Source organism: Triticum urartu, chromosome 2A (assembly GCF_056163025.1).
Source record: "Triticum urartu cultivar PI428250 chromosome 2A, HENAU_Tu73, whole genome shotgun sequence".
In the NCBI taxonomy this organism is placed as follows: domain Eukaryota; kingdom Viridiplantae; phylum Streptophyta; class Magnoliopsida; order Poales; family Poaceae; genus Triticum; species Triticum urartu.
In genome coordinates this window covers 461,596,879-461,668,967 of record NC_141874.1, presented here as the reverse complement: position 1 = coordinate 461,668,967, position 72,089 = coordinate 461,596,879, and the positions used below count along the sequence as shown (strand labels likewise).

Sequence of the window (72,089 nt, the reverse complement as noted above, 5' to 3'; positions counted from 1 at the left end):
TCTTTAATCCACTGGTTGAACGCCGATGCTCACATCAGACCCCTTGTGGACCACCAGACCCTTTTGCCGGATTTTATCTGACAGTGTCCTTCGTATTCATTAAAGTTGTTAGCCTTTCATCGGATACATAATGCCTTTGGTAAATTGTATCCCCTGCTTTTGTCAACCATGCTCTTCTCCCGAGCTTGAGTTATTCGCTCCTGAAGTTGGTGGTGTGTGTTCATAAGATGTCCCGATGGGTTAAACCTATGCCATCCTTACTCTGTGTGAACCCGAAAGATTACACGGGTCATACTTATCGGGTATTGCACCAGGTAAAACTTTCAACAACTAATGTCATTTTTGAAAAGTGAGAGGTGAATGGAAGGTTATACATTGAAGAAGTGGGAGTCGACCTTGAACTTGTGTTCATGCCCATGGACACGATGTAGATCCTATCACGGAAGCTTCTTGTAATAATAATATTGCCTTTATATAATATCATCTAGTATCAGTGAATTGATCATTTGCAATCGTGTTTCCGACCATATGTTCTTCTCTGATCCCATTTCTCGGGCAAGTTTAAGTACTTGTCTTCTGCAGATCATTGCACCTGTCCAACCTTTAATTTGATCTACCGTCGAGTATTACACTTTGGTATCTCGAGAATATCGAAGAACTGTGTTGCTTCCGATGAGTCTTCATCTTGTATTGCTTTTCACCATTTTCAGATTTCCTTCGGGTTCTGGGTTATTAGTCACTCGAGAACACCGATAATTGAATCGATTCTGCACTCCGATTCAATAACTCTAAGTAATTTTGTTGCCTACGAGTTTAATAATCCTTCAAGTAATTCCTAGCCTTATTGGCTATATCATTATCGTGCTAAATTTCAACTGTGCTACCTGGTGCTTCTTCTCGAAGCACAATTTTTGATGATGAGCTAACCTTACATCGACCTTCCTGGTCATATCATCCCGCCTTGAACAACAAGCTTGATTTCGAGTTTGTGTCATACCCATGGTTCCAATAACCTTCGCTTCATCATTCCTTCAACTTAGTGTCATCGCCGATCGATTACATCTTCATGAGATCTCTCGACAAATGTGTCGTAATCATCATCAGCATTCTGAGCTCTTCCAGGATATCAATTGAATTCATGATGAGAAATGCCATCCTTATCCCCTCGATGATTTTTATTAACACCGACAACATTCTTGCATTCACTCTGACCCAAAACTTGTTCATGTTTTGTGTTGCACCTAGAGTTCCTTTCTATCCAACTTATATTAGGATTCTATCTTGGAATTTTATGTCAAGGATGTTGAGAGAATTGCTCCAGCTATTAATTCTTTCTATAGTGATACTTCTCACCATCACCATTCTTTCTTGGTCCCCGTGCCGATTCTAATAGGGACACTAACAAGTGAACGATACTGTTTGGATTCTGCCCTTCTAGCAACCCTATTGCTTTGAAGTGAATGGGCGATTGATTCATTTTAATTCTTTTGTTCACTAAGTCGTCGTTCTAACATTTATCGTACAACCCCTCCCATATTTCGGGTGCACCTGCCAACCAATGTTTAATTGTGTATGTTTTTCTCGAGCATACCACATTATATCATCTGATCTGACAAATGTTATCTCCTTGTTCACATAAGTGTGGAAAATCCATCTTTTGAAAATCTCAATGAATTATCGCTGAGTTCATCAGCCACCTCCTCGTCCTCTCCTTGGTTAAATGATGAACTCTTGTTTCGGAACTCACTTCCATAGTTAATTTCCCGAGAATCTTACAATGACATCTCGTCAATTTGTGTTGCACCTTTTCTTCTCAGGCATCTTGAGTCTGAGGTATCCTGACACCAATCAGATCTAAACCTCGGTCATGTATGATGGTTGGAACGTAATTCCAAGAGTTATAAGATTGGTCTTTATATGAACCGGTAAGGTGATGTCATGCCTAGCACGCCTGGGCGGATGACCTATTGTTATAGTTTCCTTTGTAGCAAGGTTAACCATTCTTCCGTGAGGAAATTGTAAGACTTATTCTATAAGTTGTTTCTGATGGATCCTTGTGTATCCAAAGTCTGACCTTTACTTGACGACCATGTCAAGGCTATCCCGAAGCATGACCGTGGTACTTCGAACATCCTTAAGAACATTTGAAGCACAATGCTAAATTTTTCATATCAATTATTCAAACACCGTTGTATGGGTAACGTCATGAAATTCCTCTCCCCTTACCTAAATGGTTTTCTACCTTCTATCCGGTCTTGGATATCATGCTCTGCTTGTCCTTGGGAAGGATATACCCCTGGAATATGTGTTTTAACACATTTTCCTTTCCATTGTTTTGTTTAATCTGATAATCATATTTTCCTTTCCATTGTTTGGTTTAACCTTTTCTTGTGATCTATATGATCTAAGCAGTAATATTCTCCTGCTTATGTAAACACCTCGTTGTTCAATTCTGTCAGCAAGACCTTGTTACTATTGTTGATGACATTACGGTAGCCACCGATAGATGAGAACTTTACCTATTGGTCCGCCTTGTTCAACGAGCAGGAAAATGGTTCTCTTCGTCCCTCGCCCTTGGTACTCATGTTGTTGCCGACATAACTGATAGGCTATCCTCTAACATACCTTGCTTACATGATCGTGCAAGATGACATTGCCCTTCCTACTTTTAACACAAAAGGTGGGCCCATAACCCACAGTTTCACAGGATTGATACCTGACTCTCCTATACACCCCTGTTTCCAAAGTTATTCCTCACACTTGGATTCGTATGTAGATCACGAACCACCTTCCTAGAAATGATCTACTCTAATATCAAACGCAATATTTATTTTCGTTTCTCTGAACCCTTCTCGCCTTCTGATTAGGCATCGATGATTGCCTACCCGTTTGACACTTTTGTACCGTCGCAAATTGGTCTCAATGAATTCCCTGAGTTGCAACTCGAGAAATAAGTCTTGTCTTCTTCCTTGAGTTCACCTTCATATGCCCAACTTGTGGGGATGCGTTCATCCAGAGTTTTCCCACTTATCGCGTTCGTAGGACGATGAATATCCTGAAGAAAGAACGACAACCTCATCAAGAAGCCTTGATGTAGAGAAATGAAAACATCAACACTATGAATCAACTTCTTCGACAAGAGAAACCAAGAACGAGAAGATCCATTAGAATTTCGTAACAAGAACTTCCCGCTTACTCCACCTCCTAAATCTCGGGACGAGATTTCTTGTAGTGGAGGAGATTTGTAACACCTCGAGAATCATGCTATAGTAATCTCCCCCTAATGGTGGCCATGTCATCGTGATTACTATGCAAATTTCCACTTGTCCAAAAATCAAAGTCAAATTCAAATTTAAATTGCAAGTGAAATTATTATTTCTGCTAACGGTAAAACAAAAATGTTCGATGGTTCGCAAATAATCACTAAGGAATTATCATGTAGAAACCAATATCATTTGACTCACGGATAAATCCGTAGTAATATTTAAGTGGTCCAACATCACTAAAACAAACCTTTTAAATTCAAACACAAACTTAGATAGTTGTTTTTGAGCCCAAACTTTTTGTGCAGTCCAAGAATAACATCTAGTATTTATGTGCCAAGTTTCAACCCTGGCAAAATTCATTTAAGTACACAACTTATACACAAAACTGGGGAAAATGCAAAATAGAAAATAGGAAAAGAGAAAAGAGAAAAGGGCCAATGAACTACTATGCACTTGGCCTACTACTAGAGTAACAAGGCCCAGCCCACAACCAACCATCCCCTACCTTGCTACAGAAAAGAAATCGTGGCGGCCATCCAGGCCGCCATGGCCACCGATGGCGTCGTGTCGGCCATACCCCGGCTCCCTTCGGCCATAAGACCGATCCCCGCTGCCCCCGGGTCAAACCCTAGCTCACTTCCCCCTCCCTCTCGAACGGCTATCTTCTCACCCACGCAAGGCCGAGCTGCTGTAGTCATACTTCACCTCGTCCGCGTGCCCACCATCATCCCCGTGCCCTAGAACCTTGTCGGCAAGTTGCGCCGTCGTCCGCTTAATCGTCTTCGCCCCCAATATGAAGCCGGGAGTCTCTGCACAACCGGATCACTGTCATCTCCTCGCAACAGCCACCGCGACGCCGCCGCTCGATCCGCCGCCCTCGCTGCACCCCGACCGCTCCCAAGGTCTCCATCGTCTCTCCCGGTGAGCTCTCCCCCGGTTCCCCTCGACCCCCGTCTGAAGCGACGCCGTAGACCTGCACCGGCCCGGCCACCATGGCCGAAACTCACCGCCGAGCTCCTACGCGCCTTGGGCTCCACTGTCCGCGTCCGCCCGCGCCCTGCGCGCCCCTCGTCCCGCCCCCTACAGCTGCTCCGTGCCGCGCCGCGTCCCCCAACGTCGCGCCCCTGCTATGCTTCTCCTATTGCGGCTCCTAGCTGCGTCGTGTACTGCCTGCTGCTACCGTGGTCTGCTGCTACTACTTGCTGCTCTTCTTAGCTGCTGCTGCTCCAAGCCACTGCCGCTCCTTGCTACTAGTCACTGTCGCCCTTGCCTCCCAGTGCCGGCTGGCTCTGGCCACGACGCCTGTCTATGGGCGAGAGCACATCGGCTGGCTGTGCTCTGGCACATACGGGCGGCCCTTGTTAATTAGCAGTAGGTTTAGTTAGGGGTATTTTAGTGCTAAGATTAGTCTAGTGGTAGATGACATGTAGGACCCCCTCTTTAAATAAGTTAGATTTATTTATTTGTTTAGGTAAATAGTCTATGACATGTGGGCCACACATGTCCTTTTGACTAGTCAAATTGACTTGGTCAATTCGAATTAAAAATAAATAAGAAAATCCAGAAAATCTTTTAAAACTTTGAAAAATCATAGAAAATAAACCGTAGCTAGGATGAAAAGGATTTCTACATGAAAGTTGATCAGAAAAACGAGACGAATCCAAATATGCAGTCTGTTCATCCGCCATACGTCCCTAGTATAGCGAACCTGCAACCTTTCACCTCCGGTCCATCTGTCCAAAAACACAAAACACCGGGAAAACTTTTTCGGTTGTTTTCCCCCTTCGCCGGTATCACCTATCTCCGCGTTAGCTCACCCTGGCACCACGTATTGCCTTGTTATATTTTGTGATGCTATTGTTTGCTCTGTTATTTATTTGTTTCCCCTTCGTTGCTTCTTTTCGGTAGACTCCGATACCGCGATAGACCCCGAGACCATTGATGCTTTGGTATTCGACTACGGCTACGCTTCCGAAGATTCCTTTCGTCTGCAAAGCTTCCAGGCAAGCCCCCCTTTGATCACCAGATATCGCCTGCTCTTCTCTCTCCTTCTTGCATTAGAGTAGTGTAGCATGTTACTGCTTTCCTTTAATCCTATCCTGATGCATAGCCTGTCCTTGCTACTACCGTTGTTACCTTTACCTGCAATCCTAATGCTTAGTATAGGATGCTAGTTTATCATCAATGGCCCTACATTATTGTCCGTCTGCCATGCTATACTATCAGGCCGTGATCATTCGGGAGGTGATCACGGGTATATACTATTTACTTTATACATGATACATGTGGTGACTAAAGTCGGGTCGGCTCATAGAGTACCCGCGAGTGATTCACGGATTGGGGGTTGAAAGGACCTTTGTCCCGACGGTCCTCCATGTGGATCTTTGTGGCGGAGCGACATGGCATGTTGAGACCACCCAGGTGAGAGGTGGGCCTGGCCCTGGTCGGCGTTCGTGGTTACTTCAAGATAACATGCTTAACGAGATCTTAATATTTGATCTAAGTCTGGCCATTGGCCTATACGCACTAACCAACTACGCGGGAATAGTTATGGGCACTCGACGTCGTGGTATCAGCCGAAGCCTTCTTGACGTCAGCGACTGGGCGGCGCATGCCGGGTTGGACTGGAACACCTGCTCTTGTATAAGGGAGGCTAGGTCTGCTCGCCGGCCGCGTTCGCAACGTGCAGGTGTGCAATGGGCGATGGGCCCAGACCCCTGCGCCATAGGATTTAGACTGGCGTGCTGACCTCTCTGTTGTGCCTAGGTAGGGCTACGACGTGTTGATCTTCCGAGGCCGGACATGACCTTGGAAAGTGTGTCCGGACAAAGGGGATCGAGCATGTTGGGAAATGTGGTGCACCCCTGCAGGGAAGATTATCTATTCGAATAGCCGTGTCCCTAGGTAAAAGGACGACCCGGAGTTGTGCCTTGACCTTATGACAACTATAACCGGATACTTAATAAAACACACCCTTCCAAGTGCTAGATACAACCGGTGATCGCTCTCTCACAAGGCGACGAGGCGAGGATCACCGGGTAGGGTTATGCTATGCGATGTTACTTGGTGAACTTACCATCTACTCTCTTCTACATGCTGCAAGATGGAGGCGGCTATAATCGTAGTCTTCGACAGGACTAGCTATCCCTCTCTTATTCCAGCATTCTGCAGTTCAGTCCACATATACTACCCCCTTTCATTGATACCAATGCATATGTAGTGTAGTTCCTTGCTTGCGAGTACTTTGGATGAGTACTCACGTTGCTTTGCTCCCCATTTCCCCCCTTTCTATACCCGATTGTTGCGACCAGATGACGGAGTCCAGGAGCCAGATGCCACCATCCATGACGACTCCTACTACATTGGAGGTGCCTACTATTACGTGCAGGCCACTGACGACGACCAAGAGTAGTTTAGGAAGATCCCAGGCAGGAGGCCTCCGCCTCTTTTGATCTGTATGTCAGTTTGTGCTAGCCTTCTTAAGGCAAACTTGTTTAACTTATGTCTGTACTCAGATATTGTTGCTTCCACTGACTCGTCTATTATCGAGCTCTTCTTTTCGAGCCCTCGAGGCCCCTGGCTTGTAATCTGATGCTTGTATGACTTATTTTATTTGTAGAATTATGTTGTGATATCTTGCCGTGAGTCCCTGATCTTGATCGTACACGTTTGCGTGTATGATTAGTGTATGATTGAATCGGGGGTGTCACATGGAACTTGCCGATGGCAAGGCGTCTGATTGGCCTAGGGTGTGTGGCGAGGATGTGGGACAATGCGTCTAAGAATTTGTGATCCCCACAATAGAGCTCGTCGTCGTCGATGAGGTCCAGAGGGGTGGAGTGCTAGAGGGGCCGCCACTATCGGGAGAGGACAGTGGTTCACATGCCAGATTTGATGGGGAGTAGGGATAAGATGGTTACCAACATCTCGTCGGGAGGCTGCCGATGAAGTCCAGGCTCGTCAGAGGCTCTTGCGGTTTTGGCTCGACCCAACCCCGCTTGTTGGCCGGCTCATCCTCCATTGCAGCATGCAGTGATCCTCGGTGGCGGCGTTATAGATAAAAATGGAGTAGTAGGAGGAGCATCGGAAACTGTTCTATGTACCTTCCCGAGGAGGCCGAACCTTATGTGATAAGCCAGAGGAGAAGGCAGGTAAATCAGGAGTCATCCATCCTCCATCTAGCGGTTCATAGTGCTTCAACGAAGACGAGTAGGCAGCGACACAAAGGCCGCACACCGTGAATCCAATGGCCAAGAATCTTACAGCGTTGTTGACTAACTATACCTATCCAAGTATTAACATGTTTTGTTTACATTCATTCGAAGGCTTTTTTTACTTCACTGATATGACCATGGTGTGGCGCGTTGATACGTCTCCAACGTATCTATAATTTTTGATTGTTCCATGCTATATTATATCCTGTTTCGGACATTATTGGGCTTTATTATACACTTTTATATTATTTTTGGGACTAACCTATTAACCGGAAGCCCATCCCAGAATTGTTGTTTTTTGCCTATTTCAGAGTTTCGCAGAAAAAGAATATCAAACGGAGTCCAAATGGAATGAAACCTTCCGGAACGTGATTTTCGGAACAAACGTGATCCAGAGGACTTGGACCCTACGTCAAGACATCAACCAGGAAGGCACGAGGTAGGGGGGCGCGGCTCCCCCCCCCCAAGCGCGCCCTCCACCCTCGTGGGGCCCACGTTGCTCCACCGACGTACTTCTTCCTCCTATATATACCTACGTACCCCCACACTACCAGATACGGAGCCAGAACCCTAATTCCACCGTCGTAACTTTCTGTATCCACGAGATCCCATCTTGGGGCCTTTTCGGAGCTCCGCGGAGGGGGTATCGATCACGGAGGGCTTCTACATCAACACCATAGCCTCTCTGATGAAGTGTGAGTAGTTTACTTCAGACCTTCGGGTCCATAGTTATTAGCTAGATGGCTTCTTCTCTCTTTTTGGATCTCAATACAAAGTTCTCCCCCTCTCTTGTGGAGATCTATTCGATGTAATCTTCTTTTGCGGTGTGTTTGTTGAGACCGATGAATTGTGGGTTTATGATCAAGTTTATCTATGAACAATATTTGAATCTTCTCTGAATTCTTTTATGTATGATTTCCTATCTTTACAAGTCTCTTCGAATTATCAGTTTGGTTTGGCCTACTAGATTGATCTTTCTTGCAATGGGAGACGTGCTTAGCTTTGGGTTCAATCTTGCGGTGTCCTTTCCCAGTGACAGTAGGGGCAGCAAGGCACGTATTGTATTGTTGCCATCGAGGATAACAAGATGGGGTTTATATCATATTGCATGAGTTTATCCCTCTACATCATGTCATCTTGCTTAAAGTGTTACTTTGTTCTCTTGAACTTAATACTCTAGATGCATGCTGGATAGCGGTCGATGTGTGGAGTAATAGTAGTAGATGCACGCAGGAGTCGGTTTACTTGTCTCGGACGTGATGCCTATATACATGATCATACCTAGATATTCTCATAACTATGCTCAATTCTGTCAATTGCTCAACAGTAATTTGTTCACCCACCGTAATACTTATGCTCTCGAGAGAATCCACTAGTGAAACCTATGGCCCCGGGGTCTATTTTCCATCATATTAATCTTCCAATACTTAGTTATTTCCTTTGCCATTTATTTTACTTGCATCTTTATTTCTCTTTATCATAAAAATACCAAAAATATTATCTTATCATATCTATCAGATTTCACTTTCGTAAGTGACCGTGAAGGGATTGACAACCCCTTTATTGCGTTGGTTGCGAGGAGTTTATTTGTTTGTGTAGGTGCGAGGGACTCGTGCATGGCCTCCTACTGGATTGATACCTTGGTTCTCAAAAACTGAGGGAAATACTTACGGTGCTCTGCTGCATCACCCTTTCCTCTTCAAGGGAAAACCAATGCAGTGCTCAAGAGGTAGCAAGAAGGATTTCTGGCACCGTTGCCGGGGAGTCTACGCAAAAGTTAACATACCAAGTACCCATTACAAACCCTTATCTCCCGCATTACATTATTTGCCATTTGCCTCTCATTTTCCTCTCCCCCCACTTCACCCTTGTCGTTTTATTCGACATCTCTCTCTCCGTCCTCCTCCTCTTTCTCTATTCGCCTCTTTTTGTTCGTCTCTTGTTTGCTTGTGTGTTGGATTGCTTTCTTGTCACGATGGCTCTATCTAGATTTGGTGATCTCCACCTTAAAAGGTTAGAAGAGATCGAAATCAACGTCAGGAGTTTTATGGTCTTACAATTTGAGCATAATAATTTCTTTAGAAATGAGCTTAAAGAACAAAAAAGCTTTATGGGTTATATGAATAAAGAGCTCGATGATATGTCTAAAGAATTTGATGGTTTGAAATCTCAGATTGCTCATCTTGAGAAGTTAATAGCTGAAGTTTCGGATAAGCAAGCCACCTTAGTTAATAAGATGGCCGCTAAGCCGGAAAAAAATTTGGAAGACAAAGATGAAGATCTAAAAGTTATTGATGTGTCCCCTATTAAATCTTTGTTTTGTAATATGAATCTTGATAGTGATGGGACTGAATATGATCCACCTTTACCTAGAAGGCGTTCCAAAAATTCAGAGTCTTTAGATCTTGATGCTAAAAGTGTTAAAAGTGGGATTGAAGAAGTCAAAACTTTAAATATTGATGAACCCACTATTTTGGATTTCAAGGAATTTAATTATGACAATTGCTCTTTGATAGATTGTATTTCCTTGTTGCAATCCGTGCTAAATTCTCCTCATGCTTATAGTCAAAATAAAGCCTTTACCAAACATATCGTTGATGCTTTGATGCAATCTTATGAAGAAAAACTTGAGTTGGAAGTTTCTATCCCTAGAAAACTTTATGATGAGTGGGAACCTACTACTAAAATTAAAATTAAAGATCATGAGTGCTATGCTTTGTGTGATTTGGGTGCTAGTGTTTCCACGATTCCTAAGACTTTGTGTGATTTGCTAGGTTTCCGTGATTTTGATGATTGCTCTTTAAACTTGCACCTTGCGGATTCCACTATCAAGAAACCTATGGGAAGAATTAATGATGTTCTTATCGTTGCAAATAGGAATTATGTGCCCGTAGATTTTATTGTTCTTGACATAGATTGCAATCCTTCATGTCCTATTATTCTTGATAGACCTTTACTTAGAACGATTGGTGCAATTATTGATATGAAGGAAGGGAATATTAGATTCCAATTTCTGTTAAGGAAAGGCATGGAACACTTCCCTAGAAAGAAAATCAAATTACCATATGAATCTATTATGAGAGTCACTTATGGATTGCCTACCAAAGATGGCAATACCTAGATCTATCTTCGCTTTTATGCCTAGCTAGGGGCGTTAAACGATAGCGCTTGTTGGGAGGCAACCCAATTTTATTTTTATCCCTTGCTTTTTGCTCCTGTTTAGTAATAAATAATTTATCTAGCCTCTTTTTTGGTTGTGTTTTTTGTGTTTAATTAGTGTTTGTGCCAAGTAGAACCGTTGGGAAGACTTGGGGAAAGTCTTTTTAATCTTGTTGTAACAAACAGAAACTTTAGCGCTCACGAGAATTGCTGTCATTTTTATTTGGAAAGTTATATTTATTTAATTATTTTTTCAGATGATTAATATATAAATTCCTCACATCCAGAAATTTATTTTAGAATTTTTGGGGTTCCAGATCTTGCGTTAGCTACAGATTACTACAGACTGTTCTGTTTTTGACAGATTCTGTTTTTCGTGTGTTGTTTGCTTATTTTAATGAATCTATGGCTAGTAAAATAGTTTATAAACCATAGAGAAGTTGGAATACAGTAGGTTTAACACCAATATAAATAAATAATGAGTTCATTACAATACCTTGAAGTGGTGTTTTGATTTCTTTCGCTAACGGAGCTCACGAGATTTTCTACTTTAAGTTTTGTGTTGTGAAGTTTTCAAGTTTTGGGTAAAGATTTGATGGATTATGGAACAAGGAGTGGCAAGAGCCTAAGCTTGGGGATGCCCATGGCACCCCCAAGGTAATCTAAGGACACCTAAAAGCCAAAGCTTGGGGATGCCCCGGAAGGCATCCCCTCTTTCATCTACTTCCATCAGTAACTTTACTTGGAGCTATATTTTTATTTACCACATGATATGTGTTTTGCTTGGAGCGTCATGTATTATTTGAGTCTTTATTTGTTAGTTTTCCACAATGATCCTTGTTGTACACACCTTTTGAGAGAGCGATACGTGATTCGGAAATTGTTAGAATACTCTATGTGCTACACTTATATCTTTTGAGTTGTATAGTTTTTGCTCTAGGGCTTCACTTATATCTTTTAGAGCATGTTGGTGGATCTGTTTTATAGAAACCATTGTTCTCTCATGCTTCACTTAGATTATTTTGAGAGTCCTACAAAACAGCATGGTAAATTGCTTTAATTATGTTAGGCATTCAAGGTTAATAATAAAATTTTCTTATGAGTGTGTTGAATACTATGAGAAGTTTGATACTTGATAATCGTTTTGAGATATGGAGATGGTGATATTAGAGTCATGCTAGTTGGGTAGTTGTGAATTTGAGAAATACTTGTGTTAAAGTTTGTGATTCCCGTAGCATGCGCGTATGGTGAATCGTTATGTGATGAAGTCGGAGCATGATTTATTTATTGATTGTCTTCCTTATGAGTGGCGGTCGGGGACGAGCGGTGGTCTTTTCCTACCAATCTATCCCCCTAGGAGCATGCGCGTAGTACTTTGCTTTGATAACTTGTAGATTTTTGCAATAAGTATATGAGTTCTTTATGACTAATGTTGAGTCCATGGATCATACGCACTCTCACCCTTCCACCATTGCTAGCCTATCTAATACCGCGCACCTTTCGCCGGTATCATACACCCACCATATACCTTCCTCAAAACATCCACCATACCTACCTATCATGGCATTTCCATAGCCATTCTGAGATATATTGCCATGCAACTTACCACTGTTCCGTTTACTATGACACGCTCCATCATTGTCATGTTGCTTTGCGTGATCATGTAGTTGACATTGTATTTGTGGCAAAGCCACCATTCATAATTCTTTCATACATGTCACTCTTGATTCATTGCTTATTCCGGTACACCGCCGGAGGCATTCACATAGAGTCATATTTTGTTCTAAGTATTGAGTTGTAAGTAAATAAAAAAGTGTGATGATCATCATTTTTAGAGCATTGTCCCAAGTGAGGAAAGGATGATGGAGACTATGATTCCCCCACAAGTCAGGATGAGACTCCGGACTAAAAAAAAGAGTCCATAAAAAAAGAGAAAAGGCCCAAAAAATGAGAGAAAAAGATAGAAGGGACAATGCTACTATCCTTTTACCACACTTGTGCTTCAAAGTAGCACAAAGATCTTCATAGAGAGTCTCCTATGTTATCACTTTCATATACTAGTGGGAATATTTCATTATAGAACTTGGCTTGTATATTCCAATGATGGGCTTCCTTAAAATGCCCTAGGTCTTCGTGAGCAAGCGAGTTGGATGCACACCCACTTAGTTCTTTTTGTTGAGCTTTCATATACTTATAGCTCTAGTGCATCCATTGCATGGCAATCCCTACTCACTCACATTGATATCTATTAATGGGCATGTACATAGCCCGTTGATATGCCTAGTTGATGTGAGACTATCTTCCCCCTTTTGTCTTCTCCACAACCACCATTTTATTCCACCTATAGTGCTATGTCCATGGCTCACGCTCATGTATTGTGTGAAGATTGAAAAAGTTTGAGAACACTAAAAGTATGAAACAATTGCTTGGCTTCTCATCGGGGGTGTGCATGATTTAAATAATTTGTTGGTGAAGATGGAGCATAGCCAGACTATATGATTTTGTAGGGATAACTTTCTTTGGCCGTGTTATTTTGAAGAGACATAATTGCTTAGTTAGTATGCTTGAAGTATTATTATTTCTATTTCAAAATTGAACTTTTGTCTTGAATCTTTCAGATCTGAATATTCATACCACAATTAAGAAGAATTACACTGAAATTATGCCAAGTAGCATTCCACATCAAAAATTCTGTTTTTATCATTTACCTACTCGAGGACGAGCGGGAATTAAGCTTGGGGATGCTTGATACGTCTCCAACGTATCTATAATTTTTTATTGTTCCATGTTATATTATATCCTGTTTTGGACATTATTGGGCTTTATTATACACTTTTATATTATTTTTGGGACTAACCTATTAACCGGAGGCCCAGCCCAGAATTGTTGTTTTTGCCTATTTCAGAGTTCCGCAGAAAAAGAATATCAAACAAAGTCCAAACGGAATGAAACCTTCGGGAACGTGATTTTCGGAACAAACACGATATAGAGGACTTGGACCCTACGTCAAGACATCAACCAGGAAGGCACAAGGTAGGGGCGTGCCTACCCCCCCCCCCCCCAGGCGCGCCCTCCACCCTCGTCGGGCCCATGTTGCTCCACCGACGTACTTCTTCCTCCTATATATACCTACGTACCCCCAAACTACCAGATACGGAGCCAAAACCCTAATTCCACCGCCGTAACTTTCTGTATCCACGAGATCCCATCTTGGGGCCTTTTCCGGAGCTCCGCCGGAGGGGGTATCGATCACGGAGGGCTTCTACATCAACACCATAGCCTCTCCGATGAAGTGTGAGTAGTTTACTTCAGACCTTCGGGTCCATAGTTATTAGCTAGAAGGCTTCTTCTCTCTTTTTGGATCTCAATACAAAGTTCTTCCCCTCTCTTGTGGAGATCTATTCGATGTAATCTTCTTTTGCGGTGTGTTTGTTGAGACCGATGAATTGTGCGTTTATGATCAAGTTTATCTATGAACAATATTTGAATCTTCTATGAATTCTTTTATGTATGATTGTTTATATTTGCAAGTCTCTTCGAATTATCAGTTTGGTTTGGCCTACTAGATTGATCTTTCTTGCAATGGGAGAAGTGCTTAGCTTTGGCTTCAATCTTGCGGTGTCCTTTCCCAGTGACAGTAGGGGCAGCAAGGCACGTATTGTATTGTTGCCATCGAGGATAACAAGATGGGGTTTATATCATATTGCATGAGTTTATCCCTCTACATCATGTCATCTTGCTTAAAGCGTTACTTTGTTCTCTTGAACTTAATACTCTAGATGCATGCTGGATAGCGGTCGATGTGTGGAGTAATAGTAGTAGATGCAGGCAGGAGTCGGTCTACTTGTCTCGGACGTGATGCCTATATACATGATCATACCTAGATATTCTCATAACTATGCTCAATTCTGTCAATTGCTCAACAGTAATTTGTTCACCCACCGTAATACTTATGCTCTCGAGAGAAGCCACTAGTGAAACCTATGGCCCCGGGGTCTATTTTCCATCATATTAATCTTCCAATACTTAGTTATTTCCTTTTCCATTTATTTTACTTGCATCTTTATTTCTCTTTATCATAAAAATACCAAAAATATTATCTTATCATATCTATCATATCTCACTTTCGTAAGTGAGCGTGAAGGGATTGACAACCCCTTTATCGCGTTGGTTGCGAGGAGTTTATTTGTTTGTGTAGGTGCGAGGGACTCGTGCATGGCCTCCTACTGGATGGATACCTTGGTTCTCAAAAACTTAGGGAAATACTTACGCTGCTCTACTACATCACCCTTTCCTCTTCAAGGGAAAACCAACGCAGTGCTCAAGAGGTAGCATGCGTCGGTACAATAAGAACTTAATATAAGTTAAACTAAAACTTGATGATAATTAATTATACATTGCAATTTACCTAATTTGCATTGGTAACACATGCCATATTTGAACACCATGGTTCAAATCACAAAATATATACTTCTAGTTATAGTAAAACTAGAAGGACAGAACAACCAAAACCAGCAGCAGAGCCTTTGAAGTCGCCGATCAGCCTAATTGTCATCATCTGGTAGCATGATGATTGCATCGTTGACGGAGGCAGACCCGGAGCCCTTCGTGTCCTGGATTGCAGGAGGCAAGGTCGCTGACAGCCGCAGCATCCCAAGGGCCGAGTGCTCCAGTGGATGCTCCATCATCGCCTCCTCGTACACCGCCTCTTGGAATGCAGGATGCAAGGACGGAGCCGGAGGCTGCGGCTTCTCCTTGTCGTTGTTGGAAGGAATGGAAGCAAAGAAAGCAGCAACCTCCCATTGCGTCTCTTGCAGCCAACGGTGCGTCTCCGCGTACGCCACCCTCGCCTCCTTGTCCGTATGGAAGGACTCGAAGGAGTAGTCCTTGGCAAGCTGCATGTCAGCGAAATCCGGATCCACGCGGTACATGGCTAGGAGGTCAAAGATGGCGAGCCACGCATCAATCTGAGCCTCCGCCGTGAGATGCTTTTGCATTGCCACCTCACCTACCATGCCGATTTCCCACGATGGCGAGGGAGGCGGCGTCCGCATCGAGGATGGCGATGAAGAACCTTCAGAATCTGAGGTATGGGGTGAATCCCATGAGGCGGCCATCGGGAGGTTGACAAGGGTGTTGACCAGTGGGAGAGAGTGGTGGGAGAAGAAATGGGGGGGCGGCGGCGCGTTTTTTCAAGGGGGGGCGATAAGCACAATTCACTGTTGGATGGAGGCGCCAGCCTCGGTTCTTTTCTTTTTACCAATTTGTTCAGATATATGTAAACGTCATCTTTACAAATTGAAATGTGACACCATCAACACGATGTACCATACGTAATTAGACAGTTCACATGAATAGTGTAAGAGTACGTAGGATGCCAACATATGCCGTGAGAACCGGCAACACTACTTTGCATTTGAAATAAAACACCCTAACGACACCATCACACTTAACATAATCATGTTCACTGATGAAGCTACATGCACAATTACAAATATATTATTGTGCATCACGAACCTCTAAGTTTTGCCTTCTTTTCTTTTTTTAGAATCATTCTCCTTCGACATTCGAGATTCATGCTTGTACATCACAAACGTAATAAAACATGGTACATTGCATCAGTCCAAATAATTGCATAGATCGGTAGGTGTTTTTAAGCATTTTGAATTGAACAATGGCTACAAATGTATAGAAATGACGCAAAAGTGCCGTAGGGGATGTACTAACGACATTTAGGAATCCAATGCACGATGTATCATGCATCATCTGGACTAAAAAGGATGGAGTATGATTGGATTTATGTTGTCACAAGATGTTCACGACTCGTTCATAGACGAGGGCTATCGCGTAAGAGTACGCAGGATGCCAAGATAAGACGTGAGAACCGACAACACTACTTTGCATTTGAAATAAAACACCCCCATGACACACTATCACTCTTGACAAGATCATGTTCATTGATGAAGTTACATGCACAATTACAAATATATTATTGTGCATCACGATTCTCTAAGATTCGCGTTCCACATCTGAGATTCATGCTTATACATCACACACGTCACATGGTACACTATATATATTCTGATCACGGGATCAGAATATTATTCTGATCACAACAAGAACTTCCTGAGTTACATGCCTAAACTTCCCTCTGTAGGAACCCGACCTTCGGGCTATCTTCTCAACCGTGTCTCCCCGCGCGAATTTTTTTGGTCAGTCATGTTCTATGTGATGTAAGTATAATCTACAAACGGTTTTTAGCAACTAAATGCCTGTTTTAAATACGAATCTTGCTTATTGGTGGATTTGCTCTCGGGTCGTGATGAAACATGTCTCTCTTGCAATTTTACTGCGTGAGTTGTTCGACTTGAACTTCCCCTAGTGCTAGGCTGAACTTCCGCCAACATTGCCCAAATGGGGCTTGCGATATACCATTGGAAACCTATGGACATGGGTATCATGACCCAAGTTAAATTTTTGGCAAAATGTAAGCGGTTTAAGAGCAGTTTTGAAAACAGTCTTTTCTTCATACAAAAAACGTGAATCGTATTTTCGATCGCATTTCAAAACCGTTTATCGGAATGAGGCAAATAATATGGCGTTGGAAAGCTACTGCAAAACCGCTCCTTCCACGTGTTGAAAGTTTTTCTCTAATTCCCTATGGTTAAAGATTAATTTGGAAAATCATAAAATTTCGCAAACCGAACAACCGAGTTCATATTTTCGATGTCATTTCTAAACGGCTAATCCAATTGAGGCAAGTGATATGGCGTTGGAAATCTTATGAAAATGCGCTACCTTTTCATTTTTAAAGTTTTTTCTAATTTTGACCAGTTTAAAAGTAATTTAGAAAACGGTCCAAGTTGCACCGAGTTTGTATTTTCGAGCTAATTTTTTAACCGTACATCCGAATGTAGCAAATGATATGGCGTTGGAAAGCTTGAGGAAATGCGAAACTTTTTCGTATATAATTTTTCTCCCATTACTTACTATTTTAAGTCAATTTTGAAAATGGTCAAAAACAAATTTTTGCCGTAATTTCTACAAACTTTATCGGAATGGGGCAAATAATATACAGTTGAAAAGGTAAGGAAAATGTGAAACTTTTTCATGTTGATGGTTTTCTCTGATTCCTAGCCATTTTCAACTAATTTCGAAAACGGTGAGATCATTCGTTCTGCCTTTATCGCGAAACAGATTCTTCGAAAATGCACCGCGTGAAGAACCTAAACTTCTCGGCATGTCTACTTGAACTTCACTCTATTTTTCACATACTTTTTTTTGCCCATAGCTCTCCATCCACTCACCGGAACACTCACCGGAACTGAGCAAGTGATATACCGCCGGAAATCTGTTGTAAACACGCAACTTTTTCGTCTTGATCATTTTTTCATACTCGCGACGGTTTTAAAACTTTTTCATCTAAAATTCATTCACTGTAGTAGTTGAACTTCTTGTTGTTTTCACGTTGAACTTCTATGACATATTTTCGTTTGTAATTTTCTCATCCATTCATTAGTGTTAAACAAATGATATTCCTTTTGCACAAACCCCTCTCATAATATTTTTTAAAACTTTCTCCGACCGAGGACTTGAACTTATAACAACAAAACTTTTAGCTTTGATTTTTTATTCCTTTTTAATACAAAATACACACCTTGTAGTACGTGAACTTCTGGCAGTCATCAATCTGAACTTCTCTCGGTTACGTGAAAATATATGAGCTTTTTATGAATATTAATCTGAATTTCTTAATCTTTTTTATGAAGTTTGAAGCGCTCTATTTTTAAAAGTTGAACTTATTGTTATTTTATTTTTAAACTTCTTGTTTCCATTCTTTAATAACGAGGAAAATCTGAGTTTTCTATAATCATCGAACTTCTCCATCTTTTTAATATGGACTTCCTGTTTTTTTATCTTGATCCCTTTTTTATGAATAAAAATATTTTAAGACACCAAAACAACATTTTGGTGTGTGTCTTTGCATTGGTTTGCACATCAACCCACGTCATCTTTTGAAATTGAACTTCTCCTTTTCTTTTTGTTTTCTTACAACATTGTTTAGCACGTCGAACCAGGTCATCTTTAGAAATTGAACTTCTCCTTTCTTTTTGTCCCGGCAGCAATAGTTGAACTCCCCCCATTGCTAGGTTGAACTTCCGCAAACTTTGCCCAAATGGGGCTTGCGATATACCGTTGGAAAGCTATGGACACGAGTAGCATGACCCAAATTAAATTTTCGGCAAAACCTAAGCGGTTTAAGAGCAGTTTTGAAAAATGGTTTTTCTTCATACCAAAAATGTGAATCGTATTTTCGATCGCATTTCTAAACCGTTTACAGAAATGGGACAAATAATATGGCGTTGAAAAGCTGCTACGAATCTGCTCCTTCCACTTTATTATTTTTATTTAGAAACCCAAGCAAAGTTTTTATTTAGAAATGGTGAAAATCCTTTATACTTTACTTGAACTTCATACTTTAAGTTTTTGAGAAACGAGAAGAACTAATTTTTTTGTATACATCTGACCCTTTGTTTTTTAAAGTGAACTTCTTGGCCTTATTATTTGGTAACAAGGTAATTCTGTTTTTTGTAAATAAACATTGAACCACTTCATTTATAAATTTGAACTTCCAGGTTTTTCCTAGAAACGGAAAAAATCTGTTTTTTAGAAACTATTTTTGAACTGCTCTGTTATTTTAAGTTGACCTTCTCTGGGTTATTTAACACCATGAAAAACTATTTTCTATTACAAATATTGATCAACTTTGTTATTTTAATTTGAACATTTTGGTTATTCTTTTTTAATAGTGGGAAAATTCATGGGAAATTTTTTTAGTACAGTGATAACGTTTTCTTCGAACTCTCTATTTTATCAAATTTGAAATTCTCAAGTTAATACTTTTATAGTTGAAGCTTTGTTTTTCTTCATGGTAAATAACCATAGAACTTATGTGCTATCTTCATTTGAACTTCTTGGTTTTTATTCTTTAGGAACTGGAGAAATCCAAGTTTTCTTTACAAATACTGAATCACTCCGTTATTTTAATTTGAACATGTAGGTGTTATAGAAACGGGATTTTTTTCAAAACATTTTAAACCACACTATATTTTTAGTTTCACCTTTCCGACTTCTTGGTTATTTAAATTTGAACTTCATGTTTTCTTAGTTAGAAGCACGGAAACCCATTTTTATGAAGTTTTATTTTCATCAAACTCTTTTGGATTGACCGGTTAATCTTACTCAAAAAATATAATGTTGTGTTATTCTCCGAACTAGCTATGTTTCATGTGGTGAACCTTTTTTGATTTTGCACTTCCAAAGCTAACATTTTCTGGGTGAGGCATGTTTTCTTGTTGGTATATAAACATCAAATTGCTTTGTTATTTTAATTCGAACTTCTTGATTCTATTCACTTCAATTTTTTAATTCGAACTTCATGGTTTTATTTCGAAAAAATTGTGGGAATTCCGTCTAGGTTTTGTCATAAAACCGCAAAAGAATTTTTTATAATGATGCTTTAGTGTTCTATTTTTTTTAGCTTCGCAACCCTCGACTACAAACTTTTTGCAACGTCTCTCTCTCTCTCTCTCTCTCTCTCTTAGTTCACACCACATTTGTCCCTTTATTTTTCTTGAGGAATTTTTTATCATGGTCTCTTTATTGTTTTTGGATGTAACTTCTTTTCCTCTGCACTTATTTTATCTGGCTTATTGTTTTCAAACTTACCAACTTCTAACACGTTCATTTGAACCTTTTTTACCATGTACTCATGAAACTTTTCTCCATGTGTTTTTAGTTGTTTTTGTTTCTCCATTTTTCCATGATTTTTTTATCGACGAACTTCTGAGGTTGCAGTCTCAATATTTTCCAAAAATTTACGGGTGTTCTAGTACAGACCAATCATACAAAAATGAGGCATTATAACGCTGTACGTCAGTGCTATATCATTGTTGACCAAGAAGTATCACCATGTAACAAATACAATCCTCACATGAGCATTTGCACGAACACGTTCCATGCAACCAAATGGGGGAAGGAGCATATGAGTTGTACATCTCTACGGCCTCGACGTGGGCAGGTCCCATCCTACTGGAGTGCAGGTCATCTCCATCAGCATGCCAAGTCCAAGTCGCCGCAAGAAGATGAAGCTGCACTGCGCAAGCAGAGGGAGAGAAGAAGTGCAAGCCGTGGCAGTTCGTGTTGACCGCGTGCGGCCGTGGGAGGTGCAAGCTTGGCCGCCGGCCGAAGCTGAACGGGGTCAAGTGAGGAAGTAGGCAGGCAGAGGTGGGAGGTGCACGTCGCCACAACCCTACCCCAACCTACGCTGCCGCCCTGTTCCGCGTACTCCAGCTCCTCCTGTTCGGATTCAGATAAAAGCATAAACGTTGCAGATTCGGTACATGGGGGCGAGGATGTGGTAGTAGGGTGAGATGCATAGTAGCAGTGGGATTCAGGGGGCGCTGCGGCTGTGAACTCCAGGGGGCATGTAGTTGAACGGCCGGAGTGTGGCGGTGACGAGCGTCGTCCGTGCTGCGGCGGTGGACCACCACCGAGAGGAGGCCGAAGGCGCGAGCAGAAGGGGATAGCCAGGAGGAGGCGGAAGGGGGGAGCCCCGTCGTGGGTTGGTGGCGCCTGGGGATGCAGGCACTTGGCGGCGCAGCGAAGTGGGGCTCCGGCGGCAGCGTGAAGTGGGGATCCGGCGCACTGTTGCTGTCGTCATCGATTTCTTGGGTGGATCCCGGGTCGGCGGCAACACACAGGGATCTAGGGGCGGCCGGGTCGCGCTGGGATGTTGGGTCTCGGCGGCGCGCGGGACTCTGGGGATCTGGCAGCGCGCGGTGGTGCAGGGGTCCGGCGGCGCCAGGAGGCGCGTCGGGCCGGGGGGAGGGGGTGGCGACGGCGGGTGAGGAGTTGGGGCCGGTGGCCGCCGGTGGGTGGTGGTTGGTGGCAGCGCGGGTGGGTCTGGGGGGAGGCCGACAGGCGTGGGTCGATGGGGTGGGGAGAGATGGAAGTTTTTTTTGTGCGTTTCGGAAGTTCGGGAACGTGTTGATCGAGTCCTATATAGAGCCGCTGTGATTCAAATAACTATTTTAATTCTAGGATTAGAATAGTGTTGTCCTATATATATTTATATAATCCTGTTCATTAGTCTAAATAATCGCATAGACCGTTAGGTGCGTTTTTAAGCATTTTGTAATAAACAATACTACAAAATGCATAGAAATGACTCAAAAATACCGTAGGGGAGGCACATAAATGACATGATCCAATGCGCAATGTGCCATGCATCATCTTGACTAAAAAGGGTTGAGTACGCTTGGATCTATGTTGTACCAAGATGTTCACGACGCGTTGAAGACAAGGGCTATCGCGTGAGAGTACGCACGTAGGATGCCAAGATATGACTTGAGAACCAGCGACGCTACTTTGCATTTGAAATAAAACACCCCATGACACCATCACACTTGACATGATCATGTACATTGATGAAGTTACATGCACAATTACAAACATATTGTGCATCATGATCCTCTAAGATTCGCCTTCGACATCTCAGATTCAAGCTTCTACTCACACACCTCATAAACGCGATGAAAAACAAGGGCTATCGCAAAAGAGCACGTAGGATGCCAATATCTGATGTGACAAATGGTAACACGACTTTGGATTTGAAATTAAACACCCATGACACCATCACACTTCGCATGCTCATGTTCATTTCTAAAGTTATGTGCAAAATTACAAATATATTGTGCATCATGATTCTCTATCACGGTACAACTTATAACACACTTAGGTGCGATCCTTCCCTCCCACTCGACTCGCCCTTAAAATAGTGTTCCCTCCAACTATTCTTTTCTTGGAAATAAATTCTTTCCTCCAAAATATCTTTCCCTCCAACTAGCCTCCCTCAAAAAATTTCCTTCCCTTCAGAATGTTTGAAAGGCCCGCTCGATTAACCCCCACCTCCTCTGTAAATACAACCTCTCCTTCATTATAACTGTGACCACATCTCCTTCCAACAAACAAAGTGCCTCTCGTCTCTCTCTTCTAACCTAGTTCCCCTCCCTCCCTCGTACCGGTGGCTCTAGCTCTGTCGTAACTAATCATTCGGTTCAACCGCGGCGTATGACATGACCGACGGCATTACGATGGACTCCATCCTCTTTGAAGATAAAAGTACTCCAATACCTCACCTTAGATGACGAGGTCACACCCCTGATCCCACATCAAATTTGCACATCCATCTAGATCTGCGCATCTAGTTCCTTGTTGAGTCGGAGATGCAATCTAAGATTGTGTTACTTGTACTAGTACTAGCTTTTAGGGTTTGTATTCGGGTTAAGACTGCGGGTCATTCTATCTAAGGTTCTATTATGTATACGATTTTCTAGTATGGGTATGATGTCGCAATGAAATGAAAGGTCATAATATCTAATCTATTAGCCAATTACTCATTTTACTTTATTAATGAGCTTCCTGTTTGTCCAAACTTTTTTCCATGGAAATTGTTTTTCCAAACTTTGATCCTATCTTGTTCTTGTTCAATGATTATGCCCTTTTGTATTGCTTTTCCTCTGGAGTAAATTGTCTTGAGAAACTACATACATGTTTAATTGTCTTCATTGTTGTACAACAACTGATAAAAGCTCACCAACGGATTTGGAGATCATTCAAGCAGTCCCCAACTAGGATAATGGGTCTCAAACCGAAGAAGTGATGATTAGATGTCTAGAAGAAAGCGGGAAGGAAAACCCTGCAACTCTAGTTACAATATGTTGACATTGTTTGACATTCAAAAAGGTACTGGTAAATGTAGATTATAATCTTATATGTTGAATTACATCTTAGCATGCATTTTTCTATAACATCAAGGAAGGAGAGAGGACTGTTACACGAAGCTCGGGCGCATCCAAGAGAAAGCGGGATGAACCGGTTAGTCAGCGTACTTTTTACCCAATAAACACTTATTTCAAAAGGATATTTAATGTATTGTCTTTGTTTCCTTTACCACTGCATATTGCGCAAATGCATTAATATTTTGGAATTGTGCAGTACCTAAATATTAAACCAGATTGATAACCTCGAGATATGATTTATGTAGACAGTTGGATTTTACATATGCTGAGCTGAATGCATGTCTAGAAGGCCAGCATGAAGAAATTCTACCTATGAAATTGTAGCGTAAACAACCTAAAACAGTCAAGAATGCTTTGGCAAAGGAACATGAGCCTATTGCTATGAAGGAGCCCTAGCAGATCAACATGAAGAGACTGAAGATGCCAAGGGGTATGTAGCATATTGGCATTAAGAGGCTCAACTTGCCAAGGAGAGGCCCTACCAGAGTTTCATGAGGAGGCAGGAACTGCCACGGAGGCCATGGCCGAGCAGCATAAAGAGCCAGAAGCTGGCAAGGCGGCCCTGCCAGAGCAACATGAAGACCTTCAAGTTGTCAACAATGTTGTGGCCAAGCAGCATGATGAGCATGAAGCTTGCAAGGATGAACCGCATGAGCAACGGGGAGACCTTGAGGTTGTCAAGAAGGTCCTAGCAAAGCAGCAGGAAGAACTTGAAGCTATCAAGACAGCCCTCGCAGAGCACCAGCAAGAACTTGAATCTGTCAAGAAGGCCCTGCCAGTGCACAAGGATGAACTTGAAGGTTTTGAACTGGCCTAGTAGACTACAATGAAGAAGTTGTAATGCCCTATTAGACTAACTAAAATTGTCATCAAGGCAATTCGAGAGCAAAAGGTTGCAGTAGAAACTAACAAGTGTCATATTTTGTTGTGCGATACTTTGTCCCATGGTGCTTAATTGAATGTCGCCAATTGTCTGATACTTTGTCCCATAGAGCAAATAATGAAATTTGTACCATTTTGGAAGCAAATTTAAATATAAAATAAATTATCGGAGTCTACAAATAATGACAGATATGGATACTGTCACTAGCGTATGGACCCACATGTAAGCAGCCACGTCATCCACCTCTGGTCCCACATTTAAGCAGCCATGTCAGTAATTTATGGGCCGATAAGTCAATGATGTCTACTACACAACCTTCTTCTTGTAGACGTTGTTGGGCCTCCAAGTGCAGAGGTTTGTAGGACAGTAGCAAATTTCCCTCAAGTGGATGACCTAAGATTTATCAATCCGTAGGAGGCGTAGGATGAAGATGGTCTCTCTCAAGCAACCCTACAACCAAATAACAAAGAGTCTCTTGTGTCCCCAACACACCCAATACAATGGTAAATTGTATAGGTGCACTAGTTCGGCGAAGAGATGGTGATACAAGTGGTATATGGATAGTAGATAAAGGTATTTGTAATTTGAAATTATAAAAACAGCAAGGTAACAAGTGATAAAAGTGAGCATAAACGGTATTGCAATGCTAGGAAACAAGGCCTATGGTTCATACTTTCACTAGTGTAAGTTCCCTCGACAATACTAACATGATTGGATCACATAACTATCCCTCAACATGCAACAAAGAGTCACTCCAAAGTCACTAATAGCGGAGAACGAACAAAGAGATTATGGTAGGGTACGAAACCACCTCAAAGTTATTCTTTCCAATCAATCTGTTGGGCTATTCCTATAAGTGTCACAAACAGCCCTAGAGTTTGTACTAGAATAACACCTTAAGACACAAATCAACCAAAACCCTAATGTCACCTAGATACTCCAATGTCACCTCAAGTATCCGTGGGTATGATTATACGATATGCATCACACAATCTCAGATTCATCTATTCAACCAACACAAAGGACCTCAAAGAGTGCCCCAAAGTTCTACCGGAGAATCACGACGAAAATGTGTGCCAACCCCTATGCATAGGTTCATGGGCGGAACCCGCAAGTTGATCACCAAAACATACATCAAGTGAATCACGTGATATCCCATTGTCACCACAGATATCCACGGCAAGACATACATCACGTGTTCTCAAATCTTTAAAGACTCAATCCGATAAGATTACTTCAAAGGGGAAACTCGATTCATTACAAGATAGAAGAGGGGGAGGAGAAACATAGGATCCAACTATAAGAGCAAAGCTCGCGATACATCAAGATCGTGCCAAATCAAGAACACAAGAGAGAGAGAGAGAGAGAGAGAGAGAGATCAAACACATAGCTACTGGTACATACCCTCAGCCCCGAGGGAGAACTACTCCCTCCTCGTCATGGAGAGCACCGGGATGATGAAGATGGCCACCGGAGAAGGATTGCCCCCTCCGGCAGGGTGCCGGAACGGGTCTAGATTGGTTTTTGGTGGCTACGGAGGCTTCTGGCGGCGGAAATCCCGATCTATTCTTCGCTGGAAGTTTTAGGATACGTGAGTATATATGGGTGAAAGGAGTATGTCGGTGGACCGAAGGGGTGGCCACGAGGCAGGGGGCCGCGCCCCAGGGGGGTGGGCGCGCCCCCTACCCTTGTGAGCTCCTCCTTCATCTTCTGACGTAGGGTCCAAGTCTATCCGATAGGTTTCCTTCCAAAAATAACTTCTCTAGTTGATTTCGTTCCGTTTCGACTCCGTTTGACATTCCTTTTCTTCGAAACACTGAAATGGGCATAAAACAACAAATCTGGGATGGGCCTCCGGTTAATAGGTTAGTCCCAAAAATAATATAAAAGTGGAAAATAAAGCCCAATATTGCCCAAAACAGTAGATAATATAGCATGGAGCAATCAAAAATTATAGATACGTTGGAGACGTATCAAGCATCCCCAAGCTTAATTCCTGCTCGTCCTCGAGTAGGTAAATGATAAAAAGATAATTTTTGATGTGGAATGCTAGTTGGCATAATTTCAATGTAATTCTTCTTACTTGTGATATGAATATTCAGATCCGAAAGATTCAAGACAAAAGTTCATATTGACATAAAAATAATAATACTTCAAGCATACTAATAAAGCAATTATGTCTTCTCAAAATACCATGGCCAAAGAAAGCTATCCCTACAAAATCATATAGTCTGGCTATGCTCTATCTTCACCACACAAAGTATTTAAATCATGCACAACCCCGATGACAAGCCAAGCAATTGTTTCATACTTTTAATGTTCTCAAACTTTTTCAATCTTCACGCAATACATGAGCGTGAGCCATGGACATAGCACTATAGGTGGAATAGAATGGTGGTTGTGGAGAAGACAAAAAGGGAGAAGATAGTCTCACATCAACTAGGCGTATCAACGGGCTATGGAGATGCACATCAATAGATATCAATGTGAGTGAGTAGGGATTGCCATGCAACGGATGCACTAGAGCTATAAATGTATGAAAGCTCAACAAAAGAAACTAGTGGGTGTGCATCCTACTCGCTTGCTCACGAAGACCTAGGGCGTTTTGAGGAAGCCCATCATTGGAATAGACAAGCCAAGTTCTATAATGAAAGATTCCCACTAGTATATGAAAGTGACAACATAGGAGACTCTCTATCATGAAGATCATTGTGCTACTTTGAAGCACAAGTGTGGTAAAAGGATAGTAGCATTGCCCGTTCTCTCTTTTTTTCTCATTTTTTTATTTTTTTTTATTTTTTTGGGCCTTCTCTTTTTTATGGCCTCTTTTCTCCTTTTTGGGCTTCTTTGGCCTCTTTTATTTATTTATTTTCGTCCAGAGTCTCATCCCGACTTGTGGGGGAATCATAGTCTCCATCATCCTTTCCTCACTGGGACAATGCTCTAATAATGATGATCATCACACTTTTATTTTCTTACAACTCAAGAATTACAACTCGACACTTAGAACAAGATATGACTCTATATGAATGCCTCCGGAAGTGTACCGGGATGTGCAATGATGCATGAGTGACATGTATGAAAGAATTATGAACGGTAGCTTTGCCACAAATACGATGTCAACTACATGATCATGCAAAGCAGTATGACAATGATGGAGCGTGTCATAATAAACGGAACGGTGGAAAGTTGCATGGCAATATATCTCGGAATGGCTATGGAAATGCCATAATAGGTAGGTATGGTGGCTGTTTTGAGGAAGGTATATGGTCGGTGTATGGTACCGACGAAAGTTGCGCGGTACTAGAGAGGCTAGCAATGGTGGAAGGGTGAGAGTGCGTATAATCCATGGACTCAACATTAGTCATAAGAACTCACATACTTATTACAAAAATCTATTAGTTATTGAAACAAAGTACTACGCGCATTCTCCTAGGGGGATAGATTGGTAGGAAAAGACCATCGCTCGTCCCCGACCGCCACTCATAAGGAAGGCAATCAAAAAATAAATCATGCTGCGACTTCACCACATAACGGTTCACCATACGTGCATGCTACGGGAATCACAAACTTCAACACAAGTATTTATCAAATTCACAACTACTCAACTAGCATGACTCTAATATCACCATCTCCATATCTTAAAACAATTATCAAGTATCAAACTTCTCATAGTATTCAACACACTCATAAGAGAATTTTATTATTCTTGAATACCTAGCATATTAGGATTTTAAGCAAATTACCATGCTATTTAAGGCTCTCAAAATAATCTAAGTGAAGCATGAGAGTTCATCTATTTCTATAAAATAAAACCACCACCGTGCTTTAAAAGGATATAAGTGAAGCACTAGAGCAAATGACAAACTACTCCAAAAGATATAAGTGAAGATCAATGAGTAGTCGAATAATTATGCAACTATGTGAAGACTCTCTAACATTTAATAATTTCATATCTTGGTAATTTATTCAAACAGCAAGCAAAGCAAAATAAAATGACATCTACGAATAGCAAACATCATGTGAAGAAGCAAAAACTTAGGATCAACCGATACTAACCGATAGTTGTTGAAGAAGAAAGGTGGGATGCCAACCGGGGCATCGCCAAGATTAGATGCTTGAGACTTCTTGAAATATTATCTTGGGATGCCTTGGGCATCCCCAAGCTTGAGCTTTTGTGTCTCCTTAATTCCTCTCATATCACGGTCTCCCTAAATCTCAAAAGCTTCATCCACACAAAACTCAACAAGGACTCGTGAGATAAGTTAGTATAAACCATTGCAAAAACCTTATCATACTCTACTGTAGAAAATCACTAAAATTATTATTCAACATTGAATACTAAATTCCTCTGCATATTTAATAGTCATATCCTCAAATAGAATCATTAAAGAAGCAAATATATGCAAACAATGTAAACATAATAGCAATCTGCCTAAACATGATAGTCTGTAAAGAATTCTGCAACATCCATACTTCCCTAGCTCCAAAAATTATGAAAGAAAATTCCCACTGTAGTAAATTTATCAGAGATTAATATGCAAAAGATTTCAACATTTTATCACATTCTGACTTTTCTAGGGAATTATTGCAACATCGGTAAACTTTCTGTTTTCAAACAACAACATGTATACTTGTAACATAGGCATAGTAAAGACTATCAATGCCACTTTTATTGAAATAAAAGATGCAAAACATTGTTCTAAATAAAATCAAGCAATCCTAACAAAATAAATTGATGCTCCAAGCAAAACACATATCATGTGGCGAATAAAAATATAGCTCCAAGTAAAGTTACCGATGAACGAAGACGAAAGACGGGATGCCTTCTGGGGCATCCCCAAGCTTAGGCTCTTGGTTGTCCTTGAATATTACCTTGGGGCGCCTTGGGCATCCCCAATCTTAGGCTCTTACCACTTCTTATTCCATAGTCCATCGAATCCTTACCCAAAACTTGAAAACTTCACAACACAAAACTTAAAGTAGAAAACTCGTGAGCTCCGTTAGTATAAGAAAATAAATCACCACTTCAAGGTACTGTAATGAACTCATTATTTATTTATATTGGTGTTAAACCTACTGTATTCCAACTTCTCTATGGTTCATACCCTCCGATACTACTCATAGATTCATCAAAATAAGTAAACAACACATGAAAAACAGAATCTGTCAAAAACAGAACAGTCTGTAGTAATCTGGATCAAACGTATACTTCTGGAACTCATAAAATTCTCAAATAAATTTATGGACCTGAGGAATTTATCTATTAATCATCTGCAAAAATAATTAACTAAATAGAACTCTCCAAATAAAAATGGCAGCAATTCTCGTGAGCACTAAAGTTTCTGTTTTTTACAGCAAGATCAACAAGACTTTCCCCAAGTCTTCCCAAAGGTTCTACTTGGCACAAACACTAATTAAAAGCATAAAACCACATCTAAACAGAGAATAGATGAATTATTTATTACTAAACAGGAACAAAAAGCAAGGAACTAAAATAAAATTGGGTTGCCTCCCAACAAGCGCTATCGTTTAACGCCCCTAGCTAGGCATGATGATTTCAACGATGCTCACATAAAGGATAAAAATTGTAACATAAAGAGAGCATCATGAAGAATATGAATAGCACATTTAAGTCTAACATACTTCCTATGCATAGGGGTTTTGTGAGCAAACAACTTATGGGAACAATAATCAACTTGCATAGGAAGGTAAAACAAGCATAACTTCAAAACTTTAAGCACACAGAGAGGAAACTTGATATTATTGCAATTCCTACAAGCATATATTCCTCCCTCATAATAATTTTAAGTAGCATCATGAATGAATTCAACAATATAACTAGTACCTAAAGCATTCTTTTCATGATCTACAAGCATAGAAAATTTATTACTCTCCATATAAGCAAAATTCTTCTCATGAATAATAGTAGGAGCAAACTCAACAAAATAACTATCGTGTGATTGAAAATTAAGATCAAGATGACAAGTTTCATGGTTATCATTATTCTTTAAAGCATACGTGCCATCACAATAATCATCATAGATAGGAGGCATGCTTTCATCATAATAAATTTGCTCACCAAAACTTGGGGGACAAAAAATATCATCTTCATCAAACATAGCTTCCCCAAGCTTGTGGCTTTGCATATCATTAGCATCATGGATATTCAAGGAATTCATACTAACAACATTGCGATCATGCTCATCATTCAAATATTTAGTGCCAAACATTTTATAGATTTCTTCTTCTAGCACTTTAGCACAATTATCCTTTCCATCATACTCACGAAAGATATTAAAAAGGTGAAGCGTATGAGACAAACTCAATTCCATTTTTTTGTAATTTCTTTTATAAACTAAACTAGTGATAAAACAAGAAACTAAAAGACTCGATTGCAAGATCTAAAGATATACCTTCAAGCACTAACCTCCCCGGCAACGGCGCCAGAAAAGAGCTTGATGTCTACTACACAACCTTCTTCTTGTAGACGTTGTTGGGCCTCCAAGTGCAGAGGTTTGTAGGACAGTAGCAAATTTCCCTCAAGTGGATGACCTAAGGTTTATCAATCCGTAGGAGGCGTAGGATGAAGATGGTCTCTCTCAAGCAACCCTGCAACCAAATAACGAAGAGTCTCTTGTGTCCCCAACACACCCAATACAATGGTAAATTGTATAGGTGCACTAGTTCGGCGAAGAGATGGTGATACAAGTGGTATATGAATAGTAGATAAAGGTATTTGTAATCTGAAATTATAAAAACAGCAAGGTAACAAGTGATAAAAGTGAGCGTAAACGGTATTGCAATGCTAGGAAACAAGGCCTAGGGTTCATACTTTCACTAGTGTAAGTTCCCTCAACAATACTAACATAATTGGATCACATAACTATCCCTCAACATGCAACAAAGAGTCACTCCAAAGTCACTAATAGCGGAGAACGAACGAAGAGATTATGGTAGGGTACGAAACCACCTCAAAGTTATTCTTTCCAATCAATCCATTGGGCTATTCCTATAAGTGTCACAAACAGCCATAGAGTTCGTACTAGAATAACACCTTAAGACACAAATCAACCAAAACCCTAATATCACCTAGATACTCCAATGTCACCTCAAGTATACGTGGGTATGATTATACGATATGCATCACACAATCTCAGATTCATCTATTCAACCAACACAAAGGACCTCAAAGAGTGCCCCAAAGTTCTACTAGAGAATCACGACAAAAACGTGTGCCAACCCCTATGCATAGGTTCATGGGCGGAACCCGCAAGTTGATCACCAAAACATACATCAAGTGAATCACGTGATATCCCATTGTCACCACAGATATCCACGGCAAGACATACATCAAGTGTTCTCAAATCTTTAAAGACTCAATCCGATAAGATTACTTCAAAGGGGAAACTCGATTCATTACAAGAGAGAAGAGGGGAGGAGAAACATAGGATCCAACTATAATAGCAAAGCTCGCGATACATCAAGATCGTGCCAAATCAAGAACACGAGAGAGAGAGAGAGAGAGAGAGAGAGAGATCAAACACATAGCTACTGGTACATACCCTCAGCCCCAAGGGAGAACTACTCCCTCCTCGTCATGGAGAGCATCGGGATGATGAAGATGGCCACCGGAGAAGGATTGCCCCCTCCGGCAGGGTGCCGGAACGGGTTTAGATTGGTTTTTGGTGGCTACGGAGGCTTCTGGCGGCGGAACTCCCGATCTATTCTTCGTTCTGAAAGTTTTAGGATACGTGGGTATATATGGGTGAAAGGAGTACATCGGTGGACCGAATGGGTGGCCACGAGGCAGGGGGCGCGCCCCAGGGGGGTGGGCGCACCCCCTACCCTCGTGAGCTCCTCCTTCATCTTCTGACGTAGGGTCCAAGTCTATCAGGTAGGTTTCTTTCCAAAAATAACTTCTCCAGTTGATTTCGTTCCGTTTCGACTCCGTTTGATATTCCTTTTCTTTGAAACACTGAAATAGGCATAAAACAACAAATCTGGGCTGGGCCTCCGGTTAAGGTTAGTCCCAAAAATAATATAAAAGTGGAAAATAAAGCCCAATATTGCCCAAAATAGTAGATAATATAGCATGGAGCAATAAAAAATTATAGATACGTTGGAGACGTATCAGTCAACAGTGTTGGCCTGTCAAAACTGGGCCCAGCTATAAGGTGCCACATTAGTGGATTATGGGCCCGTATGTCGCAAACGTTGACTGGCCAAACATGGTTGGTCTATTGTTAGTGTCAGATGTATCGTCACTGAAAACTATGATTAGCGACGATTGTTAGTATACGGTGACAGTTCTAGTGACATTTTTTGCCCATCGCAAAAGACAGGTTCGACAACATTTTTGGGTTCGTCACCTGAGAGATGATCTTGTGAGACGAAAAAAGTGGTACCATTAAGATTATATTTTCCATGATGGTGCTTCGGTGACGGTGGGGGCGACGGCCAGAAAACATCACGGGGGTATTTTCGGTGACGAAAAAGGGTTATATGTGAAACAAGTGAAATGTCGTAAAATAGAGCAAATTTTGTAGTGACGCGAGAGCCATGTGCTCGTGGTAAGCATATTTGGTCTCTTCAGGGCAACTCTCTTCTTCTTCCTCTTCTTTTTCTTCCGGGATAGCCTTGGCCTTCAAAGCTAGGTTGGGTGAGGATTTCTTTGACCGTTGGACATGAGCTAGAGCATTGTCGGCGGTCTTGTTCAAGATGTTTATAGCAATAAACCATACAACACATCGCTTGAGGACAAGGTGTGGAAGTCCGGTCTTTGACGGATCACGGAGGATATGACCTTGTTTATGGCATGATGGCCTTGAGGAACTTGCGCTTGATCCAGCTATCATCTGTATCCTTGCTCTCATGATCTTGGAATGAGACCGCGAGAGTTGTCAATCTCCAGTAGAGCTCACAAGTATCTTCATCTTCATTCATCACAAACTCATCAGCCTCATGAATTATCACCTCAAAGTTGGAGCATTTAATGCTCAAGCTTCCCTTGTACAAAGAGATGATGTGTTCCCATGCATCTTTTGCAAGAGTGAATGGGCGCAAGTGAGCCAGCTCTTCGGGAGGCATTGTGGCTTGAAGAATGAACAAGGCGGAGTGGTTGTATTGATTGTCCATTTCTTCTCTTGGAGTGAAGTTGTTTGGACCATGTGGGTAGAAGCCTTGTTCAATGATTCTCCAAAGATGTGTTCAGATGTGATTCAAATGAGACTTGATATGAAAAACCCAATTAGGAAAGTCATTTAACAAAAGCTTAGGAGGAGGACCAAGATGGTTGATATGAGGTGCATGGACCAGCCCTCCATAGGTCGGGGGAGGGGCAGTCGCGGCATGGATGCATGTCCCATTCTTTCCTTGAGGCAAAGGATTCTTATCACTACTAGCCCCATCCTCACCGGAGTTGGCATCCTACTCCGCAGTAGTGGGTTTAGCCACTTGAAGCGGATCAGTAGTAAGTTTGGGACCATCAAGGAAATATTTAAATAAGGATTTGACATCGGTCATCATAGAGGTTCTAAGTGAAACAATAGCTTCATTTAGGTCCTCTCGTGTGACTGTCACCACCGCCCGGCCACGGGTAGTTCGTCCTCTCGTGGCCCATCATCAACCATACTCTTTAGGTGGTTAAGCCCTTAAAAAGAGACGAGGCTTTGTTACCAATTGAAAGGATCGATATGGTTGACTAGAGGGGGTGAATAGTCAGCTACTAATTTTTAGCTCTTCTTAACAAATTAGGTTTAGCAACAAATAGGTTGTCTAGATATGCATCTAGGTGAACAACCTGTATGATGCTAACAATAACAACAACACCAGAAGCAAGCAAGGAATACAACACAAGGATAGCTTTCACAAAGTAAAGGTAAGAGATAACCACAAGTGGAGCCAGTGGAGACGAGGATGTGTTACCAAAGTTCCTTCCCTTTAGGGGGAAGTACGTCTCCGTTGAAGCAGTGTGGAGGCACAATGCTCCCCAAGAAGCCACTAGGGCCACCGAATTCTCCTCGGACCCTCACACAATGCAAGATGTCGTGATTCCACTAGTGGTGTGAATGAAGGCGGCGACCGAACCTTTACAAACAAGGTTGGGGCAATCTCGACAACTTAATTGGAGGCTCCCAACACTACCATGAAGATTGACCACAATGGATTGTGGATCCGAGGTGACCTCTTCCGTCTAGGGTGCCAACACACAAGAGTAACAAGATCCGCAAGGGATTAGTGGGGGGAATCAAATTTCTCTCAGTGGAAGTGTAGATCGAGGCCCTCTCAAGCAAACCCTAGAAAATCAACAAGATTTGATGGATAGAGAGAGAGAGATCGGGTGAAAATGAGCTTTGGGGCAACAATGGAGCTTGGGGAAAAGAGGTAGGTCAACTTGGGGAAGAAGACCTCCTTTTATAGTGAGGAAGCAAATCCAACCGTTTTCTGCCCAGACACGCGCTCAAGCGGTATTACCGCTCAAGAGAGAGGTCCCACCGCTCAAGAGGTACCACCGCTTGGAGTGGTGGTACCGGCCACCCAGTGCAAACAAGGCAAGCTAGGAGCACGGTAGTTCCGCCGGAGTGGTACTATCGGACCTTCGAGCGGTACTACCGCACAGGGTAGTACAACGCAGTGGTACCCGTAGTAGTAGAGAGGCGTAGGGCGATAGTACCACTTGAAGCGGTACAACCACGATCTACTACCATGGATGCGAACACAAGTTTCGAGGGGCATTAATTGAGCAACGATAGACCAGCGGTGGAAGGAGTTGTAGTACCACCAGCCTCAACCACCGCCCTACCACCGCAAGAGCGGGGAGGGCAACAAAAGCCCAAAAACAAGCGGTGGTAGCCGCGGTACTGGACCGCGGTAGTACCGCATGAAGCGGTAGTACCGCTGCTGGGAGCAGTACTACCACTAGGGTGGGATCAAGAAGCTCAAGAAAATAGGGAGAACTCCATGTTGCCGGGAAGGAAATGGGGGTGCAAAGGAAACGTGTACGTGATAATTCCACCCTAACCTTTCCACTGCGGACCCCCTCTTGATAGTACGGATTTCCTACACTCAAATCCACCAAACAGAAAACATCAGAAAATAACCGTCTTCATCCTTAATCACCGACGGGAAATAAACCGTCTCGTGCCATCTCATATAATCTCTGAAATACTCAATGCACACGGTTAGTCTGCAAATCGCATTGTCATCAAACACCAAAACTACTAAAGGGTAAAATATGCCCTAACAACACGCACTACCAAAGTACGGAGGGGAAGCCATTCATATTGATGCATTGTTGGATGAAGCTCAATAATTAGAGCCATTGGATCAACAACATGTGTCTTTTTTGCAAAAAGAATCGGATCTATTATAAAAGTTCACCGGAAGTACAAAGTATCACAAACATAATAAAAATTGCATCGAGATTCCGAGACCACCGAACGACCACTACTGCCACCAGAACGAGCCACCGACATGCCCCTATCACCGCTCCCCTACCAGAGCCTGCCTGACCATGTCGATGGCAGCCGGGAAGTCTTCGTGCATGTGCCCCTAAGGACCAGTGCCCTAGAGCCACGGTCGTCGCCGTTGAACACTTGCATAGATCTGAAGCACCAGATACCAAATCTCGCCACATGACAAGAAACCCTAACCTCACCGTCCCAAGGACACGCCAGGAATCTACGCCCAAGCTCCATTGACTATGTCCAAATGGACAAACTCAAGGGGTACCAAAGCCCGGAAGACAAACTCAAAGAATAAGCGCCGCCATACGCCCAACCCACGCACTTGCGAGGACTAAAAAATTCTAACCTAAACTACTAACCGGAGCGGAGGCATCGGGATTCCCCTCCCCGCCACCGGCCGTCGAAGCGGCAGGTAGAGGGAAGGTGAATCCACGGACTCGCCAGTGAAGTATGGAGGGGAAGTTTGCCATAGCCGCCTAGGGTTAGGGGAGGAAACGAGAGGAAATCATGTAATTGTAACATGTGTCTATGAAGAAGTTCAAGCTCGAGAATAGGAAGCTTGAGATGAAAGCCGCTTTTGAGGATCGTGATTTAATTTGGTATTGATGAATGTTAAAAACTTGTTGACATCTGGTGCTTTTAGGATTTATATGTATGGTAGAATTGGTAACGATCGATGATTCAAAGTGAGGTTGTATGACAGACATTTGATTTAACGAAAAATGTATTTGGCAACCGTGTGACAGATTGCAAAACTGCCACACGATCCCATCAATGTCCGCGGACACGATCCCGCCGCCCGATCGACCCGCACCGTTTCGCTTCTCCCGCGCACGATCTTCTCACAATCCCGCCTAGCAGTTCCGCTTCTCCCGCGCGCGTGATCTTTTTTTCCTCTGTGCGCAAAAAAATAGCGCTAAGTGGGGTTCGATCCCTCGACCAACAGGTTCGCATGTAGGCTGAGTACCACTGGGATAATTTCATTGGCATGTGCACAAGTGGATTAGCTAAGTATTCAGGCTGTCAGAGTTTAGATGGATCCAAACCAAGATTTGATCCATCTCGTGCTCGCGTAAATAGAAAAGCTTGGGCACTCTCTAACAACTGACTAATATTCAAAATTTGCTGCTACTATATATATCGGCATCTCAATTTCCGTACATCTCAACTTCCGTAATTCTATATTTATTTTAGCTGACGATGGTAACTTTGGCCCGAATGAAAAAATTGTTGAAACATTTCCCTGATAATCTCTGTGTAAACAACATGTTAATTTATGCACCGCAAACCTGATAACATATGAACACACACACGATGGTAACTTTGACTGGGGAAAAAGTTGTTGAATTTTACCACGGTAACTTCTATGTCCATAACATGGAAACTTAAGATCTGCAGATCTGATAACTCACATACAAACATAATGGTAACTTTTTGACCTAAGGAAAAGAGTTGGTGAAACATACTCTTGTAATTTTTGTGTAAAAAGTCTGGTAATATACGCACCGCAGTGTTGGGAACTTACGTACAAACACTATAGTAAACTTTGATCGGAGAAAAAAATGTTAAAAACATACCCCAGTAATTTCTACGTAAATAGCATGATAATATATACGTTGCAAACCTAATAACTTAGATATAAACACCACAGTATCTTTTACCTAGGGAAGCCAACTTACAAGCATGCCTCCACCTCCACGCCCCTCGTGACCACCTAGCTGGCATCACCACCATCGGCGTGTGACAACAACCTTGGCAGGAGCAGGAAGAGACTTCACTGCAAGGTTACATTGCCTAGTAGGCTCCCGAAATGTTCGATGAAGTGCGTGTCTGGTTCTTCCTGGTGTGAATAGTAGTTGTGTTCGAAAATGACATGTAACTTTTGATCAAATAAGATTTTTAAAGCAGCGTAGGCTTGATAATTTGCATATAAACATCATGATACCTTTTGAATCAGGGTAAACAAATATTGGAAAATATACCTACGATAATTTTTGTGTAATAGCATGGTAATATACGCATTGCAGACTTGATAACTTACGTCCAAAACATCACGATAATTTTTGACCTGGGAAAAAATACCGTTGAAACAATACTCCGGTAATTTTGATGTAAAAAACATGGTTTTTAAGCAACCCAGACCTGATAACTTACAAACAAAATCATGTTGATTTTTTGACCTGAGACTTTTTTGTTCGAAACATGCCCGGTAATTTCTATGTAAATAACATGGTGATATAAACTCCAATAACCGATAACTTAGATACAAACATGTAACTTTTTGACCCAGAAAACTTTTTGTCAAAAAACACATCGTCGCTAGCTTATGTGTAAATAGTATGCTAATATACCTCCCACGTACTCGATAATTTACGAACAAAACACCGCGGTAACATTAACCAAGGATGAAAAAGCTGTTCGGCGAGAACTTTTGTGAAGATAGCATGCTAATATACGAACCGTTCACCTGATAACTTGCATATAAACAACGCAGTAAATTTGACGAAGGGGGAACAGTTGTTGAAAAATATACCCTGGTAATTTTTATGTAAATAGCATGGTCATATAAGAATTCAATACTGATAACTTAAGTACAAACACCGCCGTGACATATTTGACCATGGAGGAAAAAGTTGCTGAAAAATATAGCATGATAATATAAGAATTCCATACCTGATAACTTAAGTACAAACACTGCGGTAACATTTTTTGACTAACGAGGAAAAAGTTGCTGAAAATATAGCACGGTAATTTTTATGTAAATTGCATGGTAATATAAGAATTTCATATCTGATAACTTAAGTACAAACACCGCGGTAACATTATTGACCAAGGAGGAAAAAGTTACTAAAAATATAGCACGTTAGCTCAAGTACAAACAACACGGTAACATTTTTGAACAAGGAGAAAAAAGTTCCGGAAAAATATAGCACGGTAATTTCTATGTAAATAGCATGGTAATATACGAACCTCATACGTGATAAATTTAGTCCAAACACTGCGGTAACATTTGACCAAGAGGGAAAAAATGTTGAAATATTGTGGTGATTTGCATCTGAAAAGGGAGGGAAGGGGACGCCTGAGTTTGTGAACCATCTGAACCGGTGCAAAACATCCATAAAAAAGTTTCAAATCCCAGACAAGTGAGTCTGTCTGTTTGAATTTTCAGTTTCATTCAATCTCATTTCAGGAAGGTACAAGTAGCATGTAAGTTGAAAGAAACCAATAAGATGGTGTAGCCCAGTTGGTTGTTGTTGCTAAATTAGTTGTGGTAGGTTGTGGATTTGATCCCCCCTCCCAACGCATTTTTTCGCTTTTTTCAAGCTGCAAATGTGCGTGCACAGAATCGGGATAGGCCCGCCCCCGGCGGGGGGATTCAAGTGGCCCAGAAAATCGGGCGAAGGGAGAGGTTCGTGCGGGGGGAACGGGATGGCCCAGAAAATCGGGAGAAGAAGGGATGGGTTTCGTGCGACACGAGGGGGTGTGGTGGTTTTCGCAATCTGACACACGGTTGCCAGTTATCACAGTCCTTGATTTAATTTAATTTATTATTGTTTTTTTAACAAAAGGTGACATTTGATGCATAGGGTTGGATGACCACCCTCCCAACCGTCATCCGTGGACATTTGATGGTGTTTTTTTTTGCAGGTAAAAAAAAACATGTCATTCGATTTTGTACATTAGTGTCGGGCTTGTAATATAGCTGAAGAATTTGGTGATTGTTACGAGCAACAGCAAGGAAGAGAATCAAACACGATATATTTCTGCCCTGTTCAAAAATATTCCTGGACCAATCCACGGGGTAGGATATACAACATTTGCTTTTCTTTCCCTTTGTTTTTCCAGATTCTCTGCTTTGTTACATGTAGAAATGCATAAGAAAACTAGGTAGATATACGCGAGTTTGTTTCGGGATGATTCCTTCAGACAGAAAGATCATCTCTAATCAACTTGCATGAGTTGTTCCTATCAATCCCTCCCCATCCCTCCGTTTATTCCTTACAAAGACACCATCTTATCCTCGTATGTTCCGGTGGATTAACTCCCTACTTAAGCCAAACTTTAGCCGGTACTGATAAGATCGCGCATAGTACTAGCACGTAGTAATATTTTTTGTTGGACAATCTTCGATCAGATCCGAATTAGTATATGTCCACCACTCCTCTTAACAAATCTACGGTCAGATCCAAATTAGTATATGTCCACCAATTTTACAGCAAATTTAGGGCGCGTCGGATTCCCTCCGCTCCGCGGCTCCGTGCCGGAGCGGAGTGGCAACCAGTTACAAATCGCGGAGCTAGTAAAACGGTGCTCCGCCTGCTCCGCTTCGCGTAGGGCCGCCGAATAGACGCTTACTCTCCCTGGTTTAAAATTAATTGGCAATGTTATAAAACTAACGTTTCTTAAAATTGTTTTTCTTAGCTGTCCGGTGCGTATGATTCCACGCGTGAATCCCGGGAAACAACACTAGCCCGCTATAAATCCCGCGTATGATAGAAGATAAATAGATTGAAAGTTTTCTTGCAAAAAAAGCAACTCTAACGGACCCCGCAAAACACGCGGAGCCGTAAAATTCCAGCGAGTATGCGGGCTCGGCCCAATTTTCCGGCCAGAGCAGAGCCCGCATACTCGCCCAGCCCGCAAAAAAATTTACCGCGGCCCGCAAACCGCACGCCCCGACCGCTATATCTACGGTTACGCGGCTGCTTTGCGGGTCGAAACCCTATCCCCCGCCGCCGCCGAGCCATGCGATCCCCACCCCCTTCTCCACATTTCTCGCCGCCGGTGACCACCTCCGCCGCCTCCAGCCGCCATGTGGAGCTCCGGACGCGGCTCCAGCAGCAGATCCGACGGCGGAAGCGACCCAGAGCGCGAGCGGCGCGTCCGTTCGGACGGCGCGAGGAATCGTGGAGCCCGGAAGTGGACCAACCGCGTCCTGTCGCCGCCGGCGAGCTTCCGCGTCCGCGAGACGCAGGAGTACGACCGCCGGCGCGCGTCCTTCTCCGCCGCGGCGAGATCTTTGTACGCCGGGAGCTCCTCTTCCGGCACGGGCCTTCTCCCCGTGAAGAGGGAGTGGTCGGAGGACGAGGACGAGCCGGAGGAGTTTGACTTCGTCCCCGTCAAGGAGGAGCCCGAGGAGCCCGCTCCGCTCGGCCGCCGCGGAGTAGTCGGGCCGGAAGACTACGTTGTCAACGTCGACGCTGTTGTTGAAGGAAATATGCCCTAGAGGCAATAATAAAGTTGTTATTTATATTTCCTTATATCATGATAAATGTTTATTATTCATGCTAGAATTGTATTAACCAGAAAATTAGTACATGTGTGAATACATAGACAAACAGAGTGTCACTAGTTTGCCTCTACTTGACTAGCTCGTTAAATCAATGATGGTGGAGGCGAATATTTGAGTTATGAGTTTGGACTTTATTTGAAACAATGCGGAATAGTTTCGCAACTCACGCCACCTGGAACACCACAGCCTAATGGTGTGTCCGAACATCGTAATCATACTTTACTAGATATGGTGCGATCTATGATGTCTCTCACTGATTTACCGCTATCGTTTTGGGGTTACGCTTTAGATACAGTTGCATTCACGTTAAATAGGGCACCATCTAAATCTGTCGAGATGACACCTTATGAACTGTGGTTTGGCAAGAAACTCAAGTTGTCGTTTCTTAAAGTTTGGGGATGCAATGCTTATGTGAAAAAGCTTCAACCAGATAGCTTGAACCCAAATCGGAGAAATGTGTCTTCATAGGATACCCAAAGGAGATTGTTGGGTACACCTTCTATCACAGATCCGAAGGCAAGATATTCATTGCTAAGAATGGATCCTTTCTAGAGATGGAGTTTCTCTCGAAAGAAGTGAGTGGGAGGAAAGTAGAACTTGATGAGGTAATTGTACCTTCTCCCTTATTGGAAAGTAGTTCATCACTGAAATCAGTTCCAGTGATTCCTACACCAGTAAGTGAGGAAGCTAATGATGATGATCATGAAACTTCTGGTCAAGTTACTACCGAACCTCGTAGGTCAACCAGAGTAAGATACGCACCAGGGTGGTACGATAATCCTGTTCTGGAAGTCATGTTACTTGACCATGACGAACCTACGAACTATGAGGAAGCGATGATGAGCCCAGATTCCGCAAAATGGCTTGAAGCCATGAAATCTGAGATGGGATCCATGTATGAGAACAAAGTGTGGACTTTGGTTGACTTGCCCGATGATCGGCAAGCCATAGAGAATAAATGGATCTTCAAGAAGAAGACTGACGCTGACGGTAATGTTACTGTCTACAAAGCTCGACTTGTTGCAAAAGATTTTCGACAAGTTCAAGGAATTGACTACGATGAGACTTTCTCACCCGTAGCGATGCTTAAATCCGTCCGAATCATGTTAGCAATTGCCACATTTTATGATTATGAAATTTGGCAAATGGATGTCAAAACTGCATTCCTTAATGGATACCTTAAAGAAGAGTTGTATATGATGCAACCAGCAGGTTTTGTCGATCCAAAAGGTGCTAACAAAGTGTGCAAGCTCCAGCGATCCATTTTATGGACTGTGCAAGCCTCTCGGAGTTGAATATACGTTTTGATAGTGTGATCAAAGCATATGGTTTTATACAGACTTTCAGAGAAGCCTGTATTTACAAGAAAGTGAGTGGGAGCTCCGTAGCATTTCTGATATTATATGTAGATGACATACTGTTGATCAGAAATGATACTGAATCTCTGAATAGCATAAAAGGATACTTGAATAAGAATTTTTCAATGAAAGACCTCGGTGAAGCTGCTTATATATTGGGCATCAAGATCTATAGAGATAGATCAAGACGCTTGATTGGACTTTCACAAAGCATATACCTTGATAAAGTTTTGAAGAAGTTCAAAATGGATCTGGCAAAGAAAGGGTTCTTGCCTGTATTACAAGGTGTGAAGTTGAGTCAGACTCAATGCCCGACCACTGCAGAAGATAGAGATAAAATGAAAAGTGTTCCCTATGCTTCAGCCATAGGCTCTATAATGTATGCAATGCTGTGTACCAGACCTGATGTGTGACTTGCTATAAGTTTAGTAGGGAGGTACCAAAGTAATCAGGAGTGGATCACTGGACAGCGGTCAAGAACGTCCTAAAATACCTGAAAAGGACTAAGGATATGTTTCTCGTATATGGAGGTGACAAAGAGCTCGTCGTAAATGGTTACGTCGATGCAAGCTTTGACACTGATCCGGATGACTCTAAGTCACAAACTGGATACGTGTTTTTATTAAATGGTGGAGCTGTCAGTTGGTGCAGTTCCAAGCAAAGCGTCGTGGCGGGATCTACGTGTGAAGCGGAATACATAGCTGCTTCGGAAGCAGCAAATGCAGGAGTCTGGATGAAGGAGTTCATATCCGATCTAGGTGTCATACCTAGTGCATTGGGTCCAATGAAAATCTTTTGTGACAACACTGGTGCAATTGCCTTGGCAAAGGAATCCAGAACCAAGCACATCAAGAGATGCTTCAATTCCATCTGCGATCAAGTCAAGGAGGGAGACATAGAAATTTGCAAGATACATACGGATCTGAATGTTGCAGACCCGTTGACTAAGCCTCTCTCACGAGCAAAACATGATCAGCACCAAGACTACATGGGTGTTAGAATCATTACAATGTAATCTAGATTATTGACTCTAGTGCAAGTGGGAGACTGAAGAAAATATGCCCTAGAGGCAATAATAAAGTTGTTATTTCAATTTCCTTATATCATGATAAATGTTTATTATTCATGCTAGAATTGTATTAACCGGGAACTTAGTACATGTGTGAATACATAGACAAACAGAGTGTCACTAGTTTGCCTCTACTTGACTAGCTCGTTAAATCAATGATGGTTATGCTTCCTAACCATAGACATGAGTTGTCATTTGATTAACTAGATCACATCATTAGAGAATGATGTGGTTGACTTGACCCATCCGTTAGCTTAGCACGATGATCGTTTAGTTTGTTGCTGTTGCTTTCTCCATAACTATACATGTTCCTATGACTATGAGATCATGTAACTTCCGAATACCGGAGGAACACTTTGTGTGCTACGAAACGTCACAACGTAACTGGGTGATTATAAAGGTGCTCTATAGGTGTCTCCGATGGTGTTTGTTGAGTTGGCATGGATCAAGATTAGGATTTATCACTCCGATTGTCGGAGAGGTATCTCTGGGCCCTCTTGGCCCTCTCGGTAATGTACATCACAATAAGCCTTGCAAGCAATGTAGCTAATGAGTTAGTTACGGGATGTAGCATTACGGAACGAGTAAAGAGACTTGCCGGTAACGAGATTGAACTAGGTATTGAGATACCGACAATCGAATCTCGGGCAAGTAACATATCGATGACAAAGGGAACAACGTATACCGTTATGCGGTTTGACCGATAAAGATCTTCGTAGAATATGTAGAAGCCAATATGAGCATCCAGGTTCCGCTATTGGTTATTGACCGGAGACATGTCTCGGTCATGTCTACATAGTTCTCGAACCCGTAGGGTCCGCACGCTTAAACGTTCGGTGGCGATCGGTATTACGAGTTTATGTGTTTTGATGTACCGAAGGTAGTTCAGATTCCCGGATTTGATCACGGACATGACGAGGAGTCTCGAAATGGTCAAGACATAAATATCGATATATTGGAAGCCTATGTTTGTACATCAGAATGGTTCCGGATGAGTTCGGGCATTTTCCGGAGTACCGGGAGGTTACCGGAACCCCCCGGGGGAGTATATGGGCCTTATTGGGCCTTAGTGAAAAAGAGGAGAGGGAAGGAAAAGGTGGGAGGCGCGCCCCCCTAGCCCAATCTGATTTGGGAGCCCCCCTTCCTTTCCTTTTTGCTCTCCTCCCCTTCCTTCTCTCCTACTCCTACTACATGGAAGGGGGAATCCTACTCCCGGTGGGAGTAGGACTCCCTTAGGGCGCGCCATAGAGAGGGTCGGCCCCTCCCATCCTCCACTCCTTTAAATACGTGGGAAAGGGGCACCCCATACACACAAGTTGATCATTCATCTTTTAGCCGTGTGCGGTGCCCCCCTCCACCATAATCCACCTCGGTAATATCGTAGTGGTGCTTAGGCGAAGCCCTGTTCCGGTAGCAACATCATCACCGTCATCACACCGTCGTGCTGATGAAACTCTCCCTCGAAGCTCTACTGGATCGTGAGTTCGCGGGACGTCACCGAGCTGAACGTGTGCAGATCGCGGAGGTGTCGTATCTTCGGTACTAGATCGGTCGATCGTGAAGACATACGACTATATTAACCGCGTTGTCAAAACGCTTCCGCTTACGGTCTACAAGGGTACGTAGACGATACTCTCCCCTATCGTTGCTATGCATCACCATGATCTTGCGTGTGCATAGAATTTTTTTCAAAATAACTGCGTTCCCCAACAGTTGTGGCCGCCATCGCCGAGCGGAGCGTGCGCGAGGAGGCGGAGCGCTAGCACCATGCCAAGGAGCTCGAAGACCTCCAATGGCGGTAGGCGGTTGCCGCCAACCTCGCCGCCAAGGAGAAGGACGAGGAGTGGCGCCGCATCCGCGAGGAGCAGAGGGCCAAGTACATCGACCTCTGCAGCTCCAGCGAGGAGGATTGAGCGTCCTTCTCCTCCACGGCGTCGTCCATGGACGCAACCTCGCCGCCGTCAGATCCCCACCCCTCTAGTACTAGTATTAACGTAGTATGTAGTATGAACTATGTTTGTAGTGTTTGATCTATGTAGTATGTGATGAACTACTCGTGTCAACGAGGTACAATTTCTCCCGCGAAAGTGTTTTTTCAAATTATGCAGTTTTAGATACGGTTTCTGTTCGGCCGCACTAGTTTTCGACCCGCAAATGAGATCTTCATGAAACTGCAAACGCGTTTTGCGGGTCGAGTTTTTGCAGGGTCTGCTAGAGTTGCTCTAAGGATATCACGGGTGCCACTGTTTCATGAAACTTGACACGTGAGTAGAATGGTCGATCAAGTTTGATACCCAAATTTTTTTAGATTTTTATTTATTTATTCTAGTATTTTTATGATTTCACTATTCATGTGGATGCATGTGGAACAATGTTCACCGTGTATTTTGACAAAACAGATCATATTATCTCTAGTTAATCAGATCTTGTCACATTTGAGCTGCTTGAAGTCTGATGGAATGCAAAGTAATCCATATCGCTATTTCGGTTATTGTTTACTGCTGTGAACTGAGCAATGCACGCGCATGTGCATCATGTCCAACAGTAAGTGCATATCTCAGAAAAGAATGTTGTGGATATTCCATCCAAGGACACGACATTCCCTCTTTCTTTCTTTTTTGCAGGTAATACTCTCTTAGTTTCAAAAAATGTAGTGCAAATCAAATGTGTCTATAGTTGATGTGACGCCCCCGATTTAATCGTACACTAATCATACACGCAAACGTGTACGATCAAGATCAGGGACTCACGGGAAGATATCACAACACAACTCTACAAATCAAATAAGCCATACAAGCAACATATTACAAGCCAGGGGCCTCGAAGGCTCGAATACAAGAGCTCGATCATAGACGAGTCAGCGGAAGCAACAATATCTGAGTACAGACATAAGATAAACAAGTTTGCCTTAAGAAGGCTAGCACAAACTGGGATACAGATCGAAAGAGGCGCAGGCCTCCTGCCTGGGATCCTCCTAACTACTCCTGGTCGTCGTCAGCGGGCATCACGTAGTAGTAGGCACCTCCGGTGTAGTAGAAGTCGTCGTTGACGGTGGCGTCTGGCTCCTGGGCTCCAACATCTGGTTGCGACAACCAGGTAGAAGGGATAGGGGGAAAAGAGGGAGAAGGCAACCGTGAGTACTCATCCAAAGTACTCGCAAGCAAGAAGCTACACTACATATGCATGGGTATCAAATGGAATAAGGGTATCATATGTGGACTGAACTGCAGAATGCCAGAATAAGAGGGGGATAACTAATCCTGTCGAAGACTACGCTTCTGGCAGCCTCCGTCTTGCAGTATGTAGAAGAGAGTAGACTGAAGTCCTCCAAGTAGCATCGCATAGCATAATCCTAACTGATGATCCTCCCCTCGTCGCCCTGTGAGAGAGCGACCACCGGTTGTATCTGGCACTTGGAAGGGTGTGTTTTATTAAGTATCCGGTTCTAGTTGTCATAAGGTCAAGGTACAACTCCAAGTCGTCATGTTACCGAAGATCACGGCTATTCGAATAGATTAACTTCCCTGCAGGGGTGCACCACATAACCCAACACGCTCGATCCCATTTGGCCGGACACACTTTCCTGGGTCATGCCCGGCCTCGGAAGATCAACACGTCGCAGCCCCACCTAGACCAACAGAGAGGTCAGCACGCCGGGCTAAACCTAAGCGCCCAGGGGTCTGGGCCCATCGCCCTTAGCACACCTGCACGTTGCGTGGGCGGCCGGAAGCAGACCTAGCCTAGTAGGCGTTCCAGTCCAATCCAGCGCGCGCCGCTCCGTTGCTGACGTCACGAAGGCTTCGGCTGATACCACGACGTCGAGTGCCCATAACTGTCCCCGCGTAGATGGTTAGTGCGTATAGGCCAGTAGCCAGACTCAGATCAAATACCAAGATCTCGTTAAACGTGTTAAGTATCCGCGAACGCCGACCAGGGCCAGGCCCACCTCTCTCCTAGGTGGTCTCAACCTGCCCTGTCGCTCCGCCTCAAAGTAACAGTCGGGAGCCGTCGGGAACCCAGGCCCACCTCTACCGGGATGGAGCCACCTGCCCCTTCAGCCCCCATCTCCGAACAGTATCCCAGGTAAGGTAACTGTGTAAAGTATATTGTATATGCCCGTGGTCACCTCCCGAAGTGATCACGGCCCAGTAGTATAGCATGGCAGACGGACAAGAGTGTAGGGCCACTGATGGAACACTAGCATCCTATACTAAGCAGTAGGATAGCAGGTAATGGTAACAATAGTAGTAGCAAGGATAGGCTATGCATCAGGATAGGAATAACGGAAAGCAGTAACATGCTACACTACTCTAATGCAAGCAGTATAGAGAAGAGTAGGCGATATCTGGTGATCAAAGGGGGGGCTTGCCTGGTTGCTCTGGCAAGAGAGAGGGGTCGTCAACTCCGTAGTCGTACTGGGTAGCAGCGGCGTCGGTCTCGGTGTCTATCGAGAGAAGAGGGGGGAGAAACAATAAATATTTAAGCAAGCATATGCATAGTGATGCATGACATGTCAAGTAACGGCGTTAGAGGTGCCCTAACGCGGTAGTAGGTGATACCGGTGAAGGGGGATAACATCCGGGAAAGTATCTCCGGTGTTTCACGTTTTCGGACAGAGGAGCGGGAGGGGGAAAGTTGCGTGTTCGCTATGCTAGGGATGCGTGGCGGACGAACAGGCTGCGTATCCGGGTTCGTCTCATCGTCCTGAGCAACTTTCATGTAGAAAGTATTTTCATCTGAGCTACGGTTTATTTTATATGATTTTCTAAAGTTTTAATCATTTTTTGATATTTAATAAATTATTTAATTTAATTTAAAAATGGATATATGACATCAGCATGATGTCATGCTGACGTCAGCAGTCAACAGGGGTTGGCTGGTCAACCTCACGCGTGGGTCCAGTGGGACCCACCTGTCATACCCTCTTAGGTTAATTAGGGTTTAGTTAAACTAATTGCTATTTAATTAAGCTAATAGGTTAATTAGATTAATTAATTAAGGTTAATTAACTTAATTAATTTAGTTAATTAATTAAATAAATAAATTTATTTATTTTAATTATTGTTTTGTTTATTTTTATATGCTTTTTTTTAACGTTCTGGGGCGGGCCCCATGTGTCATTGTGCCATGGGGTCTTTAGTGGGCGCTGGTGCTAGTGGGTTACCGGCGCTGGGTGCGTGGGCGCCAGCCCAGCAGGGTGCTCGCCCAGGCCCTCTGTGGCGCAGCGGGGCGCCGGCGGCCACCGCAGCCAGCTGCGGCAGCCGAAGGGGAAAAGAGCAGCAGCATGGCAGCGCCGGCGCGGGGCGGCGGTGGTGGCGAGGTCGGACGTGCGCAGCCCCGGCGAAGCGGCGCGGCAGGACAAGCCAGCAAGGCGGGCAGCGAGCCACAGGCGACAGAAGGAGTTCGGGGCGCCGTGGTCGTCGGCGGGCATCGGACGCCGTAAGGCGCGGCAATCGACGTCGAGGGGGTGGGCGTCGGCAGCGGCGACAGTAGAAGCAAGCAGCCGCGCAGGGAGGTGGACGCGCGCGTGAGGCGCACGATGGGGGGGTTCTGGCGGAGCGCATAGTAAGCGCAGTGAGCGCACGCTCACCGCAAGCGCGTGTCCGGCGAGGTCGGCGACCTAAGGTGTCGGGTAGGGAAGGAGGGACAAGGGGAAAATGAAGGAGGCGGGGCGCTCACGTGCGACGTGAGAAGGGGGGCGCCGAGGCTTGATGCGGTCCGGTGGGGGAGGACGGGGACGAGCGACGGGTCGGCGACGCAGATCCGGCGAGGAGGAGGTCGAGGACGGAGCGGTCCGGCCAGGAGGAGGTTCGACGAGGTGTTGGGCGATCCCGCGAACAGCGGCGAGGGGCGACGATGTGGGCGGGTTCGGGCGCTGGGGCCCCGGTCCAAGGAGCTCCTCTCCCCTGTGCGTGCGTTGTGTGGTGGCGGCGGTGTGGGAGGACGAGGGGAGAGTGGGGGATCGTGGGGGAACCGTGGTGTAGTGGGCTAGGGTTGCGGGGTGAGGGGTTATGCAGGGGCGCGGCTGGGCCAACCAGGTGGGTGGCCCAATGGCCTGCTGGGCCGGAGCCCAGTGGGGGGGGGTTGTTTCCCCTTTTTTTGTTAGTTTTCTTTTGTTTTCCTTTTCTGTTTTTTTAACCTTAATTGCTTTAGTCTAAGTAAAACACAATAAGAGTCTCTAAATTAGTGTTACTAAATATTCCACTACCACAATTAACTTGGCACATTAATTAAAGTAGTTTGTATTTGTTTATTAATCTAAGAGCATTTAAATAATAGTTTTACACTGTTTTAATTTATTTAGTGCATTTAAGTATTTTATTAAAAGATGATTTCTGCACCAACATTTATTATGGATTATTTGACACATTAGGAACAATTTAGTTTTGACTTTTAAAAACTTTAATTGTTTTGACTTTAATTCAAATTTGAATTTGGATTGGTTCTGAACTAACACGAGATAATCAACAATAATCGAGGTGACGTGGCATCATTACCAGAGGGTTACTGTAGCTTGATTACCCGGGCGTCACAATTCTCCTCCACTACAAGAAATCTCGTCCCGAGATTTAGGAGGGGAGTAAGGGGGAGAGATTGGTTACGAAATTCTAACGGATCTTCTCGGTGTTGGTTGCTCTTCTCGAAGAGGTCGATCCATTACATTGACGTCTTCATTTCTCTGCTTCAGGTCATCATGGTGATGTCGTCCTTTTCTCGGGAACTCCAACGTACTTACGAATAGGTAAGGGGCAGCTCGGCTACGACAGAATGCTTATGAGGGAAACAATGTTAACCCATGAATGAGCGTAAGATTATCTCTCGAGCTGAACATATTGAATACATCAAGAGTAAGGTACGAAGGTACAATAAGAGGTTCCAAGTGGATAGATAGTTGCTCGAAGTCTGAACCAGAGTGAGAAAGGGTTTCAGAGCAGCGAGAGTAAGTATTGCGTCTGATACCAGAATAGAGCACTAGGAAGGTGGCCCATGAATTAAATACGAAGCCAAGCGCGAGGATTAACTTCGACAACAGGGTGTATAGGAGAGTCAGGTTTCGATCCTGGGAACTGTGGGTTATGGGCCCACCATGTGGGTTAAAACTAGGAAGGGCGTTGACATCTTGCATGGTCATGTAGGCAAGGCATGTCAGAGGTTAGTCTGTCGGTTATGTCGACAACAACATCGGTACCAAGAGCGAGGGACGAAGAGAACCATTTTTCCTGCTCGTTGAACGAGGCGGACCAATAGGCAAAGTTCTCGTCCATCGGCGGTTACCAGAATGTCATCAACAATAGTAACAGGGTCTTGCTGACAGAAATGTACATCGAGGTGTTTACATAAGCAGGAGAATATTTCTGCTTGGATCATAAAGATCACAAGAAAGGGGTAAACCAAACAATGGAAAGGAAAATACGATTATCAGATCTAAACAGGACAATGGAACACATACTTCAAGGGTATATCCTCCCAAGGACAAGCAGAGCATGATATCCATGACAGGATAGAAAGCAGAAAACTCTTTAGGTACGGGAGAGAATTTCATGACATTACCCATACAACGGTGTTTGGATAATTTAGTAAGAAACATTTAGCATTGGCTTCAAATGTTCCTGTTTAAAATCGGAGTACCATAGACATGCCTCGAGATAGCATTGACATGGTCAACAGGTGAAGATCAGACTTTGGAAACAAAAAGGATCCATCAGGAACAACTTATAGAATAAGTCTTACAATTTCCTCATGGAAGAATGGCCAATATTGCTAAAAGGAAGAACTATAACAATAGGTCCTCCGGCCAGGTGTGCTGGCATGACATCACCTTACCAGGTCATATGAGGATCAATGTTATAAATCTTGAAAGTATGTTCCAACCATCATATCTGACCGAGATTCAGATCTGATCGGTGTTAGGGAACCTCAGACTCAAGATGCCTGAGAAGAAAAGGTGCAAGACAAATTGACGAGACGACATTGTAAGATTCTCGGGAATTGAACTGTGGAAGCAAGTTCCGAATCATGAGTTCATTATTAAATCAAGGATAGAATGAGGAGGTGGCTGATGGAATCAGCGACAATTCATCGAGATTAACAAAAGATGGATTTCCACAATTAAGTGAACAAGGAGATAACATTTGTCAGATCAAATGATATAAGGAAGTATGCTCACGGAAAACATACACAATTAAACATTGGTTGATAGGTGCGCCCAAAATATGGGTTGGGTTGCACGACCAATGTCAGAATGGTGATTCAATAACCAATAGCCTAAGAATGAACTTTCGACCATTAACTTTAAAGAAATAGGGTTGCTAGAAGGAAAGAATCCAAACAACACCGTTCACTTGTTGGAATTAACACGGGGACCAAGAAAGAATGGTGATGGTGAGAAGTATTTCTATGTCAAGAATTCTCAAGAGGTGGAACAAATCTCAGAACATTCTTGACATAAAGGATGGTAATACTCCAAGGTAAAGAAGAACAATTGCTGGATAGCAAGGAACTCAAGGTATAACACCAAACATGAACAAGCTTGTGTTGGTGGGAAGGCAATAAAGTGGTCGATGATAATACAATTCATCGAGGGCAAGGATGTCATTTCTCATCATGAATTCAATTGATATCATGGAAGAGCTCAGAACGCTGATGATGATCACGACACATTTGTCGAGAGATTTCATGAAGATGTAATCGATCAGCGATGACATCAAGTCAAAGGGATGATGAAGCAAGAGGTCAATGGAAGCACAGGTACGACACAAACTTGAAATCAAGCTTGTTGTTCAAGGCGAATGGAATGACGAGGGAGATCGGCGTAACCTTAGCTCATCATCGAAAGTTGTGCTCCGGGGTTAAGGACCAGGTAGCACAGTTAAAATTGGCACGATAATGATATAGCCGAGCAGGCTAGGATTTACGTGATCGAGTTCAAACTCGGACTTAAAGAAGATTATCAAGAGTTGTTGAACCGTAGGGCAGACTCGGTTCAGTTATCGGTGTCTTTAAGTGTTTAATAACTCAGAGCCCATGAAAACTGTAATCAGTGAGAATGTAGTACTTGATGAAGAACTCATAAGAAGTTATGCAGTTCCGTGATAATCTCAAGATACCAGAGGGGGTAATACTCGACGACAGATCAAAGTAGAGGTTGGACTGGGGTATTGCTCTACAGAAGTCAAGCGCTTAAACTTGCCCGAGAAATGGGATCAAAGAAGAACATATGGTCGGAACCACGATTGCAAGGATCAATTCACGGATACCAAATGATATTATATCAAGGAAATAGTTACAAGAAGCTTCCATGATAGGATCTACATCGCGTCCATGGGCATGAACACAAAGTTCAAGGTCAACTCCCACTTCTCCAATGCATAACCTTTCATTCACTTCTCGCGTTCGATGAAGTTGCAGTGTTGAAATTTTATCTGGCGAAGCACCAGAAGAGTATGACTCGTGAAAACTTCCGGGTTCACACGGTTTAGAGAAAGCATATGTTCAACCCATAGGGGCTTCTTAGAAACATATACCACAAGTTTCAAGAGTAACTAACACAAGTCCGAAAACAGAGCATGGTTGACAAAGCAGAGGATACAATTTACCAAAGGCATTATGTACCCGTGGAAAGGCTCACAAGGTTATTGAATATGAAGGACGAGGTCAGATGAAATCCAACAATGGATCGGGCAATCCACAACGGAGCTGATGTGAGTATCGGTACTCAATCAGACAAAGAAAGAATGCACGGTTATCATTTTATAGAACATCTGAATAATTCGAGGTTTAGATACCAAAGGAATTATGATGTCCAAAACAAGGGATCAGAAGCAGACGCTCTGATCAAGAATGGATCAATTGAATATACCAGAGGCACAATCGATGGCAATCTGATTGGCCGAGGACCAGCTCGCGTTTTAAATGACATCTGAGCTGGAAGGATGAATTCTATGATCTGAGTGAGGATTGCGAGCATTCGCAACATATTGAGTCAATGGACTCAAAATGATATTGACAAAGGTTGCCAATAAGATTACTATACTTAATTATGGGATTAACCATAATGCAAGAAAGCAAGAATTTCAGGAGCAATAGGTTGCTCAGGATTTTCGGAAGACCGAATGGTATTTCGAAGAATTTTGTGAACTGCATGAATATCTGGGGATGAGCGGATACTCGATGAGTGCGAGAATTATCCGTAGGGGTATTCAGGTGACAAAGAACAGCAAGGCAGTAAGCTCAAAGGATTCTCGAAAATACGACGAGTATTTCGGGGTATCTTGTAATAACAAGACCAACTAGGGATGTATGCAAGCATAACAACTGCAAGTATTTATCCATAAGGGTTGACGGTGGAAGGGGAATTGTAAACGCGATGAACACAAGTTCTCGGGTTAACAGCGGTGAGTATCTTCAGGGTCTTCACGTGCAGCAGACGATCATCAGTAATAAGGGGCTCTCCGGGTGAAAGTGATAACGAGATCCTAATGTTAGATTTAGCAAAATTCATTTAACCCGAATAGAAGAGAGTTCAGAGTCCCGGAGTAAGGATCGAGGAGTAAAAGATCCTAATACCACCCAGATGGCGACGTGGGCCCGTAAGCCGCACAGCCATGTTAGTAAAAGTTTTTCAATGACTAGACTCGACTTCGACCAAGGAGTTGGAAAGGGGGATTCCTACAGGCAGTCGGCTCTGATACCAACTTGTGACGTCCCCGATTTAATCGTACACTAATCATACACGCAAACGTGTACGATCAAGATCAGGGACTCACGGGAAGATATCACAACACAACTCTACAAATCAAATAAGCCATACAAGCAACATATTACAAGCCAGGGGCCTCGAAGGCTCGAATACAAGAGCTCGATCATAGACGAGTCAGCGGAAGCAACAATATCTGAGTACAGACATAAGATAAACAAGTTTGCCTTAAGAAGGCTAGCACAAACTGGGATACAGATCGAAAGAGGCGCAGGCCTCCTGCCTGGGATCCTCCTAACTACTCCTGGTCGTCGTCAGCGGGCATCACGCAGTAGTAGGCACCTCCGGTGTAGTAGAAGTCGTCGTTGACGGTGGCGTCTGGCTCCTGGGCTCCAACATCTGGTTGCGACAACCAGGTAGAAGGGATAGGGGGAAAAGAGGAAGAAGGCAACCGTGAGTACTCATCCAAAGTACTCGCAAGCAAGAAGCTACACTACATATGCATGGGTATCAAATGGAATAAGGGTATCATATGTGGACTGAACTGCAGAATGCCAGAATAAGAGGGGGATAACTAATCCTGTCGAAGACTACGCTTCTGGCAGCCTCCGTCTTGCAGTATGTAGAAGAGAGTAGACTGAAGTCCTCCAAGTAGCATCGCATAGCATAATCCTAACTGATGATCCTCCCCTCGTCGCCCTGTGAGAGAGCGACCACCGGTTGTATCTGGCACTTGGAAGGGTGTGTTTTATTAAGTATCCGGTTCTAGTTGTCATAAGGTCAAGGTACAACTCCAAGTCGTCATGTTACCGAAGATCACGGCTATTCGAATAGATTAACTTCCCTGCAGGGGTGCACCACATAACCCAACACGCTCGATCCCATTTGGCCGGACACACTTTCCTGGGTCATGCCCGGCCTCAGAAGATCAACACGTCGCAGCCCCACCTAGACCAACAGAGAGGTCAGCACGCCGGGCTAAACCTAAGCGCCCAGGGGTCTGGGCCCATCGCCCTTAGCACACCTGCACGTTGCGTGGGCGGCCGAAAGCAGACCTAGCCTAGTAGGCGTTCCAGTCCAATCCAGCGCGCGCCGCTTCGTTGCTGACGTCACGAAGGCTTCGGCTGATACCACGACGTCGAGTGCCCATAACTGTCCCCGCGTAGATGGTTAGTGCGTATAGGCCAGTAGCCAGACTCAGATCAAATACCAAGATCTCGTTAAACGTGTTAAGTATCCGCGAACGCCGACCAGGGCCAGGCCCACCTCTCTCCTAGGTGGTCTCAACCTGCCCTGTCGCTCCGCATCAAAGTAACAGTCGGGAGCCGTCGGGAACCCAGGCCCACCTCTACCGGGATGGAGCCACCTGCCCCTTCAGCCCCCATCTCCGAACAGTATCCCAGGTAAGGTAACTGTGTAAAGTATATTGTATATGCCCGTGGTCACCTCCCGAAGTGATCACGGCCCAGTAGTATAGCATGGCAGACGGACAAGAGTGTAGGGCCACTGATGGAACACTAGCATCCTATACTAAGCAGTAGGATAGCAGGTAATGGTAACAATAGTAGTAGCAAGGATAGGCTATGCATCAGGATAGGAATAACGGAAAGCAGTAACATGCTACACTACTCTAATGCAAGCAGTAACATGCTACACTACTCTAATGCAAGCAGTATAGAGAAGAGTAGGCGATATCTGGTGATCAAAGGGGGGGCTTGCCTGGTTGCTCTGGCAAGAGAGAGGGGTCGTCAACTCCGTAGTCGTACTAGGTAGCAGCGGAGTCGGTCTCGGTGTCTATTGAGAGAAGAGGGGGGAGAAACAATAAATATTTAAGCAAGCATATGCATAGTGATGCATGACATGTCAAGTAACGGCGTTAGAGGTGCCCTAACGCGGTAGTAGGTGATACCGGTGAAGGGGGATAACATCCGGGAAAGTATCTCCGGTGTTTCGCGTTTTCGGACAGAGGAGCCGGAGGGGGAAAGTTGCGTGTTCGCTATGCTAGGGATGCGTGGCGGACGAACAGGCTGCGTATCCGGGTTCGTCTCGTCGTCCTGAGCAACTTTCATGTAGAAAGTATTTTCATCTGAGCTACGGTTTATTTTATATGATTTTCTAAAGTTTTAATCATTTTTTGATATTTAATAAATTATTTAATTTAATTCAAAAATGGATATATGACATCAGCATGATGTCATGCTGACGTCAGCAGTCAACAGGGGTTGACTGGACAACCTGACGCGTGGGTCCAATGGGACCCACCTGTCATACCCTGTTAGGTTAATTAGGGTTTAGTTAAACTAATTATTGTTTAATTAAGCTAACAGGTTAATTAGATTAATTAATCAAGGTTAATTAACTTAATTAATTTAGTTAGTTAATTAATTAATTAATTAAATTTATTTTTTTATTTTAATTATTGTTTTGTTTATTTTTATATGCTTTTTTTAACGTTTTGGGGCGGGCCCCATGTGTCATTGTGCCATGGGGTCTTTAGTGCGCGCTGATGCTAGTGGGTTACGGGCGCTGGGTGCGTGGGCGCCAGCCCAGCAGGGTGCTCGCCCAGGCCCTCTGTGGCGCAGCGGGGCGCCGGCGGCCACCGCAGCCAGCTGCGGCAGCCGAAGGGGAAAAGAGCAGCAGCATGGCAGCGCCGGCGCGGGGCGGCGGTGGTGGCGAGGTCGGACGTGCGCAGCCCCGACGAAGCGGCGCGGCAGGGCAAGCCAGCAAGGCGGGCAGCGAGCCACAGGCGACAGAAGGAGTTCGGGGCGCCGTGGTCGTCGGCGGGCATCGGACGCCGTAAGGCGCGGCAATCGACGTCGAGGGGGTGGGCGTCGGCAGCGGCGACAGTAGAAGCAAGCAGCCGCGCAGGGGGGGTGGACGCGCGCGTGAGGCGCACGGTGGGGGGGGGGGTTCTGGCGGAGCGCATAGTAAGCGCGGTGAGCGCACGCTCACCGCGAGCGCGTGTCCGGCGAGGTCGGCGACCTAAGGTGTCGGGTAGGGAAGGAGGGACAAGGGGAAAATGAAGGAGGCGGGACGCTCACGTGCGACGTGAGAAGGGGGGGCGCCGAGGCTTGATGCGGTCCGGTGGGGGAGGACGGGGACGAGCGACGGGTCGGCGACGCAGATCCGGCGAGGAGGAGGTCGAGGACGGAGCGGTCCGGCCAGGAGGAGGTTCGACGAGGTGTTGGGCGATCCCGCGAACAGCGGCGAGGGGCGACGATGTGGGCGGGTTCGGGCGCTGGGGCCCCGGTCCAAGGAGCTCCTCTCCCCTGTGCGTGCGTTGTGTGGTGGCGGCGGTGTGGGAGGACGAGGGGAGAGTGGGGGATCGTGGGGGAACCGTGGTGTAGTGGGCTAGGGCTGCGGGGTGAGGGGTTATGCAGGGGCGCGACTGGGCCAACCAGGTGGGTGGCCCAATGGCTTGCTGGGCCGGAGCCCAGTGGGGGGGGTGTGTGTTTCCCCTTTTTTTTGTTAGTTTTCTTTTGTTTTCCTTTTCTGTTTTTTTTAACCTTAATTGCTTTAGTCTAAGTAAAACACAGTAAGAGTCTCTAAATTAGTGTTACTAAATATTCCACTACCACAATTAACTTGGCACATTAATTAAAGTAGTTTGTATTTGTTTATTAATCTAAGAGCATTTAAATAATAGTTTTACACTGTTTTAATTTATTTAGTGCATTTAAGTATTTTATTAAAAGATGATTTCTGCACCAACATTTATTATGGATTATTTGACACATTAGGAACAATTTAGTTTTGACTTTTGAAAACTTTAATTGTTTTGACTTTAATTCAAATTTGAATTTGGATTGGTTCTGAACTAACACGAGATAATCAATAATAATCGAGGTGACGTGGCATCATTAGCAGAGGGTTACTGTAGCTTGATTACCCGGGCGTCACAGTTGATCAAGTTTTAAGAAAAATATATTAGTATGCACAATACAAAATTAGAATCATTAGATTCGTCATGAAGTGCCCTAATTTATTTAACATTTAGAAAGAAGGATTCCCCGTTTGGAAAAACATTTAGAAAGAAGGATTCAGAAACTACTATAAATTGACATGAACGGAATACCTCGAGCCTACACACCGCACAAGTACAGAACAAACATACAACGACACCTCACCTGTGCAATGGACATCGGTTTGTACAAGCGTGCCAGAGCAACGAGGCACAAGGCGGCGATGCCCTTCTACCCCCGGTCGCCAGCGGCGGCGGCCCCTGCCGCACCGGTCCAGGCAGGCAACAAGGAGATGCCCCCCGCAGCAGCGCCATGGCCGCTGACGCCCGCTCCGCCGCCGGGGGTGATCACTGTGCAGGTGATGGCGCCTGGCAACAGCAAGCACTGCAACGGACCAGGAGGCGACGCTGACGTTGACCGCCGTGCCGCCTTGTACATATCGATGGTGCAGGAGCGGCTCAAGCGCGAGGGCATGCACGAGCGCTGACGCGCCGGAGGAATAAGTACACTGCTGATTCGTAGCGAGCTTTCCGATCTTGTTTTGCTTGAGTGATGCCGTACGTGTGTTTTGTAAAATCACATGATGTTTGAGTTGAACATATGTAATCCGAGCTTAACATACAAAGTTACCAACGTCTAAGATCACGAGAGAGACAGTCCATGCATTCGTAGCAATGTGATGTGATCAAAGACGTTGTTTGATTGACTTCAGTGCCCTTAGTCATGCCCAGTAATATGATGTAGGTTTGTCCTGAACCTCAGTAACAATTTTTATCTTTTTATGTTTCCTTTTTCAAGGAGGAAGACTGTTCTTATCTTTGACCAGACAACAGCAGAAAATTGATGTTCCAAATGTTTAACAGTAAGATGGCAGTAGGATATCTCTGGTCAGTATTTAGTGATTTTTCTGCCTTCTACAAAACATCAACAGATGCCTATATGAAATGAAGAACATGCGTACCTACTCCATAATATTCCTCTCCAAGAAGCAGCACAACTGATCAGGGTGTTCACAAGTCGGTGGTACTAGAAGATTACAGTACTACCAAAATCCATATCAATCTCTATTCGCTCTCATTTTGACCGAGCACTGTTGTACGACAATAGATTAAGTTTCTCTTATGTTGCTAATAGTAGCACAGGATGCGACGCCATGGACCGGCAGTTGGAACTCCCCGAACCCCAGCGAGCAGCAGAACTCGCTCCACACATCAGGCTAAACATGAGCAAACTTGATCTCCATGTACTGGCAACTTTGCAGTCAAGCACCACTCTTGATTCGACACCGAGCTGCTGTAGAGTTTAGGGACAGAAAATAAGACACGGAATAAGTTCTGTCGTAGCATACCTAGTTACTCTTTGTTAACCAAAATTTAACATCTGCCCAAAATCTTGAGTTGCCTATTTTATGGAAATCTTGTGTTCAGTTATTACCATACTGTGTTATGCAAGAAACCAACATGATCCTTATTCTAAACTAGATGATTTGCCATTTTGCCAGATCTTGTTTGAGAATGATAGAACAGTTTCCTTTTGAGAATGATTAAATAATACACTTCTATTTATGTGGACCAATTGTATACCTAGCAGAAAGCTGAATTATATGCATTAATATTGTATATCTACCACTCCAAGAGTGTGCACTTGTGCATCTGCCATACATCCGTCAGAAATTGCTCTAGTACCATTGCAAACATGACAAGTAGATATTTTTAAACTTTGATGACAAGTACCAGACAAGTTTCACCATGGTCAAATGACCCTACTACCCTTAAAAGAGAAAACATGTGTTTCATATAATTTCAAAAACAAAACTAAAAGTGTGTTTTTTCACCTCATATAGGGCTATCAGTAGCAAATAAACACTATTTCATCTCTTGCTAATGGTACCAAAGCTATTACATCAGTTGTAATTATAAATTTGTATAATTTTCCAAACTTAGTGGTATATGTACAATTTTCCCCATTTGTTTTACCCAGAACTATTGGACATCGCACAACTCAGTCATGGTTTTCGGAATGATGAACCTCTACCCATTCACTAAAGGCAATGTTCAGGACATCGGTAATTGATAGCATATCGGTCGGGTGTTAAGTAGGGATAAACGGGCGAATTTTCTAGTTAATCGGCTGATAAATCAATTAATCGGCTATCCGGCAACCCGCCGAGTAGCGATTAACGAACCGAGATGGCGATTAACTGGCCAATATTTGGAACAATGTCTAAAGGTTTGGCTTGTGAAACCATATCAGCTTGGCCAGCATTGATCCTAGGAGAGCAGAATTAATTGGGTGGAAATGAGAGGAATAGGTATTGATCTGGTGCCATGTGCATAGGAACAAATTTCTTGGTTGTTTCCCAGAAATTGGGACAGGAAAGATTTGGACAGCCCGCACAGAGCTAAAATGCAGACTCTTCTCAAAGTATGGCAAGATTTGGGAAGCCCGTGTAAAGGCAAAATGCCAACTCTCTCAATGATTTGTATTATAAGGGTGTATCTAATAGTAACGAAGTTGTACAGACAGATAATAGTATGTATCATGGCACATGTCCGGCACGTTGACACCATATCAAAGTAAGATATCCATCAAAACTGTTTGAAATTGTACAACTTGGTCATGGTTTTCCAAATGATTAAGTGTTACCCATTCGCTAAATGATTAGCTGTGAACCTTATCAGCTCAGCCAGCATTGATCCTAGCAGAGCAGACTCGATAAGTTGGAAATGAGAGGATTGGGAATCTCTTTGGCGGTGCATAGAATCAAATTTTAGGATTGTTTCACAAAGTTTGAGACTAGAAAGATTTGGGAAGGAGACCCCCGAGTCGGAGGGTGACTCGAGTGGAAAACAACCCCTAGTCGCCTCTGGCCTTACCCACCATCTCCCCCTCCTTGCCACCAGCTAAGTCATTGCGGCCACCAAGGACGGCGGCAATGAGGCACCCGTCGCACTTTGCTTTGGATTGTCCATGCTCCTAATATGGTCGACAAATGGATGGTGGTCTCTGGTCATGTTATTGGTTGTTCCCGGCATGCTCCCTTCATTCCTAGGTCGTCCCCGTCATCCCCCTTCCCATCTCGGTCATCTAAGCCAGATCCAGCTCCTCTTGTTCATCTCGATAGCACATGCACACAATAGAGCCGATTCCTTAGGAAATGTTGCTAACCACCACGCCTCCTAAATCCTCTCAACTAATGGCTTGATAGTAGGGATTAATCGTGAACATGAGCTACACATGTACATGTATATAAGCACTAGATGCCAATGAATATATAATCATGAGTTGCATCCCACTCTACATGGTATTAGAGCGGAAGTTCGTGACCAACGTGTCGACCTCGCGCATTTCGTGGACGATCATCTTATTGTGCATGAATTACTCATCAATGGAGGAATCACCCTAGTAGAGGCCGAAGAACTCATGCAGGAGGAAGACGATGTGTTGCACATTGTTGTCTGGAAGGGGCCGCAACCTTCGTCCAGACAGAGTAGGGGTCGTCGCCCTCGCAAACCACAATGTTGAAAATCTCCTAGGAGACCATCAAGTAAAGCCAATGAATGATGGTGGCGTCAACGGGGGACCAGTCATGGTCAACCTTCATGGCTTCATGGCTTGCACGCCAACAGACCAATCGTCGTGATCACAAATTTGGAAGGAGCGGAAGGCAAGGGAGAAATATGTTTTCTAAACATAGAAGGTCGAGTCATTTAGGCCAGGACGAATCGGAACATATTCAGAAATGTTGACGTGGCGAAGGGTAGCAATGTTGAGAGACTCGGCTAGCGCGCTAGAGAAAGGGTTGGTCTTGCCGAAAGACAGAGGAAGTAGGAGAATTCATGCGTGAAAGAGTTCGACGCCTTGCAACAGGACAAGACATGGCAACTCGTCCCACGACCATGGCACACCAATGTGATCAGTAGGAAGTGGGTCTTCCAACATAAGTTGTGTCTCAACAACACTCTTGAGCAGTACAAAGCACGGTGGGTGGTTCACAGCTTTCGACAGCGTACCGGCATCGACTTCACTGACACCTTCACGCTGATTGTCAAACGATGCACGGTCCGCACTGCCCTCTAGCTCACGGTCTCTCATGTTTGGCCGGTGCACCAGATGGATGTCTTCAGCGCCTTCACGGCAACCTCGACAAACAGGTTTTCTGCCATCAACCTATCGGCTTCGTCGATGGCGACAACCCCGACCATGTATGTCTACTCTCTCGTTTGTTGTAGGAGATTAAGCAAGCACCACATGATTGGTACTAGCGGATCACGGCGTGCCTTCAACTACTCAGCTTTTGTTCCATGCAATTTGATGCCTCACTCTTTGTGTATCGCCACGACGCTGCCACGGCATACTTGTTGCTCTACATCAACGACACATATTGACGGTGTCCTCCAGCAAGCTCCTTCTATATATGACCGCCCACCTATGCGCCGACTTCGCCATCAAGGACCTTTGTCCTCTACACTACTTCCTCAGCATTAAAGTGATGCATCCTCGGACAGCTTCTTCCTCTATCAGCAGAAGTATGCACACGAGCTGCTCAAGCGCACCGGCATGCTTAACTACAAGCCCGCGGCAACACCCAGACGCCATGGCAAAGCTCTACACACACGATGGCTCGCCTGCACCGGACACCCCCTTCTAGTGCTTCATCTGGCACACTACGGTATTTCACACTCACCCGACTGAACTTCAAGTATGTCCTCCAATAGGTGTGCCTCCACACGATTCTCCAGTACATTTGTTGCACCATGGTTCTCAGCTCATCTTGCACGTGGCGTCCTCAATCGACAGTGTGGCGTACTCAGACACGGAGTGGGTCAATTGCCAAGACACCCGCCACTCGACGTCCAACTATTGCGTCTGCCTCAGGCCATCGCTCATCTCGTGGTCCTCAAAAAGACAGCCCACGGTGTTGCACTACAACACCAAGGCGAAGTACAAGGTTGTGGCCAATGTTACCATTGAGTGTTCGTGTGTCATGGCCTTGTCAACTTCTTCATGAGCTGCACTGCAACGTCTCCAAGGCAACCAGGTGTACTGTGACAACGCCTCTGCCGTTTATCTCTCCACCAACCCCATGCATCATTGACGCAACAAGCACATCAAACTCGACATCTATTTCATGCGTGAGCAGGTGGCTCTCGTGCGTGTTTGTGTTCATCATGTTCCCACAGCCCAGCTGTCTACGGATATGATGGCAAAGGGGCTACCGACATCAACCTTTGAGGAAATTCGATCCAGCCTATGCGTCGTAGGAGTAGAACCGGTTCCTTAGGATTGGTTGCTAACAGACACGCCTCCTAAATCTTCTTAGCTAATGGCTTGATTGTTAGGATTAGTTGCGGACGTGAGCTGCACTTGTACGTGTATATAAGCATTGGATGCCAATGAATGTAATTGCGAGTTGCATCCCAAACCTTCTTCCTCTCTACACGGCCAAATCCGGTAGCGATTCCATCGGATCTAGTGCTCATGCCTCTCGTCGACTCGTAACGATGGTTGGACTTGATCGCTTGTCACAGACCAGCCTGGCACCACATGGTCATTGGGAGGGCTGCATGTCATTGGCTTGCAGTGGTGCGGCCATCTCCAATGGTTCAACCTCCTCTTCTGGCCCCACAGCTAGCCTTTGTCCCGCTCCCCTACCCCTTGGTTGTTGGTAACGGTTGGCGCCCTCTTTGCTGCTCGCACGCCCCTCCTGCTCCCCCTCGGTTCATGTCCGTCCACCCCGCAGTCCTCCTATGGCCTTAGTGGCGGCTGGTCCAATAGCGTTGGGCTGGTGGCCTCGTTCACTCGATGACGCAATGCCATGCTCAAGCAAGTGGTGTTTGTTCAAGGTTGGTGGCGGACTAGTCCATGTGTTGCTTGTGCTTTAGTCATTGTCGTCGTTGTAGTCATGTTTGGGTCATGTTGTTGCCGACTGTTGCACAAGCTCTTGTAGTGGATGTTTTCCTGATTTCATGTCATACGCGGCACTATTGCTCTTGTCTAGGTTGGGTTTGATGGTCTTCTAGCCACAGACCGTCAATTCTTGGTTTGGCGGTTTTAGGTCGGTTTGGTTCTGCAGTTGGGTCGTGTCTCTATGATGTTGTATGGGTCATGCCTTTTTGGTGTTGTATCATCTTAATGAAACATGCAGCTCTCATGCATGGTCCAGGAAAAAAAGATTTGGAAAGCCCACACGGAGCCAAAACGTAGACTCTTCTCCTGCCCGATGTTTCATAGGCGCATCATGTCCTTGCGGTGAGGGAGTGGCCTTACAACAAGTTTGGGTTTGCCTTCGAGCCCATGAGACGGCCCTCCACAAGTGTATTCAGTGCCCTTTATCATTCAAGTTGGCAATTTGATAAACAGTGGCTTGCGATTGGGAGCATAGTGAACATGCGGTCCTTTGAATCAGTGGATGAATTGAGGGAAGGGACTACATTGTTACACCAAAATACAGTTGGCAGGAGCAGTCAAATCCTATACATCCTATGGAAGGTCTGGAAAGAGTGCAACAAGATAATTTTCAATGCAACTAGGATAATATCTTCCATTTTCTAAAAAAAATATTAGGATGAACTACCATGAGATGGCTTCTCTAGCTTTGGGGACAATAATCGACAGGCAGTTAGTGCTACAGACATTTGGGTGTAGACTACTGTAGGATTGAGGGTTTCTTTGGTCTTGGTACTGTAAAACAGTGCCCCACTAAATCACTCCTGCTACTGAAAAGGCAATGCTCCTGGCGGTTTCCTCCAAAAAGAAGATAAATGCTCAAAGCTAAGTATCATGAGCATTATATATTTGAGAAAATCGAATGGCAGCAGAAATATTCATGGCAGGTCCGAAAAAAAATGGTGAGCAGCACGTCTACAGTAATTGCTGTCGCACATTAGAAATGTCATACAATGGACAAAATGCAGTTAACATTCAATCATCAAGTACAAAGTTACAACTTCCAAAACAGTAGTGTGAAAACCTGGGTTTCTACTTGGTGGATGGACTGCTTTCTGCAGGAGCATCCCAACTTAGGTCGATAACTGACTCTGTACTGTTTGGTTCTGCAGAATGAACCAATATTAGTGTCAATTCGAATTCCTTATATACTGAAAAAAAGAAGGAATCACGGTTTCATGGGTAATCAACTATCTAACTCACCTTAGCTTGCAAGACTTTCTGGCTTTCGCTGAAATACTGATTAGGATGATTGATTCCGGTATCACATGAGACACCATGAGTTGCCTCAAAAGTCATTGTGCAAGCTAGCTGCATTGTCGCATGGATCAGATGATTTGGTTAGTCGATAATAGAACACTGCTAATGAAACTAAGGACTGGGGTAAAGTACCTGATAATGCCTGTTCTTCACTTTATCGAGTATCCCTTCCAAAGCATTTCCACCGACACCCATATTGTTGAGAGCTGCTCTCAGGTTCTCTTCACTACGAATACAACACAAAAAAAGGGGTAAACACATGAAACAAATATTAGGAGCAATTCAGTAAATTTCCTGGATTCTTTTGGATTCAACATGCTGCCATTCAGGTCAGTCCAAAACCTTTAACATGCAGAATACAAGGCCCCATATTCTCATACTTCAGAGACACTGTTAGGCAATTAACGCTAGAAGAAAGTTCAGGGTAACCACAAAAAATATAAGCTTTTAGCTATTCTGATAACTATTATTTAAAGAGGACACTATGAATGAGAATAATACCCAAAATGTCGATAAGGGCAACCATGATGATCACCAACACCAGGTGTAGCGGAGATGATCTTTTGACATGAATATGAAGTGTAATCCTGCAGCAACCATTTAACAGGTTATCAATTTTCCACCAAAAACGGCAAGAGTTACTAATATTAAGTTATGTACATAGAACAAGGGGCTTACCGTTCGTTTTCCTTCTTTTCCATAATTGTGTCTGATACTATATGCATATTCCTTGTCAAATCGCTCAGAGCCAACCTTATCCGTAAGAGATTCAGCATCAGTGAAGCAATAGAGACTAGAAACTATATCTGATTAACTTACAGCACTACAGGTAAGAGTGCAGTAAGTAGTCATACAAAAAGTATTGCTTAACACAACTTCAACATCATAAAAACACTGAGAGGTTTGCATATGGTTTCTCAACAATAAAAGTTTTCTTGGACACTTCCACAAAAATAAAGCTGCAGATTCATATATTCACCAGGAAAAGTACAGGTACCTTCTGAGAGAATTCCGATCTCCAAAATGTGAGAGCATCCTCCAGCTTTAGCCCAGCACCCTAAATAATAAAATTTCAGAAGTACATTAACACGGCATACATAAAATAAATTATTGGCGCTTATGAAACTAAGATTCAGCTTTAACTCATCGTATTACCTTGAGGAAAAGACCAAACTGCATTCTACCCCCGTGTTTGAGATGATGGTTTTCTCTCAACTGCCAAAAAGCAAACACTGAATAACCTGATCAAGAGGTAAGCCATGTACATAACTTTTAAGGTGCCTGACCTTCTCTAGCATATGGCGCATACAAAGAGGGAAAGAAGTTCTAGCCAGTTGATCAATATCCTTCGGCGAAATCTCGGTAGCATCATTTGGCTGTATAAAATATTGATTATAAACCAAAAGGTTCAGTAATTTAGTGAAGCATCAAAAATAATGTGTTGAAAAGTACACGTGTAACAGTATACCTGAGAGTAATCAGGTCCAAAATATGCATTGCTTAACGCCTCAACAATCTGTTCAAGAAATATACATCATACATGTTACTAGAAGATAAGCCTGAGAAAAAAACTGGGAATTGTGCATTTATACTTACAGGAGTCAACCTGTCCTTTTCTTGTTCCTTAATGGTCGCAGTCCATTTCCTGTGCTTGAATTGTTTCAGGTATTAGAGATTGTCTTTACTCATATACAGCCATACAAGTGCTAAGTTCAAAAACAAATGCCAAGATGGAAGGGAAGTTCAAAGTAATGAAACGATGTAATCATGCAAACAACTACAAACTCAAGTCTTTTATTTGTCTAAACATGAATGGAGGCTGATCAATGAGACAAAGAACACTATTGTTATGTATGCATAAGGTACAAGGGAGATACAATATTGCTAAAAATACACAATCAGGTAGCATATATCAAGACCACAAGAAATATTTCCTACAAAATAAGCAGGTACAACTTTGAAAAATACAAGGTTACCATTTACCTATTTGTTAAAACAAGTGCCTTTGAGATATTGCAGCGGAACTGGGTTACCACAAGTGAAACCACCTGGCATATTTATGCAGATATGTTTAGCATGGGCATTAACCAAATAAGAAGTGTGCATTCTCATGTTCACATCAAACCTGACTCATCGCAACATAAGCATAGCCCTTTGAAAGGAATACTCGGCGGCTGGCAACAAGATCTGGAACTTCTTCAAAAGGTACCTTAATTGGGTTTAAGCATTATTTAGTTAGGTTGCTCAATCACAGGAACAAAAACTTAAAACAAATATATGGGATTTCAAACTAAGATAGACTGTGCACATACCTTGAAGAACACAGATTCAACTGCAAAATGAAATACAAAAAGTTAGCTCGTAAGTTCAAGAACACAAATGCCAATAAGAACATTTCTACTTGAACAGCATAAAGAGCAATTGACAAATGGTGACAAAGGTTGAAGTACTAAAAGTTTCACATCACATTGCTATGCATTGCAAATACATTTTCTTTAGAGATATCTCCAGAGTTCAATCCCAGTGGTCCATCCACTGTATCAATACATAACTAGTCGTGATTTCAGATCATACAAACAATTGGACGTAATCCAAAGCAGATTATTCTGTAATTTGTTATAATGCCTTGGAATAGAAATCTGCACCTAAATAAGTTAAAAGCAGTGACAAATCCAAATTGAATATGTGGGCACCTGTGCCACTTATTTTCAAGGTACAAATCAAAATAAACCAGCAAAGAGTGTTCCATACCGCTTGCCGATTGACCAATGGAACGTGCAACTTGGCTTAACTTATCTTTCACAGCCTACAGCGTGAAACCAAGAAGTTACATTACTCTGAAGCATCAACATCCAAGTGCTCAACTATTTTATTAATGTCCATAATCTATACCTCGAATTCCGAGTGTGGCAATGCTTTGTATGGAAGCTGAAACTCACTCATAAGAAGCCTCTGAAAAAGACAGTAGGACAGGCATGGTTACAACATATGGAGTATATTATTTTCCTTTAGTTCAGTTACATGATAAATAGAGAAGAAGCCACCTGTGATTCAGGACTCTCGAGACGAAAGCGATACCGAAACAGTGTATTTTCCATGGAGAGAAACCACTTACGCAATTCCTCCCTAGAAGGTAGGTAAACAAACAGTGTTCCAATAAGTTGATCAAAATCGCAGAAACAAACCACCAGCCTGATGAATCCAAAATGTAACTGCAAGAATGTTATGCTTACGTTCTGCAGTATACAAGACGGAGCACAAAGTGAGATATTATGTCCTTGTTCAAAGCCTCTGCTGGATCCTGGTGCCTCATATGTGCCTTCCACAATTCACTTACCTAAGTGTCAAGGAGAAGCATACATTTTAGTTTGATTCAAACATTTAATCACCATTCATAACAAGGCTTCAGATATCTACATTTAACTTGCTTGCCTGGATATCAAGGAGAAGCATATGCTAAATCCATAACTAGACTTACCAAAAATTTACCTTAATATATACTCGATCTAAGAAACACTCGCAACTTCAATTTATAACACATTAAATTTTATCAAGAAATTTTCAAATAATAAAATGGAAATATCCAAAAGGAACATCGTGTGGACATCTAAAAGAGCCTGAGTTCAACTTATAAATTGCCCATGCGTCTCTTCTAAATCAAACTCAGATCGAGGTCTACACGCAGCAAGATTTACTGATACTTTCACCTGCTTGTACCAAAAATCTGCAAAAACTCCCAAAAATGTAGCTTTCTCACGGAAGGCACAGAAATAGATCAACGGAGCAAGAAAGAATGGCTCACCAGTTTCTCCATCTCCTCTGGCCTCTTCCCCCGCGATAGCCCATCCGAGATCCCCTTCAGGACTAACCAACACAGCACAGAAAATTCGCATGAAACGCTAACTGTTAATAACCAGATCTAAAGAGTTGCGCGGCAGAACGAGCCAAAAATTGCCCCACGAAACGAAGGCTGGTCAACGCACCTCGCAGGCGGTCGATGGCGAAGAGCTCGAACTCCTCCAGCCGCACCTCCAGCTGCGGCGCCACACGGTACGTTGGCAGGGCCCCCGCGCCGCTGCCTCCGCCGCTGGCGGCTGCGGCCGCCGCCGCGAGCTGCCGTTGGGATCGCACGATTTCCATGGCTGTGGGTGTTTGGTTCCAAGCGCGGCGGAATGAGTCTCTCTCTCTCTCTCTCTCTCTCCTCTGCGACGGGGGGGTAGGGGAAGGGGATTGGGGATTTTTCTTCCGAGTTTGGCGGGAAATGGGTGTGCTTTTCCCGCGGCTGGACGGTCAGCTTCTTCGTATGGGCTAGGCCTTCATTTTCAACTCCGTATACATTTAGGCAAACGGATTTATTTGGCGCCCATAGCGCCCTTTACTTTTTTCTTAACAAAGACATCATTAGATCTGATTGATATCAAAAATGACCCAACGGATAGATAATTGGACATAGAACGACCAGTAAAAAACAAAATTACATGTCTACGAACAATGGCAGGCTACGAACGGAAGTATGAGCAGGAGGCCGAAACCTACTCCAGTGCAGAAATGGGTACCCCAGAGTTGGGCTGGATCAAAGTAAACATGGATGGTGCTACGTCCAAAATGGGATCAAAAGGAGGAGCCGGTGTTGTATTCAGGAATCATAAAGGGGCTTTCCTTGGAGGCATATGCCATGTCTTGTCTGGGTGCACAGATCCTGCGGCTAGTGAACTGCATGCTTGTCGACAAGCAGTTCAATTAGCAGATGAGTTTAATGCCAATCGTCTGCATATTGAGACAGATAGCAAAGAGATAGCTAGCAAGCTTCAGAACAGGGAGAAGGACTTGTTCGTGTTGGGACCATTAGTAGAAGAGGTGAAAATGATGTTGCAGGCGCGGGAGCAGTGGAAGATTACCTGGGTTCGCCGCTCGGCGAATGGTGCAGCACATGCGCTAGCTAGAGAAGGGGTTTCTAATGACTTATGTAAGGTTTGATTACACCAACTGCCTGATTGTATCTTGCACATTCTATCGGCAGAGATTCCTGCCTTTTATGAATAAATAGGAACGGTTTGAATTTAAAAAAATACATTAAAAAGCATACTAATATTCTTTCTCCTCTGATTGTACGCCGTCCGTCGAAGTTTGAAAATTGCACTGAACCAATAGCAAAAAAAATAATATCGTTTACTTCGTACCTAATACAGGGCGCTCAGGTCCCTTCGCTATGTTTTTTAAGTAGACCGACCCATACTAGCATATTTCGTTGCATCGGTTTTGGGAACCCTAGAAGGTTCACACCGGGTTTTCTGGGCTGTTTTATTTTTTGTTTGTTCGGGACTAAGTTTTTCTCTGCTTTTTATTTCTATTTCATATTTTATTTTCAAATTCATGAACTTTCCCCAAATATATGAATTCTTTTTTAATCCTTTTTTTGAATCTATGAACTTTTTCAATTTCACGAACAATTTCAAATTATTATTTTTGAATCCGCGGACATTAATAATTCATAAAAACATTCAAATTAATGGACTTGTTTCAAATTAGCGAACTTTTTTCCAATTTGTAAAAAAATGAATTCTTAAAATATTCTCAAAATTTGTGATCTTTTTCAATTTTGTGAACTTAAAAACCAAGTTTGTGAACTTTTTAAAAAGTCAAATGGTCCCATGAGCCGCGTGTTGTCTTAGCACGTGTGAGCGCCAGCAATTTAATGGGCGAAGGAGATCATGGCGGTGCTTTGGAGATGAAGATCAAAGGCACAAGATAATGATGGTCATATCATATCACATTTTGATTGCATGTGATGTTTATCTTTTATTGCATCTTGTTTTGCTTAGTACAGCGGTAATATTATAAGATGATCCCTTACTAAAATTTCAAGGTATAAGTGTTATCCCTGAGTATGCACCGTTGCAACAGTTCGTCGTGCTGACACATCATGGGATGATCGGGTGTGATAAGCTCTACGTTCACATACAATGAGTGCAAGACAGTTTTGCACATGCGGAATACTCGGGTTAAACTTGACGAGTCTAGCATGTACAGACATGGCCTCAGAACACTGGAGACTGAAATGTTGAACGTGAATCATATAGTAGATATGATCAACATAGAGATGTTCACCATTGAAAACTACTCGATCTCACGTGATGATCGGACATGGTTTAATTGATATGGATCACGTGATTATTTAGATGACTCGAGGGATGTCTAACTAAGTGGGAGTTTTTAAGTAATATGATTAATTGAACTTAATTTATCATGAACTTAGTCATAATAGTATTTGCATATCTATGTTGTAGATCAATAGCTCGCGTATAGCTCCCTTGTTTTATTTTTGATATGTTCCTAGAGAAAACTAAGTTGAAAGATGATAGTAGCGATGATGCGGGCTGGGTCCGTGATCTGAGGCTTATCCTCGTTGCTGCACAGAAAAATTATGTACTTGATGCACCGCTAGGTGACAGACCTATTACAGGAGTAGATATAGACGTTATAAATGTTTGACAAGCTCAATATGATGACTACTTGATAGTTTAGTGCACCATGCTTTACGGCTTAGAACCGGGACTTCAAAAACATTTTGAATGCCACGGAACATATAAGATATTCCAAGAGTTGAAATTGGTATTTCAGACTCATGTCCATGTCGAGAGGTATGAGA

General features: G+C 43.5%; 1 protein-coding gene and 1 long non-coding RNA gene across 3 annotated transcripts; both read right to left on the bottom strand.

Annotated features, from left to right (window-relative positions):
• Positions 1-46,375: 46,375 nt before the first annotated feature.
• LOC147985471 (uncharacterized) lies at positions 46,376-49,562 on the bottom strand. Its single transcript, XR_015615124.1, has 3 exons — positions 49,253-49,562; positions 47,943-48,017; positions 46,376-46,652 (listed from the first exon to the last, which is right to left on the bottom strand). It is a non-coding gene; the product is annotated as an uncharacterized LOC147985471 (long non-coding RNA).
• A 9,609-nt stretch (positions 49,563-59,171) lies between these two features.
• EMB2813 (DNA primase, large subunit family) lies at positions 59,172-69,681 on the bottom strand. Of its 2 annotated transcripts, none has more exons than XM_048701215.2 (20): positions 69,424-69,681; positions 69,243-69,304; positions 68,674-68,777; positions 68,485-68,566; positions 68,333-68,392; positions 68,192-68,246; positions 67,753-67,772; positions 67,566-67,649; positions 67,424-67,488; positions 67,037-67,085; positions 66,909-66,956; positions 66,727-66,816; positions 66,596-66,655; positions 66,438-66,497; positions 66,119-66,193; positions 65,942-66,027; positions 65,573-65,666; positions 65,384-65,491; positions 65,205-65,286; positions 59,172-59,524 (listed from the first exon to the last, which is right to left on the bottom strand). In XM_048701215.2, exons 1-19 carry the CDS (start codon positions 69,578-69,580, stop codon positions 65,254-65,256), a joined length of 1,392 nt encoding a protein of 463 aa, XP_048557172.1. In that variant the 5' UTR covers positions 69,581-69,681; the 3' UTR covers positions 59,172-59,524; positions 65,205-65,253. The 2 variants fall into 2 exon arrangements, with proteins under 2 accessions (XP_048557172.1, XP_048557173.1); XM_048701216.2 differs by having other exon boundaries at positions 59,172-59,521.
• Positions 69,682-72,089: the final 2,408 nt, after the last annotated feature.

Coding starts and splice junctions, on each gene's coding strand:
- EMB2813 (XM_048701215.2), bottom strand. CDS start 69,580: ATGGAAATCGTGCGATCCCAACGGCAGCTCGCGGCGGCGGCCGCAGCC. Junction 67,489..67,565: donor CTTATGTTGCGATGAGTCAG/GTTTGATGTGAA, acceptor TAAATATGCCAG/GTGGTTTCACTTGTGGTAAC. Junction 66,498..66,595: donor AGTTTGGTCTTTTCCTCAAG/GTAATACGATGA, acceptor TTTATTATTTAG/GGTGCTGGGCTAAAGCTGGA.